At 43.0% G+C, this 72089-nt stretch overlaps 2 protein-coding genes across 2 annotated transcripts in view; both read right to left on the bottom strand.

The window, feature by feature from the left end:
* Positions 1-12952: 12952 nt before the first annotated feature.
* Positions 12953-43048, bottom strand: ptch2 (patched 2). Its single transcript, XM_050032568.1, has 23 exons — positions 42505-43048; positions 40683-40875; positions 31767-31956; positions 31601-31670; positions 31412-31503; positions 29000-29108; positions 28808-28894; positions 28559-28680; positions 27427-27574; positions 26263-26394; positions 26009-26164; positions 25802-25894; positions 25589-25714; positions 24337-24718; positions 23614-24138; positions 22895-23037; positions 22543-22723; positions 22170-22450; positions 20612-20749; positions 19421-19563; positions 15935-16340; positions 15272-15839; positions 12953-15152 (listed from the first exon to the last, which is right to left on the bottom strand). The coding sequence occupies exons 1-22, from the start codon at positions 42649-42651 to the stop codon at positions 15273-15275; spliced, it is 4431 nt and encodes a 1476-aa protein (XP_049888525.1). The 5' UTR covers positions 42652-43048; the 3' UTR covers positions 12953-15152; position 15272.
* A 14947-nt stretch (positions 43049-57995) lies between these two features.
* The window catches only part of eif2b3 (eukaryotic translation initiation factor 2B, subunit 3 gamma), a 50936-nt gene continuing 36842 nt past the window's right edge, over positions 57996-72089 (bottom strand). The window contains exons 9-12 of the mRNA XM_050033545.1: positions 71715-71777; positions 71400-71548; positions 64766-64869; positions 57996-58223 (exon numbers count right to left, since the gene is read on the bottom strand). Coding sequence (XP_049889502.1) covers positions 58171-58223; positions 64766-64869; positions 71400-71548; positions 71715-71777 — 369 coding nt within the window. The 3' untranslated portion in view covers positions 57996-58170. The remainder of the gene's footprint in view (positions 58224-64765; positions 64870-71399; positions 71549-71714; positions 71778-72089) is intronic.

Genomic DNA, 72089 nt, shown 5'->3' with positions numbered 1-72089 from the left:
ATAAATATACCATCTCGTGGTGCATTTCATGTTCTTATATTATAGACCATAAGCACTTTGGTGTAACTCTGCCCCCCTTTGGTCAGAGCATGCTGCAGATGTTGAAGGACTGAATGATTCAATAATGTGTGTGTCCAGTGTTGGAATTTCAGTCTTCATGTACAATACACAAATATGTATCTTTAAACATTTTCAAAACTTGCTTGAGCAACTTGTGCACCAGTAACAAGAACTTTTATGACCAATTACAAAATTGGGGACACCAATATTGACATTTAAAGTGATATAATCTGACGTGTTGAGTAACTAAATAGACATGTAGAACACTTTTAGGGCACATTCAGGACATTTAAAGACATTAAGGTCTTGTGGGCTACGGTATTGAATGCCATTAGTGTTTTTGCTTTACACCCACCGTCACACACACATGTTCAGTCACAGAGTGCAGCTCTTGGTTTCTCTGTTTCTCCATTTGGTCAGTAACTAGTCCACAGGGCCACTCTGTCACTCACAATTTCCCTGTTGGTCTTCATCAGTTTTCCATTTCATACCATATGAGCGCAGAGAAGCCTACTTAACGGCACAAAAAATAAGAAAGGAAAATAAAAGTTTTCAGCTTAAATCTTTCCATCGAAACTTTTGTGACAAAATAAAATGCATCTGAAACAGAGTTTTTATCCATGACTGTGAAATAAGCCCATAAACTCTATTCTTGAATTCAATCAGTTTCTTTATTTGAGCCATAAAGGTTGAGATAGTGCAGGCCTGCGTACGACCTCTTTAAGGGAACACCAATCGAAACCACAAACCATGAATGGCGCAGAAATGTGTCAGTGTGCTTTTGAAATTAATCCTTAAAACCCACCAGTGTTCCCTTTTTTTCTTTTTTACAGGACTCACCAAAGGAGTCACATGTTTGCTTGCATAGTGCGGGGTGCGACATGTGGAGCCCAAAGGTCTCAAACAAAAACTACACCTATACCCAGAGTTTTACAGCCTCCTCTGAAACCACAGCAATGGGATACACTGCAAAAAATAAGTCTTTTTTAATCTATTAATGGGTCCCAATGGCTTTATTTTCCTATATTATTAAGGATTTAGACTTCAGGGCCACCTCCCCAAAAAAGGTTGTGAACCACTGACTCATTTAGCTTGGATAAAATTTCCCTGCTTTGATGATTTGTAAAATAAAACCGTTTCAGCTGCATATTTTCTGCCCTGGCTCATGATAAGTAATGTGCTGTTTGTTAAGAAAAGCAGCAACAGCCTTTGGTTTCAGACAAATGGAAGATTAGTAGTTAGCATGACCAAGGAGGCTGAACTGACATAGAGAAGAAAAAGACTCAGAAAGTCAAACTTTATAAACAAAAATTACAGAAATAAAGAAACCACAGCACTGGCCACACTGCGAGCTCATAAATGTGGTAAAAAAAAAAATCACCACAGCAAACTTTGGTTTATCATCAAAGATGTCACCATCATTAAAAACAAAAGACTGGAAATGGTAATCTTGGACATTACCGCTTAAACCTCATGGTGACACAATCATTTTAGTGTGGTGTATCAATGCAGCCTACACTCATGATCATGGAGTCAACACTGGGGGGTCATTCTAGGTTTACACTTTTAAGAACATTTTAAAGTAATGACATAAAGCAATGGCTTCTGCTGGGGTACAGCAACACACACAGAACTGCAGTACACCATAATACTAGAACTGGAAGTAATATTAATTGCAATTTGTTAGGTTTTTTTTTATGATTATGATGCATAACGTGCACAGTTGCATACAACAACATATTGGGGGGGTATACAGTGATGTACTGTACATGGAGCGCTGCAGGGATGATGTTTATTTGTAGGCCAAAATGACAGTTAATATCGCCCTGGCTCCCTTGACAAAAGGCCAATGGTAGGATGTATGCTCTGTGGCAGACAAACATTTATGATACTTAGGCATACATGTTTTGCTCAGCAAGATAATCTCCACAAATAACAACCACTTTAATGATTTTTGAATCTGAAATGCAATCGCCAGAAGTGATAAGCTAACGTTAGCCTATAAACAAACTACACCACTGTTGCATGACTTCAGCGTTGCCACCACATCAAGGCTGTAAAGCCGTGTTTGGTGTGATGACATTCTGTAGTCTCATTTAGCCACTTGTTAGCCTTTTTTTAAGACACGTAAACACCTCAAAATTTACGAGTGGGATATTAAGTGACAGATTTTATGTCGTAGAACTGAACGTGAAAGTCTCTTAAGCTTGTGTTAGCCACAGACCTTATTTCAGGCATCTAACCAAAAACCCATTCAAAAAATCCATAGGCTTCGAGACGGGGAAACCGGAAATGCAAAAATGCTAACTCATTTCCGGGCTGTAGGACTTAGTCCTGCAGCTATTTGTATTGTTTCTTTATTCAGAGTTGAATACCTTATTGAATGACCTATCTTTCCTATATTATATCCAAATGCACAGTTCCTCCGAACATTAACCTGCCACCACCAAATACTAATTCTGTTTGTGGTCATTACTGAGTGCTTGACGTTCTTAAGTGGACTTAAGCTGGTTAACTAATGTGCTTAACCCTTGCAGTGCTCTAATAAGCTACCTACACTGTAGTGTTAGTTTTATTGTTGGTGCTCTGCAAATGTGTTAATGCCATTGTTTGCCTTTTCCATTGCAAAGACAATCATTCAGCAGACCCCGTGACAAACGCTATTGAAAAACCACGCGTATGCATGGTGTCAATTATAGTTTATCCTCTGGTTTGCCTAACTTGCTTTAGAGTAAGGCTCTGCCTTATTGCTCCCCAGCCTGCCCCAGTCCTCCTCCTCCTCCTCTCCTCTTCACCACATGAAATGGCTGTCTGTGCCAGCCTAGCGCTGAGCCTTCATTAGCTTTTACTACCCCACTTGGATGTGTTTAGCTTTGCTCTCTTTCTTTGCCTCTCTGTGTGTCTGACTGTGTGTGTGTGTGTCACCCTCTGTATGTGTCTGTGTCTGCATATGTTTAATTACCAACCCCCGCCCTCCCTTTGGAGTACCCCTCAATGCCATGCCACCATATCATTACACTGTGGCTACAATTTAAACTTCAGTCACACACACACACACACACACACACACACACACCAACATACCCTGGCTGGCCTGCAAATTGTAAAGAGGAGACAGTGGGGTACTGTAGAGAGCTGCTTTAGCTCCTTTATTCTCCCCTAAAATGGAGTTCTCAAATGGAAACACACAAAGAGAATGATGAGGAGAAAGAAGGAGAACATAAAAAACACAACAAAAAAAATGCAACGTCGCAAAGCACTACAGCACAACGCATCACGACTGATCCACAACTACGTCTGGTGTTCAAACTGTTATTGTTTGAACTAAACAAACCACTTATAAACACAAGGCCTCTGCCTTACGAGGCTCATATTTAGGCCCTTCTGTAAACAGCAAAGCACAGAATGAATCAATTAAAAGGGCATTACGCTGGTTCCTGTTTATTTAAAACATGTTTACACTATACGGGCCCTCCCGCCTGTCTGCATGATTGCCTGGAACTTCGTATTCCTCCTCCTCCTCCTGCCACCCCTCAATGGGCCCGGTCACGGCCAAGGTATATCAAACACACACACACACACACACACACACACACACACACACACACACACGCACACACACACGCACACACACACACACACACACACACACACAAACACACGAGGCATAGATTACAAACACATTTGTTATGTTGAGGAGCGTTTTCAATAAATATTGATCTCGCTCTTCCTCTGTTTCTGTGAAGGATGATTAGAAGAACTGAGGAGAAACAATCTGGTGCAGTGTGCAATCATAGCAGGAACACTTATAAATACAGGCAGCAGCGGAGAAACTCGATTCTCAAAGGACATTTCCATTTGAGAGAACAGGCACAGAATGGTGAAACAGTAAACCACTGCAAATATTTAGGGGAAATTTATATATACATAGCTAGGTTCATCTAAGATTTGACAGAATATTTTTTAGAACAGTACATTAAAAATGCTACAAGTAGCTTGATAACAGTAAGTTAAAGGTGCAATTGGGGTAATACCTGCCCACATGCACCAAAGAAATAGCGGGCAGCATTTTGGTGGTCGACTACTGGGTCCATACAGTCTAAATTTACCATCATCTGCTATAAAATAAAAACAGCTAACTGACAAACAACACCAAATAGACCTACAGATAATTTGACCAAACTGCTAAAACTCTAAGAGCCAATCAAAGTAATACTGATATTACCTTTTTGTGTAGCATCGACCTATTATTTACGTTATAGTTTACTTTTTTTTTTTTTAGGAAAACCATAGTAACAAGAAAACAGCCACAGGAGACTGTTAGCTTAGTTTAATGTAAAGACCAACAAATTCTACCTACCAGCACCTCTGATGCTCACTTTTCAGGTATTTTTAAGTTTTCTTTTTCACAACAAAGGACCATAAGTTGGAATCAAACCCACTGCTTGTTGTAACAAGGACACAGCAGCCATGGGTTTGACACGCCTGCTCAAACCCAAGCTAGTGGGAGCCCCACAACAGGAGGTATAAGAAACTAATTAGTGAGCTTTAAGGCCTTACACACTGTGACAAATAAACAACACGAAAATGCTAAATAGCAAAGCAGCTATGCTTATCTGCGACATTCGCAACACTTATTCAATAGAAGGTTTTGATCTGAATCAGTTCGGTAGCAGTGCAAATTTGTGACAACTACTGGGATCCTATTGACCCAAGAGAGCTTCCTGCAGTCTGTCTGAGGTAAGCTAAGCTTCTGTAAGCTATTTCATTGAGTTTCCGTTTAGCAAAATGCTCTGAGTGAATTTAGGTTCCCACTGGTAAACAGTTATGTACTGTAGCCTATATGTCTCGGGCTTTTATTGTGAAAGGTAGGAACAGAAGGATAGGATCTGGTATGTGATAAAGTTTGCAGACTTCGTTGGAACTATGGAGCATCCATGTTGTTGCTTTATAATCCTCGTAAGTTGAGGTGCAATTTGGTCGATTGATTTGCGGCGCAGAAGCTCCGAAAAAATCAACCCTGTTTTGAATTTTCTTTCGCTGCGTAATTTTCACATTTTACATGAAAGTACTCATGATAAAAACAGCTTGAAAAATATATTTATCAGAAAATTAATCGCACAAAAAGAAAAAATGCCCTCAGTGTGCAAAGGCCTTTAGAAATGCTGAAAGGCAGATTTTTTTTGTTCGAGGATCTTCTCATCAAACTCTAGTGTAAAAACTGACTACCTTAAAGCTCTAATTAAAAGCCTAGTCCAAATTAAACGTCAAGTCCCTGTTTCAACTGGACACCCGGTGTGGTTGCCAAGCAGTTTTAGAAGTTCTTGGATGTATAAAACCGGGTTGTTGGCTACCTCAAAATATGTGTCCATTCCTTGATTACCCTGTAAGTTATCCATATTCTCAGATCAAAAGAATCAGAATTGTTTTTCATTATAATTAATCCATGTTGTGAGTATTGTTTTAACAGGATAAAGTGGTGTTGTGTCGGTATGCTGTGTGCCGTAATCCACAAGTGCTGTAACTCTCTCTGATGTACTGTCTGTCGGAGGTAAATCAAATGAATGATTCATAATTGATATAGATTTGATTCTATTTCCTGATCTTTGATGAGCAACAGTTTTGTGTGAAAGGAATTAAAGGCCTGTCCCAAATATAGGCCTGTTGATTTCAGTGATTAAAGCAAGTGATTGCCTGGGTTATTAGATTATATTTTACAGTATCCACATTCCTTTAATCCTATGTCTCAGGCAACACTTGGGCTCAAAGTCAGTGGTGTACAATTAAAGCTAGTATGATGAAACATGTATTTTCCTACATATGTACGTGGCGTCTACCTTTAAAGAAATGTTTTATAAAAACATGTCTTGCTTTTTCTCATTTCACTTTGAGGTATTAAACTCATCCTCTTTTCAAAGGTAAGTTAGGAGGCAAAAATAATTTAAGTGCTAAGAAACCTGGAAATGGGGTCAGTTGATGGGTGTGAAAGTTAATTAAAATTCCAGTAATGGTTTGAGTTTCAAGCTGGGGACCGACTCCTGGATTACTGCAGCTTTAACTGTCAAAACTCAGTATCTCAGTTCATGAGTGCTGCTTCTTAAAAGAGCATTAATTTAACAAAAAAATACATATTTATCACTTTATGGAGTCTGCGAGAGAGTTATTCTATTGAAACAAAGCATTGCTGTGGATGTGGAGAGAAACAATCCCCATTCCCCGGATTTGTGTGGTATGTCACCCTGAAGTCTGCTTTCTCACTGGCTTTACAGCTAATTCCCCCATTCTTCTCTGCTGCGCTTAGTGCAAAAGTACAAACACATACACCACCCCCTGCTTCACACAGACACGCATGCCAGTGCATGTTTTTGCGCACACCCACACACACGCACACACACACACGCACACACACACACTTTTCTTTACTAATCAGCCCTATTGAATTCCAGCAACAATGGGCGCTCATCCTCAGGCCACCCAAGCAGTGCACACACACACACACACATGCATACACACCAACACCAGCATCACCAGATCACGAGTTCAGTCTTTTGTTCCTTCATTGTGTTTTCTTTTCCTCCATTGATCTCACCTTCACTCACAGGTCAGGAGTTGGCACTGGGAGATCGTGTTATCTGGACCATCAGCTGCTATCTGGGCCCACACACTGCACTCACACACAGAGAGGAGGGAGCGAGCTCCATAAGCCACAGTCACATCCACTGCTCTTGCATCACCATGTGGAGGCTCACATGTTGGAGATTTACAGTGAAGTTGTATGTTAACGCTCTCTGTGGTTCTATATTTTTTCCTCTTACTTGTAGCACTATCTATCGGTCTAGATTGTTTTGGTGTGAGTTGCTGAGTGATGGAGATATCTGCCCTAGAGATGTCTGCTTTCTCTTGAAAATAATGGCACTAAATGACACTCAGCTTGCGGTGCTCAAAGCGCCAAACAAATACAGTTGAAAAACTCAACAGCAATGTCTCTTCTCTCTTTTCATTTCTTCTGAAATCATCAACCAGTTAGCCAAGATAATCCACAGACATTGTTGTGAGCAGTTTCATGTTGGAACTATTTTCTTTCTACTGAACTTCACCCACTGACTGTATCACCATGAGGAAGGAAGTGAGCATCTACTCATGGATGACATCCTCAGCTGACCAAAAAGGACAGCAGAGGAGATACCCGCTCAAAATGCCACTTTAAGAAGGGTGCTCAAAGTGCAAAAAAAGTAATAATGATTAAAAAAAAGTGAATAAAAACTACAACACTTCACTATCATCAGTGCTGCTGAGTTGTCCTTAGCTAACCTGTAACATTTGCTAGCTCAGTGGTGCTAGGTGAGCTAGCAGTAGATGCACACTGCCTTTTCCGTGGTGATATGGTTGGCAGTTAGTTTAGTAGAGGAAAATAGTTCCTACATGAAACTGCTCACAACAAGGTCTGTGGATTATCTTGAGTAAGCAGGTCATGATTTCTGGAAAGAGACATGGCTGTTGCGTTTTCAAATGATAGTGTTTTGAGCACCACAAGCCAAGTGCCATCTAGTTCCATTATATTGGCAAAAAAGACAGACATTTCTATGGCCGATATCTCCAACACTCACTTTTGGGGTGAATTGTCCCTTTAAGAACCACACATCAAACTATATCACTTAATTATTTTCCTTGTCTGAAGGGTGGGAAGTGACATCAAGTTGTTTTTGTACTGCTCAGTAACAACAAGAAATTGTAATTCAGTAGATTTATACAATAATGGAATTATAACTGCTTCACACACACACACACACACACACACACACACACACACACACACACTAACTACATTCTCTGACTGACAGTAATTAAACAAGAAGCTCAATATTCTAACACACGATTTCATAAATTAGTGTCCCATTTCATGTATACAGCGATCTGTTTTTAATTTATTTTGTCAATCAAGTCCCTTTAAATAAAGGTCAGAGGTCAATCATTTAGAACAACACGCCTGGAGCTGGTAAGGATGATGTCAGTATTTTTGGTTAAAGTGTGGTCTCTCTGTACTCATTACACCCTCCTGTTCTCCCATAGCTAGGAAAATCCTGAATATCCTCTTCCCAACTCAAACAGGACAAAAAAAAAAGTTCAGATCGGCCCATAAAACTGTAAAATTATCCCTCTTTTCTTATCTGATATACCTCCCTGTGAGCTGTGTGTGTGTGCGTGTGTGTGTGTTTCGGGGAGTAAAATCTATTGAAACCAGCCTCTGTCATCACATTTGTTTCTGATTATTTTATTAATTTCTTTCTGGGACGTTTAGAGGATAATTAATGGGTGCTCTCCATTTTTTATGTCTTGCCTCAGTGTACTCTTAAATTAAAATGCTTTAATAATACAACCACATAAAACACAATATGTTTTATTCATTACAGAGATGTGGTACAGTGGCTTCGCTACACACACCGAAGTGAGGTTGCCTTCTCTGGGATGATCTCCCTGTGTTCTCCTGTTTCCTACATGCTCCTCAGCTAGTTTTCAAATACTACTTTGTTCATGGCTGTGAATATTATTCTGAACAGTTGTTTACTGTACCTGATTTCCACCAAATGCATGCTGGGATAGGCTCCAGCCCTGCTGTGACCCATAACTGGACAGCATGTTTTCATTTTCTTGTCACTGAGCTGTGACATTAAATACAACATGTGCTCCCAGGATGACATCACTTCGGGGGCAAATTTGTTCTCATTAACCTACAGCTTTAAAACTAAGTCAATCTGGTATTGTTTACAGCTCCAGGGCGTACGTGAGATTAAATACTAAATAAATGGAATTTAAGTTTAGCTTTTGTTGAACTATACAGGCAGGTATAAACACTGTGTTGTACTGTGAGCTTTCATGTGTGTGTGACTGTGTATGAGGTTTGGTTTAGAGGTGGACGTGCATGACAGTAACTTCAAAAGACCGAGGTATCAGATTCAGACATGGGCTGCTTTGCTTGGGCTGACAAACGAGGAGCTGTTGTGCGAGAAGCGAAGGAATTTACAGCATCTACCTTTCATCTACACAGGTGGGCCCCTGTGTGTGTGTGTGTGTGTGTGTGTGGGTGTGTGAGGAGACAGGGGGGTGTACGTGTGTGTATGTGTGTGAGTACGTACAGTAGTTTGTTTTGCGTTAAAGTTTTTAAGAATGTGTTTCATGTAAGCATAGCAGTGATATTTGTGCGAATGTGTGTCTGTGTGTGTGTGTGTGTGTGTGTGTGTGTGTGTGTGTGTCTGCATTCACAGTGGCGGAGATTTAGACAGACGAGTCACAACAATGATCCAGGAAGCCAGTGATCCCAGACAGTTTCCAGGTGGTTCAGCGCTCCAGTTCAGTGGTTCTCAGTGTTAATTCATTGTTCATGAAGTGGAGGCGTTTTAAACTCCGCAGTGAGAAAACACATATTGCGAGATATTTGCATCTATCAATGCAATAAGAAATCTTATCAAGTAGGGATATGACAGTGGAGTGTAAGGTAGGTAACACATTCTGTGGGATTATTTCTTTACCCAGGCCTGCTGGTGTTTCAGTGGGTGTCAGGTGACTGACGGGAAGCAGAGTGTTGCACAATATGGAAACTCATCCAAGGCGTAATGAAATAAAAATGAACCACAAACAAAAAACAGTTTAATTCTATCCTGCAATGACTTATCTATTTAATTATTAGCCCAGTTGCCAGAGAAAAATGTTTCTGCAAAACAATAAATACGTTACATTTTTTATACATTTTATACAAATCATATCAAAGTCTGTGGTGTGATGTAATACATAAGCTGACCCCTGCAAACCACTGTTTGAGACCAACAGACGACAAAACCGGTTGTGATTCCAGCTGATTTTTAGGCATGAAAAGTGGTTGTATTTTTACCATGACAACACTGCTTTTCCTGCTGGGATTGTGCCTCTAAAACTGGGTATTTTAAACTTTTCCTTACCATAACCAACTGGTTTTTGTGCTTAAACTTAAACACTCATTGACAACAGCATTGTTAAAATGTAAAGAGTTAACATATTTACCACATAATAACATGCAAATGGTTTTTGTAGAAACGTATGATGCTGTTACCTCTCTCAGTGACAGCTTACCGGCTCCGAACCGTAGTTAGGAACATGCTGGCTTATTAACATAAATGTAGCTTGGCTCGTTATTAGCTGGTAACTAGCTTCTAGCAGTCCGGACCACTCTGCAGAAGGATGGATAGTGAGGCGTACGGGAACTGTTCACCAACAATGGCTTTATATGCAGTCATCACCACAAAATAAGAAACATGACCTTCTCATGAGGTCAAACAGTAGCGCTGGGCTTATCTAGACTGCTGTGTGGGTCTTTACCACGACATCCCGAGAGATTTGCTTCCCTCCACATACACTGGTAAAACTAATAAAATCCATTTTTCATATTACACAGGAAAGGCCTCAAATGGCTTTTCAGAGTATTACAAAGTCCTGATTTTGTGTCATATGGTCTCCTGACTGCGCTTAATCTAAAACAGACAGAATAAAAGCCCCGCTAGGAGTCATCTGATGTTGCAGTTTTCATCACAATACACAAATGAGACAAACATGATAAATCTGGTATTCTTAGAGACAGTGATGGGGCTGCAGATATACATATAAAATGTATCCTGATAGTGGAGTGCAAGGTAATGCCATGAGGGTCATAAAAGTTAGGCAGCATAAATATATCCATGGTCATTTGCCTATTATGTTAGGCATCTAATGATTTCTTATATGTAAAGTTGGCATTTTATGCCTGAGGGTGGCGTATAGATGAAAGTTTGTGTCCAAAATGGAAAAGGTTAGTTCTCTGGTGACTATGAATATCAGCAGCAAAATTCTATAGAAATACAACCATTAGATTTGGAGGTAACTTCTAGTGGGTCGATGCGCTGACAAGAGAAAACATGTCGATAGTTGCACTCAACTAAAGGTCAAAGATGTTACCAAAATCTCTCATCTCATAATCCTATGGGGACCATGCAACACCACCATGTAAGTTGTCAAAGATATAACGCTTTGAAGGAAGAAATGCGGACAGATGCACTAACTGACATTGCCATCTTGGGTGGCTGCTTGCTGGCAGAAACAAGAATAACCTATGATCAAGCCTGATTATTTTCTTCGTTAATCCTTTATTCACAAGTGTGATTGTGAGCACATTAACACAGCCTTCTAACTGCTCAGATGGAAAAAGAGAATGCAAGTGAAGCAAGGATTTTGGATAACATGTGGATCACATGTTTACTGTAAGTTAAGGCAGACTTGCTGAAACAGCTTGCATGAGAGCTGAATGTCAGATGAAATTTGCTTGGATATCATTAGCATCTCATGAGTTCAGTTTCAATTACGGCTGATGCACAAAAAGTGAGCCAAGCATTGCACACCAAATTCATAAGGTAATAAGTTCCATATCCTAAAACTGTTTTGATGCATCAGGGTCACACAATCTGTGCTGATTTCAGTAACGCACTCGCCAGAGATTCAGTTGATTTTTGATCTGGGTCATCAGCCGTTCAAAGACACATTTTTTAAATGAAACTCATTCGCCATTGTTTGGTTAATTTATAACAGCGTAGCATTCATCATTGTAAACTGATATCTAATTTCTTATGATCCAATGTCCACGCAAGGATATACTTTTCAGTCTTTTGCTGGTGCAGTAATATCTTAATAATGACTAATGATTTATCCAGTGTAAATACTCTTGAATGTGAATCGTTGTGTTTATTCACAACTAACGAGGCTGAGAAATCTTAAAGGAGCTCCAGGCTACAGGATATTTAGAGTGTCTGCAGATGGCTCTTAAAATTGAGTTGGCTGAGGTGTTGGTTAGCAGCTAACAGCTAACAGCTAACAGCGTGAACAGTACTGACAGAGCTAACAGTGTTAACAGGATGGGGTGAGGTGAATCCTTGGATAGCGAACTATTACGAGTATGATTATCTAGAACTCGTTGCCTTTGTTGGTTGGATCAGTTAGGTTTAAGCAAGAGGGGTGAGATTTCTCAGAGTTAGGGTAAGAATGTCATGGTAAGCCAATTAGAGGCAGAGTAAGACAGGCCATTCCTTCACTATCCAAAATAAAAAGCCAATTGGTGAACCTTCGAAGGGTGGGTGCTTTGCATGTGCAATGACGCCTTTCCAGTACCAGTATGAATAATAACAATAGCATCAGCATCAACATAACCAGAGAAACTCTCTACAACTAAACTCCTGCGACAAGCAGCGTCTACTCTCCTCCTACCTGTTCGACACTTCCTACATGGCGCAAGAGGAGAGGAGGAAGAGCCGTGGTCTGCGATTACTCTGGGCAGCATGCTTGGAAATGAATTACAATATCATATATTTCTCCCTTTTCCCTGATGATCTGAAAAAGTGGCTTAATTTTTCACTAGTCGCTTATTAGAAATAAATTCACTGAGAGGGTCTGACAACTTGCCAAATCCAAGTTGGCACTGCTGCTGTCTACAGAGGTAGAGTGACTTCATTCACTATTTAGGACACTATATCTTTACATAGCAAAATGTTGTTGCTGCTAATTATTAATGCTCTGAATGTCATATAGAGCTCCTTGAGCATGCAGCTTAATAAGATTTAGGCCTAAAATAAATTCACCATGGATGCTGCCAGGTTTGAAATACCAGCATCCATCAGCCTTGTATTTGACACCTCAACAATGCACCTTGATAACAGAGTTGACCTCTTTAACCAGTATATTTAACCAGCAAACACTGTCAGTTTGCCCGTTTGCATTTGTGATAATAGTCATGACCCTTGAGTTCTTTGCAGGGTCACAGGTAAACACACACACACACACACACACACACACACACACACACACACACTTGAAGAAAGACTGGCACAGACCACAGAAACACTGTTTTCATTCAATTTATTTTGTTAGTTAAATTTCTATAGCAGGTGAGGGAACATAACGGTCACACAAGGGTTTTCTTGAGCATAGTTTTCAGAAGTCACAGTGTTTTAGACATGGACAAGCACATTTTTTAAAAAATGACAATGAAGAAGGAAGGGCCAAGAGGAAACTTAAAAACAAGGTGTAACAGTGACACAATCTCCTACACACCTTCTCCTTCATGGTCCTCCAACTGCCCCCTTTGCTCCACCAAAAAAAAAAAAAAGGCCTCTGCTCTAAAGTGTTGTCGACCCCTCCCTCCCACGCCACCCCCCCCATCCCAAAATGCAAACAAAACAAAAACAAACTCAGCAACAAATAGATATATTTATATATAATATATATTCACTCTTTAAAAATAGAACTTCAGTCTAGATACTAACATCTGTACAAACTACAAAAATAAAATTTTAATATAAATAATTTATATGGCATGACATTAACAATTTTTTTTTCTCGAAATAAACTACAAACCAATGCAGGAGCTCCCCCCCCCCCCCCCCCCCCTCCCTTTTAAACTCCTCGCCACTGTCTGACAACACCTGCTGGCTGTCTACGGTCCAATCGAACTGTAAATGGTGCTTTGCTCATTCCGCTTAATAATTCACAACTGCACAGTAGCTACTTAACTTTTCTTTCATATGTACAAAAGAAACCAAAGCTGCCACTTTAAAAAAAAAAAAAAAAAAAAGAAATTAAAAAATAGATCCGCAAGTTTTTTTTCCCTGCAATTTAACCTGGCAGTGATGAGACCAATACTGAACAACAACAACAATGAAAACGTTGTAAAGCAAATTACACAAACAACTAAGAATTAGAGATAACGTGGCAGATATGAGGTTTGTATTAGCAAGAAGAGTGAGAAATCAGAAAGTGAGTCAGAGCAGGTTGGAGCGCTATAAAGACTGAACCACATCATGTAATATTTGCACAGGGTCGCAACAACATGAACGTGTTACAACTGTAAAGCAGCCAGCAAAGAAAAAAGGAGAAAACAATAATAATAATAATAATAATAATAATAATAATAACATAAAAATCACTCCCTTTGCATTGGATTTTTATAATTCCCTTTCAAAATAATACAAGAAGGCGACCACTTGTCAAACACAAAGACAAATGTGAAGTCACCCCCTGTAGAGCTTACAAAAACTGCAGAGGAAAATCTTATCACAGCTCCTTCAAGTAGTTTAAAACTGCAGAGGACGTTGGGAAACCCAGACAAAGATTTAACATGATACATGAATTAAACGCAACCTGGCCAGCATGTCGGCTGACTGGTCACATTCAACAGTATTCAGATAGACGGACAGATGAAGGTGACAACTGACAAACATTCTGTGTCTGGACGAGACAAAACGTATTTACACCAAAGCGAGAACTTAATACTGAATACTGTGATAACAAAGAAAAGGGGACAAATTGAAGGCACGATGGTTTTCTACTGTTAAGAAAACAGTATCTGCTGTGTAATTCTCTGTTTCTTCTTTTTTTACAGTGCACACTGTGAACATCTATAATTAGACTACAACAGAGAGTGTGTCAGATGCAGAATATCTCACAGAGTAATACTGTGTAAAACTGACTTGAACCAGAGGGGAAGGAGGGGGTACTGCATTTTTTTTTAAGGCAAATCACTTAAAATTATTTTGAAGTGTAGCAGCAAAAAAAAAAAATAAAAAAAATACAAATAGATATAAAACACTGACCATGTATGTTCAATAGCCTAATATCTTAATAACATCTCACTTTTTGTGGACACTTTTTACATATAGCACATTTCTTATTCTATACACTGTGAGGGAAAAAAATCAACCGCCCCCAAGAAAAAAATAATCTTTTACATCTGAACTTTTACACAAGAGTATACCCAAGTTATACAGTACTCTTTTAAATAGCTTCCTTCTTTTTTAGTATTAAAATATATACTCATAGATTTATATAATTCTTAAAACATCATTTTGTTTTTTTTAATATGTCCTTGAAATAAATCCTCTCCTTTTTGCGTGAAGTCTATGTACAGTAGAGAGTTTTAAGACGTCAATTGACGCCATGTGAGGCGGCAAGGTGCTCCGGAGAAGCAGCCAGAGACTCGAAGAGAGAAGGCTGGGGGTGTGAGAGACTCTAGCAATCTTTGGCTGCCTGGATCCTCAACCCACCTACGGAAACACAGAAGGGAGAAAAAGGTTAGACATTGCTACACAGGCATTCAAAGGCTAGAAAGACTATAAATCTCATTAAAAAACGACATGTATTTCTTGACTGGTTGCTAACTCACCTTATGTTTTGCCGAGCTGATGCTCTGTCTGGCTCTGTGTTGCTGCCTCCAAGTCCTGGAGCTCTAGAGAGTCTCTCTTACATGAAGAAAAGTTTGTTTTGTCACCACAAGTCCTCTTAGCAGCTTCAAAACAGTCTGACTCGCTGTCCGTGTCAAAACCTTCGTGCATGTAGCCTTGGTATGCCGCCCCCGGCAAGGTCGGATGCACAGCCACCGTCACGGAGGCGGTGGCCGTCACCATGGTAACGGGCCCCGCCGCAGTGCCTTGTTGCATCGGCAGGGCGGAGTTGCTACTGCTATAGCTCGGGCCTTTAGTCCTGTTTGGCTGGGGCCCTCTGCCATTCTGCAGCCTGGGGCCGCTTTGACAAGTCCTCCCAGGGAAGTGAGGTTTGTCGCTGGGTAAGGGTTGCGCCTGCAGCCTCTGGAGGCCCGGCTGCTGCTCCCGCTTGTTTCCATCCCAACATGTAACCTGGGAGCCGAGAGATGAATGTGCATTGTGGGAAGGTTCATTTAACGGTTCTATCCTTCCACCGCCGCTTGTTGCGTTTTCTCTGAATGGCTTCACCACCTACAACAAAAAAAGTTTCATTGTTTACTTTCAGAAAAACACAAATTTGAGAAGAAGATGCAGGAAAGGTTTCTATATTATCTGTGTGGTCATACCGTTAGCTTGGGGAAGCTGGGGTTCTTGCTGGCTTCCAGCAGTATGTGAGATGTTGCAGGTGGAGCGCTGCTGTGCGATGCTATGTAGGCGCTCCGGTCACAGTACTTATAGTCCTCCTCCCCGATCCCTGATGTGGTGGTCATCTCAGAGTAATACTCAGAGTCCGATGACTCAGAAAACGCCTGTTGACGAGACGACCGTTGGTTGTGGTGGCCTGTGTAGTACCCATGGTGGGTCATCGGTGGGGGCAGTGGTGGCTCGGGGGAAGGCGTTGGCAAGCGGCTGGCATTGTCAACTGGGGTGACCTCAGCTGGTGGGCCCATCATGGACAGGAGGACTGGCAGGAGGACCAAGCCATTCAGCATCCCCAAGACAGTGAGGATGGCCAACACAGCAAAGAAATACCTGAAGGATGCAGAGAGGAGGTGAGTCAGTTTGAATACAAGAGGACAGTTAGTGCTTAAAAGAGACAATTAAAACTAGCTTGTGGCATGTTGTTATCTCTATTTTCCTGTCTGAAACAAGAAGAGCTTTCTTGTTAGCTGGTAGCAGCGGCTAACTGTTAACTCAGTTGGATTTTAGTTAAGGTCAGGCAACACCAAAGCACCTCTGTGTTTACACTGAACAGGTCTGCCTGACCCTTCTCTTCTGGCCTACTGCCTGCATCAGCTGGATCGCACACAAACACATACATGCAATGCAAATGGCATATGCATGTGCACACACTCACAGCCACAGAGCCACAATCATTTTAATCTTATTTTCTTTTGCATCTCAACTTTTTCAGGGATTTGGCTGAAGTTCAGATGGATTTAGAGCATCAGCCAAAATCATGATACTTTTACACAGAGCTGACAACATTTAGCATTTGACATGCATCTTAATTTCATGCAATTTTTTTCCCTTTAATGCGACAAACACACATGCGCACGCACAACTCCAAACACACACATAGTTGGCACATGAGGAAGGGAAGTAGCTGAGGGGAAGAAGTCAGGGAAAGCCCAGTGTTTGTGTATCAAAGGCAGGGAGGGCAAATCTGATTCCCCGCTCAGTCCAACTAAAACATGCTTTGATGCCTCCACTGCTGCTGCTACAAGACTTTCTCTCGCTCTGTTTTTCACTCACACTATGTGTGTGCATTTTGTGTGTGTGAGTGTGTGTGTGTGTGTGTGTGCGTGCATCTCAGTGGAGCTCTGAGGAGGCCAGGGGTGGAGGCAGGCCACAAGAAAGAGCTCCCCAAGAAAATTAGAGAGGACTCCACTTAAACACTAACAGAAAGCAGAAAGAGAGAGACAGTGAGATGCTAACCACCAGCCAGACTTAAAGAGGTAAAAGAAAGAGGGAGGAAAAAAATGATTGTTGGAATGAAGGGAACAAAAGCCAACAAGGACGGGGATAATAGCTGCTTGGTGTTCTGGAAGCGTGCTTTTTTCCTCTGAATGGACTACTCCAATTATTATTACTACTTCTTCACTTGACAAAGGTCACTCTTTAGGAAAAAGTTCATGGTTTGCATGTTGGGTGTTATTTCTCAGCCCTTATTTGCACCCACGTCAGCTCCAAAACTCTCTATGACATATTTTATTCTTTAACCTCTGTCCATATTTTCTTCCTTTATCAGAAGCATAACGCATGTCATCCTAACCACTTTTGACAAAACACTTCAGGGAGATCTTTTCAATTTCTTGCTGTCTGCTCAAACCATGACTGTCTTTCAACCACACGCAGATATTTAATCTGCGCGCTTTATTGAGTTAAATCACGTTCACATGCAGGCGCTGAAATCACGGAACGGTCGTTTTTGGGTTTTTTTACAACGCAGCACTGGCTTCCACTTTTCAGCTCGCTCGCTTATTTTGCTCCAAAACAACTTTTTTAATAGTGAAAAAAAACAACAACAACAAGAGAACAGTGAGACAGAAAGAAAGAGAGTGAGACGTTGGTGGGACCTCCAACAGTGTCTCACTGTTAGGAATTCTGTTGTTTATATAAACTGTAATCTTTTCCATTCGTTGTCAGGGCCTGGGGAGCCGTGTGTGTGTATGTGTGTGTAAGAGACAGCCTAAGTGTTTACATGCCTGTACATATGTGCATTTCTCCTCATGTGTGTGTGTGGGTGTCCGTGTGTGCACTCATATGTGCCCCGCATGTGTGTGCATGAGAGAGAGGACTCTGAGCAGAGCTGAATTAGGCTTGCTGTTTATTCAGTGCATTACAAGGCCAGGAGATGTTTACAGCGGTATATTTATGCTACTCCCCAGCTAGCCAGCTCTGGCTTGCCCCATTCACCCGACCACAGCTACAGCTACAGCTAAACAAGACCTCCAACAGAGACACTAGACCTTTCTTACTCCCTTCCTCGCCCCGTCCTCTGAAAATGATCTCTCGCAGAACAATGGGGGAAAAGAAGAAAAACAACACGCTGAAAATGCTCTCCTCTTCCAAACCCTACTTCCCATTTACTCTTAATTTCTCCCTATTTCCACATATTTACACCTCTTTATCTTTCCACTCCAACACTGCGGAGGATCTATTCATCCACCCACCCACCAGGACCTCATATCCTTGCGAGGAAGCCACCCTCAGAGTTCTTCTTTTCCTCTCTCTGCTTCTGTCTCTGTTTCTGCAGGAAAACTGTGCTTTTTATGTCATGGAGGCCTGCTGCAGTCTGTGAGCTCAAGGTTGTGGTTTCGGGTTTGGGCCTAGACCACATTCGGCTGAAAAACATCGAGCTATTCGCCTTTTTTCCACTCTGACCATGAAACAGTGGTAGAAAACACACGCTCGCACAAGTACACACAATTTACATGCACGCACACACACACACACACACAGTGGGGAGTGATGTCTGTTGGTGGGCTTCAGACCATCTGACTGGCTGACCAGTTCAAATTTAGCTCCACTTTTTATTACGGCACCCTTCATGGAGGGACAGAATGCCAAACGGATGATAGGAATTTTTACAGATTCCCTGTTGTGTGCGTGTGTGTATGTGTGCTTGAAAGAGAGAGAGAAAGAGAGAGAGAGGCATCACCCAGTGGGTAGCAGAACACTTCCATGTTTACGAGCAGCTGCTACACACCCTTGATGTTTTCCCCATTTGTTGTGCTCTGAGGTTGAGGAGACGGGTGTGTGTGTGCCCGGAGTGACAGAACCAGGTGCATATTTGTCACTGTGTGTGTGTGTGTGGGGGTGTGCATAAATAGGGGTATAACATTTCCACCTGCATGCACCCCTGACCCCCCACAGGGCTTCCTCCCGTCCCCAAGTGAGGCTAGACAACTGGCTCCACACATATACATGCACACACTAATGGCGTAAAACCAAAACACTGCTACTTCTGAAGGGAACAAATGGGCTGTGGAGGGTGCAGCACCATCACTTTGTGAGTGAGTACTGTCACTCTCTTACACATAAGCATGAAGTCAGCACATTCATCGCCACACACGCAAACAGATGCTGACACACACACATCATCTCACCTCATGATGAAGTCAAACTCTGACCCTGCCAGCATGAGAACGCCCAGCAGCGTTGAGATCGCTCCGTCGACCACCGGGGCAAACATGTGCTCCAGAGCCACTGCAGAGCGCTTGTTCCTGTTGCCAATCGCTGTCAGGAAGCCCTGTGGCGAAAGGGGGAGAAATGAGTTGGAAATCTTGCCGATCACACAGAACTTGTGCTTGCAGCCAGGCTTGGCATTCCTGCATTTGGGTTTTGTTGGGGATCACTACGCTGCACTACAAGACAGTACACCATGCGAGAGAGCTGCCAGCGTGAACCAGGAAGCCAAACGTTTCCTTGTAAACCTTTAATCACACTTACTTTACCTTTTTCACTTTCCATTTCAGGCATTAAGCCACAGGAGTCTGAGCTTTGCACTGACTTAAAAACAACTCAAATATGTGCAATGCAGCATATTGTTTTTATAAAACCTCTATTACAAATCCTTGCTGTGAGACATATACATTTAATCATATGCATAAATATTTAGAGCGTGCATTTGGTGCATAGAAATTCACCAGAATGCAGGAACTCAAGTGTTTGATGCTCAAACGTTTTAGGTGGAGGACTCTGAAACCCCCCAGCTGGCACCAGACATCAATATGACGTCACAAAGACAGTGGGCTCTTACGTCAGACAGTCAGCAAAGTATGGTTGGAATAAAAATTGGGACGACAATATCAGAATTTCATGTTGTGTGGACGTTGGGTTTTGCTCTTAATCCCTTACTACTCAACGTTGTTAAGTCATGATGATGTTGGCGTGACACGTGATACATGGCGTGATACGTCATCTGTATTCTACGTCAAATTGACGCTGGAATTAGGCCTTGTCCTGACACTGAATTTTGGTTACTTGGCATCACAACCTTAAGTCAACCAAATATCAACATCTAACGACATTGGCTGGGACATTTCATATGTGTCCCACTTAATGTTGAATTGTATTTAATCAATAACAAATAATAAAGAATAGTATTAGTAATAATATTAGTGGTTAAATGTAATTCTTGCCTGAGGTAGGCAAAGCATGTGGTCACGTCAGTCTGCCGTTGGTATTTAACATTTGGACCAAAGCATCAGGTTTCAAGTAAAGTAGGTGTTTAACTGTAGGAGCTCTAACACTTAATCCATGTGTGCGCTCTTGCTTTGTGCCGAGTCTTGACTCACCAGTGCGATGTGAACGGTGAACTCCACTCCGATGCCCACAGAGGCGATCAGAATGACTACAGGGATGGCGCTCAGCTTGATCCCAATCAGACCCATGATGCCAAACAACTCCACCGTCATCATGGCCAAGATAAACACCTGAAAGGAAGATGTGGAAAAATAGTGTTACAAACTGTTTTCAATTGCCAGCGTTAAAGAAACAGTGGGATGATGAGGAAACAAGGCAATAAAACAAAAATAAAAGCATGTGAGTGTTAAAGGTGAATATGCCTTTCTTTAGCGACTGAGTCGAGCCCTCATTCCTCTTCACCCCACACAGTCTTTGACCCTGTGCTCAGGGTCTCAACCACATGGCATCAAATTACCCACCCCGAGGCTAATACCATCCCCTCCTCCCTCCCTCCCTCCTTCTCTTTCTCTTCTTCCTTCTCAGAGGTGGTTGAAATGATTGACAGTGCCTGAGACAACAGAGTGTGGGCACTCTGCCGCTACTACACATCTGCCTGTGTTTGTGGAAAACAAATGATCCTGTTTTTCACTAGATACCAGCCTGTTTGCCGATTTTACTGTTTCCGATATTTTAATGCAACATCTTGCAGTGAGATGCGGTGTTGCGTTTTACTCGTGTCTTAACTAGTAAACGTTCGATGTTACTGTAAACCGCAATGCAAACAACAACAACAAGGCTTAGAAAACAGGGAGGAGAAAGCGGTTCCCGGCCAACTGGAGCTTTTGATCCCAGCGGGGGCTCTGAGCCGGGGCACGGTTAAATTGGAAATGATAAAAGCCGTTTTACTGCTCGACCACATACAGGCAGGGTGAAACCTTCACAGGCAGGCTGATGCTTGGAAACCGTACATGCATGTAGCTGTGCCTCTCCCTCTGTCTGAGGAAACTCTGTAATGTCGCTGTCTCAAGGGACTGCTACTTAAATTAAAACACATTCCAACTGAAACTGGCACTGTTGTTGTGCTACACTTCAGCCCCCCCAATGGTCGGCGATATGTGGATTTGTGTGAGTATGGGGGGCCCTTAAGGACCACCGGTCCCACCAGCTTGTGTGTGAAATGTTTTCCAACCGCTGAACACTCAGACTGTCTCTTTCTCTCTCTCTCACATACACACACACGCACATATCCCTGATGGATGGGTTGAGCAGGCCAAGGTCGCAACTGGGCAGATCTGTCCTGTCCCCAAGTCTCTCCCTCTCCCTCTGACAAAAGCAGTGAGGGAGTTGGAGGTAGAGGCTTCAGGAGGGCAAAGCCTTTCTTGCTCCTTTGCATTTCCTTTTCTAAGGCCGGCCCAGCCTACATTAGAATGACAAAGGTCCCGTGTGTGTGTGTGTCCATGTGTGTGTGTGCGTACTGGCCCTCCGCAGAAAAAAGGGGCCCCCTAGACAGCGTTATTGAGCTGTGCTGAGAAGGGTGAGAAGAAAGTGAGAGGAGGAAGGGACTAATGATGTTGTTGAGGTAGCATGAGGTGGAAAATGTAGGAATGTAAGAGCAATAGGAGGGACGAGGAAGAGGTGTGATGAAGGGTACACTGATTGCTTGCTTACAATTATGCCGGCAGTCCAGGGGTTGAGCAGGAGAATCGCACAGACCAGGAAGGTGCAGGCCAGCACCACGCTGATCGCCAGCAGGAACCAGTGTCTGAGGCCAATGTACTGCTCCCAAAACAGGAAGGGGTATCCGTTAGGGTAGTTCAACACGCCTTTGCGGATAAACTCGTCGCAGATGGCCCGCACACTCTCGATGGCCTCCACAAAGTCGCCTGCCTGGCGAAGGCCGTTCAGGTAGAAGGGGAACTGGGCAAACTCCAATGGCTCTGCAGCTGGGACTGTAAAGGAGGAAGAGAAGTTGCTGTTTATAATGCGAGATATTTTCAGGTGTGTCAGCGCTTAGCAAAATATTGCGATTAAGATAACTTACTGCGCAGATTCTCCCCTGTGGTGTCATACTTGTCATGAATCCACTCTCTAGGATGGGGGTAGAAGTTGGCCTGGGAGGCAGCATAGCCCAGAGGATCATTACTGACCCAGACTGTCAGGTAAATGTAAAACACCTCTGCTGGGATCAAACCCTCTGCATCCACCAGACGACGAGAAGTCAGCTAGAGAAAAGTGAATAAAAAGAAACTGATTGAATGGCAATGCACGTATTGAGTTGTTGTCTGAATAAATGGTAAGAAAGACAGCTGATAATGTAGTTGTCCACAGTCCCACACAGCGTGCTGTAGGAATGACATGTGGATTCTGTTTTGAAGTGCAGCTTATGGACATACCTGGCTGTAGTTAAAAGGCTCTTTCTTGGAGCCAGTCTGGATGAGGAGCTTGTACGCCAGCGCTCCGTCCTCTGTGCCGTTACGATAGCTGTCAGAGGTAATCCTGCCTGCCTGCCAGTCAGCATCAAAAGCAGCCTGAAGACCTGCGTGTGAGGTAAAACACACACACACACACACACACACACACACACACACAGAAAAAGAAAAGAAAAGATTATTGTGGTTGTCATTTCTAAATATTATGACTTTGATTATCATAAAATTATTGGAGCTTTCCTGTGTGTCTGTCTACAGCGATGCTGAAAATGTGAAATATCAAGTTTCCCTTTCCAACTCTTTTTTTTTTGTTCAGCTGGCTCTGATTGACCTGTTGGTTATCACTTCCTCCTGACTGGGCCTCTGACATGTTCTAGCCTGAGGACACACACACACACACACACACACACACACACACGCAAAGATAACCTATGACCCCAACCTGTCTGCTGCACCACCCCTGAGCCCAGGTGGATGGGGGTAAACAGCACGACTGAACTTTCATTCACCCTTCACACATTCTCACCTCCGCTCACATCCATTCACTCCAGTCCTTCGTAAAAAAAAAGCACACCTGAAAAAACCTGTTGCACCCTCTACTGGACTAAACTCCCAAGGGGACAGAGAGCAATTTATTACTTGGCTTACTCAAAATAAAAAAAAACCTGAGCCGAGATTCTTACCTCTGAGCCAGTCCTGGAAGTAGTGCAGCCACATGCGGGGCAGTTTGTTGTCGCTGTCTCTGACCACGTATTTCACAGAGTTGAAAGCGTTGTGCAGCTGGATCAGCAGCCTCTGTGACCGGGCGTAATCAAACCCATCCATGGTCACCAGGTACATGTTGTAGAAGGAGAAATACTTGAACTGGGCATCAATGAAATCGTACTCCTTGGTGTCACGTGGCACGATGTCGGTCAGGTAGAGGCCGTCGTGCACCATGGTGGTCCCGTAGAGGCTGAGGCCCAGGAGGCCCAGAAAGAGAACCACTACAATGGCTTTGCTTTTGGGCTTGAGGAGAAGAGGGGCGTATTTCTCTCTGGCGAAGCTGGACAGGTTCCAGTGCAGGAAAGGGAGCGGGACGCACTTCTTTCCAGATTTGGAATCCTCCACCTGGGCCAGGAGGTCCCGTGTGGAGCTGGAGGTAGGGGTGAAGAGCTGGGAGCCGTAGGGGTCCGGCACAGAGGTGGTGGTGGGGGAAGGTGTGATGGCTAGGGGAAGGAAATACAAGCAGAAAATGAATGTTTCGGTATCAGGATTTATTCATACTGACTTTAGAGAACACTTTGAACAAAATGCAAACGGCCCCATCTGGAGCCAGTGTTTGGTTTGTCCATTCTAGGCTACTGTAGAACAACATGGCAGACTCCATTGAAGAGCCACTGCTCTGTTAATATGACATCATTTACCTTGAGGCTGTGACGTGGGGCAGAGGATGATGGATGGTGGGCTGGTGGAGATCTGTGAGGTAGGTGGTAGGATTGTGACAATATGCTGGCCGGCCGCGTCACACTGCGTGAACGCCTGCACCGTGGTGGTGATTTGGGTGCTGGTGGTGATTGTCGATCCTGCCGTGTACTGGTGCGCCGTTGTCGTCGTAGGCGTGTGCGGCTGCTCTCCGGCGTCTGACAGCTCATGCGGAGAGAGGTGGATGACGCGGTCGGAGCAGGGGCTGTACAGGCAGCAGAGGACATCCAAACGCTTATCCTCGCGCCTGTGGAGGTCCAAACTGAGGATGGCAGGGAAGATGAGCAGCACCATGGCGAAGTTAAACACAACCACAATGGCCGCCTGGGGAGAGAGACACACAGGGAGACAAAATGAGAAAAACAAAGTGAGAAAAGACAGAGAACAGTATGTGAAATTACAGACACCCTAACCCAGCTGGGGAGAGTCAGGGCTCCTTCTTTTTTTTTATTTTTTAGTATCTCAGACCACAGCCCAGAGAGCAAAGAAAAGCCTTACTCTAAATCACCAGCCAGGAATACTAAGCGAGCCAGAAGGGGAGAGGAAGAGAGAGAAAAGAAAGAAAAGAGAGCCAGAGTGAAAGAACTACTAGAAACACAGAGAGAAAGAAGCAGGGAGGGAATATATATGTTGCGAGTCTGAGCAAAACCATCACCCTTCACCACCACCGCCGCCGCTGCCTCCCCACTCACTCCAGCCCCTGAAGCTGACATTCTAACTGGCTGTGGTTTCCAGTGTGTGTGTGCGTCTATGTGTGTGTATTTGTGTGTTTGCTTGTGTGTTTCAGACCACCCACAGTTAGTCACAGATCAGAGCAAACCGCCTTGACGGGCTAGTGATATACTGATCCACTCCTCCCTCCCTCTCCGTCTCTCTCTCTCTCTCTCTCTCTCTCTCTCTCTCTCTCTCTGTTCATCACTCTCTTTGCTGTGATTATTCCACATTACACACATGCACACACACACTTATGCACATATACACACATGCAGAGACACACACACAAAAAAAAATGTTGGCCCTGTAGGTGCAGCGGCAATAAAACTGGGAACAAAGGCTTTCCTTGCCCTGAATGAATGTCACCTCTCTTAAGTTATCTCTTTCATTTTCAAAGGAGCCTCCGGCCTCTCGGTGTGCGATTGTGCACATGTGTTTATGTCTGTGCGCATGCGTGTGAGGGTGCGTGCAAAAACATACCTGCAGAGAGAAAGCTCGCAGGGCAGGAATGGGTACGAGAGCGGCCATAAAGAACGCTATCATGTTGTTGATGGAAGTCAGAGCCACGCTGGTGCCGGTGCGACGCAAACAGTCTCCTGTCCGCTCCTTTAAAACAAAAACAGACAGAGTTTAGAGTAGGAGGAGAGGAGAGGAGAGAAGAGGAGAGGAAAGAGAGGAGTGTCTTAAAGGTACCTTAAAGGGGATGTTACTTCCAGCCTCTGTGAAGGAGTGAGCCAACAGAAACATGTCATCCACTCCAATCCCTAGGGCCAGGAAGGGAAGCACCTGGGATGAGAAAAGGTCAGAATGAACACTCCACAACACATCTCCTCTTAAACATACAGTAAGCCTTAAAGTAACGTTACACAGTACATGTATGCAGTTTCCTTTGTGTCCTACCTGTGTGGTGGCAGCATTGAAGGAGAGGCCAAGCAGGGAACAGAGACCCAGTCCTGCAGCCACTGACAGAGCCACTAACAGCACTCCGGCCAGCCCCACAGCCCCCTGGGACTTGGCGCAGTCCCACCTTAGCATGGTCACACAGGCGTAGGCCAACTAGAGAGGAGACGCCCGTGTTAAATATTGGTAATCTTACGGTTAAGTTAAACATTTTTCATTAACTTATTCGCCATAACCAATGGACATATGCTCACCATGAGCAGGTATCCTCCAGCCACCCTGATGACGCTGACATCAGAGAAGGATTTCATGATGTCGTTGAGGGTGGTGGTGGAGAAAGCGTGGATGGACTGGCTGGAGTTTGATGGGATACTCTGGTGGACCACCTGACGGAGAAACATTGATTAATTGTCAACACCAAATTATACATTCTTCAGCACATGACCTGTATATTGAACAATTAGACGACAAAAAGAAGATCCTGGAGGCTGAACTGCTGACTGAACTTATTTCACATGCAAACACACTTCCTCCTGACCAATGCTACCCCAAGCCTCCCCTATATCCCCATATTTCATGGTCCTCTAACAGCAAAGGCACCCTGTCCCTTTGAAATGTGCATGTGTGTGAAAGTCAGTGTGTTTTTACATGTGCTAGCATGTGTGTGAGTGCGTGCGTATGTATGACAACTGAGGAGTAATGAGCACAGATGCCAGAGGTTGTGAGGTCAAAGGTGAAAGGGATGGGATCACATGGCCTGGGAGGCTGCTCTCTCCGCTCTGTGCCACGAATGAACCGCAGCCCCCCTCAAAGCTGTTTACCTGTTCACATTTAGTCATCATTTGCAATCTTACATTGATCTGTTCTTGTTCTTTAATGTGTATCGGGAGGAGGTGTCACATCTTTGTCAGTTTACGTTTGAGTTTGTTACCCCTCCTCCCTCGCATGTGTCCCTCACTCTCCTCCCGCCCTCTCTCCTTACCCTCAGCATGGTGGGTGTCAGCTATCACAGCAACAGCTTGTTCCTATAACTAGGGCTCTGACAGAGAGAGATGGTTGGCCTACCACACACACACACACACATATATGCATACACACACACACCTAGTGCCCTGGTCTGCCCCGCGATTCGCTTTACAAGGGAGCTGAAGACTGATGGAATTCAGACACTGCAGAGTAAGTCCCACAGTGTGTGTATGTATGTGTGTATATACCAAAGCAAAACAAGACTGCACAGGGACAAGGAAATGCCTCCTCATTTTTCTCACCCTCCTCCTCCTCCTCCTCCTCCTCCTCCTACTACTTCTTCACGGTGGTTACGATAGAAATCTGAACTTCTGTCCAGCTTTATATGTGCATGCGTTTTATTCATATGTGAGTATTTAACTAAACGAGTCATGTGTGATTTAAGTTCGCACCTCCACAAACTTCCTCTGCCAGGACTCGAGGATGGCGGTGGCCTTTTCTTCATTCCAGTTTATGTCGTGGATCTCGTAGTCGTCTTTAAAGTGCTCGTACAGCTGCTTCGGACTCATCAACAGGAACATGGTTTGCAGAGCCTCCGCGCTGTGAAAACACACAGATGTAAACTTAGGACACCTCAGAAATGTCTGGCTCTGTCTGAGAACATGCTTTATAGTGTGTTGAGCTGAGTTGAAACCTCAACTGCATCATCCATCTCATGACTAGCACATTGAAAATCATCCAGTTAGACTGTTAAGATGTTCCTGGTACCTACACAGGAACATGCCTTTCTGTGAATGGGTAAAGGCAGGTGCCTTTTCTTCTAGGATTTGTCCGCCTGCCTGCCTGTCTGTCTGCCAATGTAAACAGCTAAAAGCAGGTGTTATCTAGTCTGCCTGTCTGCCGGCCTTTCGGCTGCAATCCCAGATGTCCTCAGGTTTTCTTGGCACAGACACAGCGAGCAGCGGTGCTGCTCAAAATGTGAAAGAAATGATCATAAATCACATCCAAGAGTAAGTGTGGCTCTTGCAGATGGGACTGGAATCCTCTTTCATTCAAGGCTCTGTTGGGCCTGTGTAGGTCGTGATCTGGGCTCTGACTCAATGCCGTCACTCCATTTGTATTGGCAACGCTTTTAAATCCAGTTGAAGTAAATTGGAACAAACAAAACTCCAGAGAGCTTCTATTTAAAAGACAGGTCAGCTTCAGGAAAATGTGATTTTGAGTGTTTTTCCCTTCTTCTATATCTTCCTCTTGTTTGATCCCTTACACAACAAATGTGTAACAAGGTGGGAGGCCCTTTATGTGGCCGTCAATCATCTTTAATTGGCCTATCCTGGACCAGGGTCAAACAGGAAACCGATCCCTCTTGGTACCAGGCATTCCAAGCATGTGTCTGTCGGGTTATTAGGGGTTACACAGATTCCACAGTCATGGCGGCTCACAAGCTCAGCCGGCAGCGATCACACAACCCCGCTTTATTATCACATCCTCCAATAAGATGAGAGCAAACTTATGACACACTCTGTAAAATCCCCTGAAACTGCAGTGTCTGGTCTTTCTGTACTTGTCTTAATAAACACACACCTCAGCAGAGTATCCTGGCTGCTCTTGACCCGCCCTCCCAGGATCAGCTCCTCCTGCCAGTGCATGAACTTCCGGCTGAAACCATGGCAACCACCCTGGAGACGCCCAGCAATGTCAGGGCTCTGAATAGACAAGCAGCAGAGGAAGAGATGGAAAACACAGAGAAACAGGTTAGGTGTTCGTTCTGAGGGTTTCTTTCAACTACAGCGTCTTGTTGTATGTAATGACTTGAGTTAGGTGTGAGTTTACCTCTCCTTGCTCCTTGTTGGGTGCACTGAGAGGACAGTCAGGGTCTGAGGGGTCTAGACATGGCCTGTTCATGTAGGCATGTCCCACCTGAGGAATCAAACAACGTAAGAAAAGCCTCAGTAAATGAAAAAATGTGCAACTAGATGAGTGTTTCATTCAATAAATCTGTCATTCTGTATTTGTGTGTCCTACCTGGGCTTTGTCCAACATCTCCTTAAATCCCTCCAGTGAAGTGAACTGACTCAGCTCCTCCATCAGCTTGACTGGATCTAGATTCATCCACTGGATATCAGGCATACCCCTGAAGCACAAACACACACACAGAAACGATGACCATCAACCCAAGAAGTAGCAACTGTATAATAACTTTTATCACTTTGTGCCTGCGAGGCAGCATGGCGTTGCATTCCTGCTAATCTTTGCTGTGAGCAGAAAAAAAAAACTATGATTCACTCAGTTCAGTTTAATTCTCTCTCTCTGGTTGTGCTGGGGCTACGCAGGAGGCTAGCTGCAGATACAGGATAAAATAGCGTTTATTATCCTGTTTCACGCTGCCACAATGCCCGGGGAAAAGGCACGGTGGCTGCCTGCTCACTTCCATTCCTCAATGTCCTGCACTGAGTCATAACGATTACCTCTGCCTCCCAAACATCTTGATAAGGAGGGAGGGAAGGGGAGAGGTTGGGGAAGGAAATAGGTGAGGGATGAGAGGAGAAGCAGAGGGGGGACTCTCACACTGTTTGTTATGTGAGGCTCATGGACAAATAACCTCATTCTGAAGCTCACCTGTACCGCCATCCTCACCACCCTTGAGATAAATGTATTATCTGCTCAATAAATCTACTCTAAACATGATTTTTGGTGTCATAGCCTACTTGCTAAAGGGACCAGTGTCTGGGTCAATAAGTTATTCAATAGCTTCCTGTAGTTTTCACTGTATTCATCTTAAAGAACATGGATTGATTGCTGCCTCTTCAAATTAGACATGCAAAAACAGGAAAAACATTCAACATTATTGGCAGGACTTTATGATTGAGAGCAAGAAAACACTTAAGATGGACATTTTCTGAGACAAAGAGACAGACGGAAAGAGATGGAAATTAAAGAATCCCAAACTCTGGGCTCAATCTCCCTCCAATGGCTCATGAAGAGAGCTCCTCTCCTATTCCCACATACCAGGGTCCCTTTTGCTGCTGCTCGCAAAGACACACTCCTTTATCAGCTAGTTTTTGCTTGAGTGAACCGGGCCTGGGCCCTTTTGTTTTTTCATAGATTGCTGCTCTTTGTTCTCCCAAGTTTTTTCTCTCTCTCCCTCTCACTCTTCCTCACTCTTTCTCCCAATCTGCCTTTCTCTCTCTTCCCCTTTCTCTCTTTCTATCTCACTCTTTTTTTTGGTAGTATTTAAAGCCAGAGCTGAAGTGAAGCAGAAGCTGAGGGCGAAACAGGCCTCAGTGACCACCACCAGTTCCCTTCAGCTCCACATGAAAAAAAAAAAAAAAACGAGTTAAAAAAAAAAAAGATTAATAAACAACAACAGATGCTGAACACTTTGTGTGATTTACAGGAACACTTGGAAGATGTGTGAATCATCAAAGACCCCCTTCTCCCTCTCTGTGGCTCTGCTTTCACACAAGCCAACTGGGAGATGCTGAGGATGGGAAACTTGTGTTTGTTTCTGTATGTGCTGGCTTGTCATGCAACATACTGCTGTCAGCTCCAGACAGAAATATAAACAAATAATTTGTTTGCAAAGAAACATCTGCTATGATCTAAACTATCTTTTATAAACTAAGGACTCAATTGAAATATCACTTCGGACAACAAAAAAAGAGCTCTCTTTCAGTGACTCAATTTCTCAAGAGAACTTCGTCCTGAAAAAAGGAGCAGAAAAAAAAAAAAAATCCGCAAATGCCCAAATACGCCCAGACTCCACTGTTAACCGTCTTGTAGCCTCTCTCTGTCTTTCTCGAGGGACTTGAGGCTTGAATACTGCCCATTTTATTTGTTGGACAACTTGGGAGCTGGGAGCCCGGGGCATTACCATGAGAATGCCGAGTGTTAGCCGCGAGCTGACAAAGCCGGCCCCCCTCCCTCCTCCGGGGCCCCTGCACTGATGGACACTCACTCGTAAACTGAAAGAATGCTTACCATTGTCTGACCCAAAGGGCTCCCCTGCCACCACCACCACCACCACCACCACCGCCGCCGCCTCCCCGCCCTCTGTTCTACCAACCCACCACCCAGTTGCTGCTGCAGCCATCTCCTCTCTCCCTCTCCATCCCTCCCTCGCTGCATCTCTCCCTCACTTTCTCTCTTTGAATTTCTCTGTCAGGACACCCCCCTCCAGTCCCTCTCTGGGCCCTAAAAGAACTCTATTACTGACCGCCGCTGTCAGTCACAGCACCCTCTGACAGAATACTGAAAGCCCAACTGTATGTCTCCATCGAGCATGTGTTAAAAGTTACGGACCCCTCCAAGAAGCTCCAGTCTGCAACGCAACTCAGATGGAAGCAATGACAGCAAAGGGAGAGCCAAGACTTTCTATGAAATGTTTTAATATGCAAAACAAAAAAAGTAAGTTGGGTCAAATATTCCAAGACTTACGGTAAATAGGCGGAGCCTCCCTGTAGTTTGGCCCCCTCCCAAAAACAGTCCAATGGGGTGATTATCATACAGGGGAATAGCTTGTCAATCATCTGGGATCAGGAAGTAGAAAAGAAGCACAATTAAACATCACAAATAGGGTAAAATATCCATATACAGAAATAAAAAATCAAAATGTTTTGAACTTACCCTTTCAATCATGACATTTTCTATAATGGGAACTCCTGATTTATAGCATATTTTATTAAGATCCCACGACCTACGAGACAGAAAACAAATCTTTAATTTACAACTCTTACTGTCGACACACAGGGAAACTTTTTCACATAATATGTCCACTTAAAGGTCCACTTACTTTCCAAACAGTGACACCTGGACCTTGCTGGCGGACAGGGCGGCTTCCATGTGAACCAGCAAAGCCTCCTGGGTAAGAATATTGGCACCCTCTTCTTTGGGGGTCTGGATGAGCATCTGTGAGGTAAATACTGACTCCTCTCCCTGCTTCTCCTTGGTGTAGCGGAGCTCCGTGCTCACCCGACTACCAGCTACAAAACAAAGAATAAAGGACAAATTAACACTGAATTCATGAGTTAGTTAGTTAGGTAGATAGATAGATAGATAGATAGATAGATAGATAGATAGATAGATAGATACTGTATATTATTCATACATGAGCACAGAATTTCTTTAACATTCATACACAGTGACACACACACACACACACACACATTTGGATCCTATAACAAAGTGTGTAGCGTGTGTATATATGCACACACACTTCCACAAGAACACACACATATATCGACCAACGCCCTTGGCCCTCGCCAGTGTTGGTTTTGAAGGCACTTCACACAAGCCAGCGTCTGGCCAAGAGAAATGAGTAATACAGCTTCTCATTGGCTCCTTCTGCGAAACAGATGTGCCCTGTTCGTTCAGAAAACCAACCCTCTGATGCCCCAAAACCCTCCGCCACTCCGCTCGGGGCAGCACATATCGATTTAGACGTTTTGAGCACATGAGAAAAGATTGAGATGGGAGGAGAAGGAGAAGGGGGAAACAGCGAGTGGCTGCAGTGGTGCCGATATGGCACACAGGAGTTGGGGATGTCATGGGGATACAAGGAGATAAAGTTAAATAGACTGAAAGAGAGAGATAGATGTCAGAGGTGGTGATGAAGAAAAAAGAGATAGAAAGAGGATGAAAAAACAGAAAGAGGGAGAAAGAGAGGGAAAGCAATGTTGTGCTGTGCGGTAGACTCCAGCCCCCTAATTACAGGAGGTTGCCCTGAAAAGAGTTTGCCAGCCGGGGGGATCTGTGCCTGTGCCAAGTGGACATGAAACATGCCGCGCTGGATCACAGAGGGCCCGTCTGCCCCTCTCGCTGTCCCACTACATGACAACCCCAGAGAGAGAGGGAGAGAGGGAGAGAGGGAGGGAAGTGGGGAGGTGGAGGAAGTTTGGAAACAAGGGCTACCTCCTTCTTAATTCTAACTCTCGTCACTCTTCTACTCACTTTCCCCACGCTGCACTCAATCCTGACCACCATCTACTCCTCTCATACCCTTAATGCTCCCTCTCTGCCTCTGTCTTTCTCTCCGTCTGTCTCCCTCTTTCTCTCTTCCCCTCACACTCTCTGCACCTCCCCCCAGCCTGGAGCAGGCTCCTATAATTGATGGGGAGAAAAGAAAAAACAAACTATTCAGCCTACGCCGCGAAAGTGTGAGATCAGGTTAGAACTCCGGGCCTTGGAGACGCAGTCCAATATTTCTAGGCTTCACTTTCAAGGCTTTAATTACCTACACAGGGGCTTCAGAATATAAGGTCATCTCGTTTATTTGCAGTCATGGGTGCTGGGTTTTTTTTAAGTGTCTGGCTCATTGCACCACATCTGGTCCCAAAAAAAAAAAAAATTAAAGTCTTTTTATAATGCTTGTTGATGCTGAATAATTTCCTCTTGTAGTTGAGAAACTAAGGATGTTTTTTTTATGAGTACATGTTCTTTGGGTTTATTTGACTTTAATTAAGCCATTTTCACACCTTCAAATAGATGTAAGAATCTGACTTGGTGTAAAAATGGTGCTAAGAGGTTCAGTTCTCCTCCACTCCACTCCTTGCCACACAGATTTCCAATCAAAAAAGGCTACTACAAAATGGAACCCTTTCCGTTCGCGGACCTCTTTGACATCTGTTAAACCTTTTTTGACATTTCGTATGTTAACCTCTGCAGCGTGGGGTTTTGATCCCAACAGGAACTGGGTGGCTCGGAGAGACTCTGGCTCTGTAATTACAGGCCTCCTGAAGTAAATTATAGCTATTTGTGTCTCGTTCCTCCCATCTGGACCACCCAGGCAGCCAGTCCTCTCTCTTCTCTCGCTCTCTTTCTCGCCTTCTCTCCTCAACCCCTGGTCCGGCCCCAACCACCCAACTCTGAGCTTCGTGACTACTCTGCTCAGTTCAGCTCTGCTCAGCTCAGCGCTCGCTCCAGAATGAACCTTTCTTTTCTTATCTGTCTTTCTTTCTATCTCCTGAGTTTCTCCTCTCCTTTTCCTCCGTCTTTCTCTTTCTCACTCTTTCTTTGAATCCCCCCCACCCTCTCCCTGCACTCAGCCTGTGCTCCACACAGCCTTAAAGAGACAGTTCCCGGAAATTTTCCCACCCTGGGAAGAAAGCGCCTTTGAGTGTGGAAACCCGGGGGTTTCAACACCCCAGTGGCTTGTAGTTTTACTACATGAGCAATTTTGTAACATGAAATATTAGTCCGTGTTTGGCAACACGATCAAAAAATAAAAGGAAGAAAAAAAAGGAATCACAAAATCATAATAACAACTCCGTCTAAATCACGTCCACAGTTCTTTCATTGGATGTTTTCGAGAAACTCGACCACCATCTGACAAATTTTAGCAAACAACTCCACTTTGCTGGGTGCAACATGTGAATTCATTTACTAGCTTCACCACTAAAAGCACTTTCACAACAATTACGACACTGGGAAAGTGAAAAGCAAATGAAAAATGTCACAACAAGCCCTGACATGGTTTCATGGCTGTGTGTGTACGGATTTAATGTTTGTATGAATGTGTGTGTATGCACTGGACCCCGTCTCCACCAACCTCAGTCATTTCCTCTCCACCTGACCCTTCCATCCCCAAAACCCGAACACCCAGAATTCCCTAACTCAGTGAAATATGTGTGGCTTCTCACATCTGGCATCTAGGATGGAGGCAAGGCCATCTTTTAAGTGCTGTGCTTCAAATTTATTCTACTCTATTCTACTCTATTCTATTCTGTCATAGTGGCTTACAGGCCTAGTCCCAGTTCCAGGCCATGATAGGTCAGACCAGGCCACCTTCAAAGTTCAGTGTGGTAGATTAGCTGGATTAGGGGGCCTCTGAAAGGCCCCACGCTGCTATGGAGGAAGACCCAAGACGAAGAGGGCTGAAAGTGACATGTATGCTTTTACCTGCTATGCATTGCATTTGAAGTTTCCTGATTTACACGGCATGGCAGCATGAGGAGTAATGAACGTCTACACAGAACCTCCCTTAATAAAAGATAGATTTAAGAGAAAGGAGGTCTGACCACCACAGAGTAGCAACAATATAAAAAAGACACAAAGCTATTCCTTGGCTGCCATCTTCTATCCATCATTTACGTTTTCTCCCAGACTTTTTTTTTTTTTTTTCAAAGTGTCTTCCAAAAGAGGTCTTTTATTTCTTTTGATTTTCAGCAAAGGAGCCAAATGAGAAATTCATTCTCTTGGCCTGGCACCACACACAAAAAAAACCTCTCTGTCCTTTTGTCACATGTGGACCCACCAGAATCAGGACTGTGCCCCACTTTGGGTCCTCAGCCCGGCCCTGCCCTATGGCATTCCCTAGCCAGGGCACCGCCTAAAGCGGGCTGCCCCCAGCAGATGGGCCGTTCCTCCATACAATCCTTCAGTGCAGCAGCTCCAGACTGAATGCAGACCCCTTTTGTCATTCAACCCTTCAATTTCTTTCAGATGTTTCCCAACAAACAGCGGAATAAAATAAAGAGGGAACGTTTTTTTCACAACAAAAGCAAATGGACCAAAACTTTCCCAGCCTGTAAAACAATGCCAGAGTTGGCTGTGGGAGGGTGAGGCTGGGGGCAAGAAAGAGAAGCTGGCACTTTGGTATCTTACCTATAGAAATACAGTGTGTGTGTGTGTGTGTGTTTTTGTCCTCACACGCACGTTGTATCTGTTCATTAATCGTCAAAGACAGTTGTGTTGTTTTAGGAGGAGAAAATCCTAATTAATGTGTGAACACGAAATTGATCAGTTTCAATGTGTTCTAGTCCTGCAGCTCCCACCATCATGACAAAAACAACCACCCTGAGATCACACCTTAAAAACAGTATAAAACAGCGAAAACAACATGAAAAATCAGTTTCACTTACATTCTATTCAGATGTGCCAGTGGTGTTAGCCACCACACATAAATTTCCACCAGGGTTGGCATTTAGGCACTTTCTATTTCCATATGTATAGGCTTGCCTCTGCTAATTATGCTAATCATGGGCAGAGTTGGCCACTGTGAAAAATAGTCACATTAGACACTCCACTGACCGCTAATACTGCTTAATGTGTGGTTGAAACATACATTCATCCCCGCCTGAAAGGCAAAATTTTTCCACGTTGCTGGTCTCATTCAGACGAGAAATGAATTTATTGAGCCCGAGAACCATTTCTTTTTTCCCTCCCAAGTACCAAGAAAATGTTCAGTCTCTCTCCATCTCCCTCTCCCTTTACTTTTTATACTTTCATGGTGTAAAGACAGAGGCAAATGGTGCAAACTCTAAGGTGACTGGTGCCGCTTTATTTCGTGCAGACCAAAGACAAAGGTTGCTCTTCAGCGAGGAAAGAAAGGGTGCCACACTATATTGATTGAGTTTTCATTATCCGGTTTTCAGTTGCATTGCAGTCTTTCTCGGTATGTTGCATTCAGTGTTGCAAAGACTGACAGTCCAGTGCCTTTTTTTTTTTTTTTTTTTTTTTTATAAAAGCCTTGGCACCAGAGTAACAAAGTTTTGTGTTATCACTGTAAATGTTGCCATGTGATGATACTTCTGTTTTAAAACTTTAAAAAGACAGGTAGGGAGCAGCCTGTGTGTTTCCTGTATCACAGAGGCCATGTGTCTGTCATATGCATGTATAGCTGCTCACTGTGTGTTTATTTGTTGGGGGGTGGTCTTGGTCTGACTGTTGAAGAGTGTGCGTGTTGGGGGGGATGCTGAAAAAGGGGATGGAATGAGGGAGACTTGGATTGAAGGATGGCGGGAAGGGGGGTGAAATAAACATTTAGAAGTGACCCAGGTTGACTCTGGTCTTGTTTGTTCTCTCTACCAGTGAGGTCCTGGGCCCTGAGCGCTGGGAGTTTATTTATCTAGCTGGGGCACCACCGCGCACTATTCACCTCCAATAATGCCTCATAGAGCTCCCTTTCTCTGTCTGAACTGGGGCGCTGTGTGCGCTCCGATGAATTATAGCATTTACCTGCTGTGCAGCTCTGAGGTTTGTTTAGAGAAACTGCTCCAAACACCGAAATGCCCACGTGTGCATTTGCTCGTTTGCGCAAACTCAAGATGTCTTTTCTCTCATCGAGGCCTTCTTTTAATCAGTCTGTTTCTTGGTCTGACTTCACTCCTAGCTGGCTAAGCTAGCACTCCAGTCTCTATGCATTCATGCTATGTGGACTGCGTATGGTCTTTACCTCCCCCTTTCCTATCCTCTTTCTACATGGCCTCTTTATGGGACATGTGGTGCGCCTGCTATCCGGATAGGCCCTGTCTCACTGCACTCATATTTGGACAGCTTGAGTCTGTGTACATGTCTGTCATGCCTCACCCAAACTCTGCCAAGAAGGATGAGTTTAGTTAATGTAAGAGTAAACACCACCACTTTTTACATGGAGGCCATTTCTTTCCTGTCTTTTCCCAAACAAGCTTTTCAAATGGGCCTTTGTAGAAGGTGAAGAATCTGAGCTGGAAAGTCTCAACAATTGATACAAGACTTAGAATCCAAACACAGTGCAAAAAGAAATCAGATTCTAGTTAAAATCTCATGCCTAAACAAGCAACTTCTCTCTCATACAAACACAGCCTCTCACAGTCCTTTATGGTGGAAGAAAGACGTGCACGAGACAGTCTCACACTTGATGTTTGTTCAAGTGGGACAGGCAAAAAACACGAGCAAAAAAAAGTGTCAGCTAGCTGTAAACCTGCCGCCCTGTTCCTGTCCCAACCCCCCAATGTCTGCTCTCATCCTTCTCTTCTTCCTGCACCTCTTCTTTTACGATCTCTCTCTTTGGACAACGTGTGGACAATACAGACTGGGTCACACGTTGCCCAGCTCACACCAACTTTCACACTCAAAGGTGAGCAAGCTGTAAAGTGCATAGGCTGGTGTATTGTATGTTTACAGTATGCAATGTGTCATTTGCAGTGAAGTTGCAGAAATTGGGGAATTATAGAAATGCAATGTAATTCCAGCACTTATAAATGACATGTTGTTAGCGTTCATCCATGTCATGTCAGTATGCTGCTCTGTGATACATTTAAAGCACAGCTTGCCAAACAAGACCTGTGTGAGTAACTGAAGGTATTTAATGGGTGATGTCTGTCTCAGATTCTCTGTGTGAATGAGCAGTAAGCCAGAAATCGTTCTTAATCCCCTTGTCAGACTAAACACCCTGATAGTGTGGCTTTTATTCTCACCTACACAGGTGTGAGGACTGCAGGCATGATTAACCCCTTTTACTCCTTTGTTGCACGTGTTCCTTACAAATGCACAGGAATCCTTAAGACAAACAGAACTGATGCAAATAAAGGCTGTATGCTTGGGAACGCAGGTACGCATGGCGCAGACAATAACTTTGCCGACCTATTCTGTCTACTCCCTCCAGACAGACTCCACTGCTGTGCTCTGCTTCACAGTGTTTTGGTCCTGTAGGAGGGGAGGAAGCAATTAAAAAAGCCCTGGTGGCCTGACTTCACAGAGCAGGCAGACAGACAGACAGGTAGAAATATAAACAGACATACACAAAGCACAGGCAGACAGACGGGCACGCAGTCAGGAAATTCAGGCGGGTAGACAGACGGCTAAAGCAGGCTGCACACACCGAAGGTGGCAAAGATGACAAGTGGATGTGTTTGTGTATGCGTAGGTAGTGTGGGGGCTGCATCTAGTATGAATAAATGATGGGAAGCATATGCCCCTAACACATTCACACACACACACACACACACACACACACATAGCTTACACCATGTTGGCAGCGTTCACACATACGGTGTCAATTCACAGCTAGTTTATTCTGAACAAATGAGGACGCGAGTGGGGAAGCTTTGTTTATGCTGCAATCTGGAAGATCTGTTTCATAAGATTATTACAGTGCTTTAGAAATTTCTTCCAGAAAAACACACAGAAACAGTCCAATAAAACTTAATGCAGAAAAATACTTTGAGTCCCTTAATATAAAATCAGCTGTCTTATCAGAAAGAATATTATTCCTTCCTCTTCTGGTGTATGTGCAATGGTGCATGTGTGTGTGTGTGAGAGAGAGAGCGAGAGAGAGAGAGAGAGAGAGAGAGAGAGAGGACTAACCTCTCCTTGTTACCGAACCACTTTACTCTCCATTGAGGCCCTAGCAGCTTTGTCAATGGGCTATTGGTGGAAACAAGGCAGGCAGAAACTTTAGAAACATGGCCACGGCCTCTTAAAGGCACAGCATTCCTTTTCAGCCCCCCCTGTTCAACTCTCTCAATCCCGCAGCAAAACAACTGGCACGCAAACATCTAAACATCTCCTTTAAGAGATGGATCTGCCAATTAGCTCAAGAGGTAATCCTGAAGCTTTACACTAACCAGAATGAAACCAAAGAAAAAGGAGACTGTGGAAATTCAAACTCTTGTTGCCTGCGTTTTTTTGTTTGTTGCAAAAAGCTTTTGCAACGCCGAGCTAATAATTACAATTTTTCTTTAATTGTGCCTGATACAGGAACTTATGTAAATTCCTGTGCAAGTGAAGCACACAGCCTCCAAACACTTCTCCTGACACCAGCAGCGTGTGATTTCTCCAACACCTCCACACACAGCTCCTGTGGGAGCCGCCTGTCCCCGTCCTCCGGTGACACGGTGGGCTTAAAAAACCCCATAGAGTCTGTTTATATTCACCAACTGCTGTAGCGCTTTTAGAGTGTGCAAAACAGGTGGGTAAACTTCAGCTGCATTCACTTATATTTTTTCTTCTTGTGAGGAGGAGGAGAGGAGGGAGGGGAGGGGGGGTTTAGGGAGGTGGTGCCTGCTTGCCTGCCTGCCTGCTTGCCTCTTGTTGAATGGAATCCAAGAATAGTTAGGGACCACACAGGGAGCCGAGGGGGGGAGGGGTCAGAGCCCTCAAAGATGGCTAACCATTCACACAGTCCATCTGCTGCGGGGATCAGCCCCGGCACTGAAAGCCTGGGGGTTTAAAAGGAATTTGGCCAGTGTGAAAAACCAAATAAAGCTGCTTCTACCGCTGAAAATGTACAGATAACCTCAATCTAAATTGCACAGAAGGAGCAGGAAAAGAGAGCTGTGTCAAACGTAAAAGTCTGTTAGTCAGCGTAGGATCACAAACACAGTCATGCCTATATAAGAAACAGATAGTGTCTGCATGGCAGAGGGAGAGATTGCAATGGAGTAATGTCAGTGTTTGGGTTTCTCAGGTAAACTGTGACATAGTAAGACATGAACAGACATGAACGAAAAACAGAGCTTGTGGAATACAGCGTAGAGCATTTACACATCAACAAAACAGGAAAAAGAGACTTGCGCAAAAGGAGGTTAATACTCTATCTGCAAGCTATTTTGGTATTCCTTCTGTGCAGTAATGACGGTGTTAATTTCATCCAGACAAAGATAAACACAGCTTTAAAACCAGTGTCCTAAAATCAAACTCTTGCTGCTTCTCTTCAGTCTGGATTTCAGCCAGTCAGTCTATCAGTCACTGAACACCTAGTGCCCTCCCATGGCACTGAGATGACACTAACTATCATGGCCTCAATGCATCTTCCCACCAGCCACTATTGTCATTCAAAAAACAAGTCATCGAGAACTATTTTCAGCTGACAGTTCCTCACAAAAAGTCCAGCCACGAAGCTAAAACCGAACTCACAGAGCGACACCACCTGAAGGATACGTGACATTGTGTTTGTGTGAGAAACACCATCACATCGCTTGAAAGGTCAACAGAAACATCTTGAACTCACCTTCCACCCATAGCTGTTCGATGTCCGTTTCGATGGCTGCGACTCGGAGTCCCACAGACAGAGCCCCGAACACTAAGAGTCCAATAAAGAGGACCTTCCCACAGTGCCTCTGGATGTGGCAGCCCAGAGAGAACAGGAGGGCCTGGAACCTCGCCCGGATCCAAAGAGGAGCTTTCTGACCTACCGCCTTCCCCTGGATTCAAAGCAGGAGGGGAGGGAGGGCGAGAAAAGGACAGTTTTATTATTGCTATGTTACCACACATAAATAATGCATCATTGCACAACTGTCCACAAAGGCAGGATTCACAGCTTGTGTCTCTATCTGCGTCTCAAGTGTGAAGAATTCTGAAGCACAGTGACAACACACATCTGTGCACAGAGAGAGGTGTATTTGTGTGGAATATAAGGTGAAGCTTTGCATGACAGGACGACAAGTCAAGGTGCTAACTAGCTAACCACAGATTAGATGGCAGTGCTGTCCTACACTGGGTGAGCGCTGTCAGATTCCTGCTGAAACCTCATGTCTATCGCCTGAACTCAGTCCAGACCCAGGACAGGATCTCCCATGACACCTCACATCTGAGATGATTTACTCTGCACAGTTGTGGCAACAATTTGTAGCCTACTAATGTTAAGCTTTCGGGGAAACTAGTTGTTTAAATGTACAGCGTCCAGAGAAACAGGAGCTTTAAAAACACCATTTTCATCCAATCAGAACAAACTCAGGACCTAATGGAAGCTAATAGTGAAAATTCAGATTCAAAGAGTTAGAAAAACACCACTGTCTCAAAAAGGTGTCACTGTGTTAGATGTCTTATATGAATCTGTTCTGTGGTGAGAATGCAGAGCAAAGTTATCAACATATGCGCACTGCTGTTTACCAGGATATTTAACTGTTGTTGCAACTATTTGGACAACAAGAAGCCTTGTTTAATCACTTGGTGCATGAAACTAACACTCACAAAATGAGCTGCTAACAAATAAAGTTTCAGCTGACATCCATCTCCCTCCTGCATTTCACAATTTTCCCTCTAATTTGTCAAATATCTGTTATAATCTCTACTTTGGGGCGAAACATTCAGTCCCTGTGCTACAAATGTCACTGCTGCAGAAGACATTGCTCTGGTGTTGTGGTTTCTCTCAGCAGTGCTGAAACACGTCCAAGCATCCGGGCGGTCCAAAGATGCTTTGTCAGATCAAACTCAATCAGTGAATTCCTTTACAGGACCCACCACATTTCCAAACAGACCCCGGGCCAGTGCGCTCTCCGCTGCCTGCACAAAGCCAAAAACACGCACAACACGGATATGGGAACAAGCCCTCACTCAGCTCCCCTCCCGGTGGCTTTAACAACAAAAATGAATGAGAGTCTGGGTCCATTCAGACAAACAGCAAAGTTAACATGCTGCCAAATATGAAACTCTTTAGTTGTTATCATTTTATTCATCCAGATGGGTTGCCAAAATGTCATGCGAGATCTGTCTTCTAACAAGTTTGGTCGCGGTTAACATAAAGTATTAAGTATTTGTTGCCTATTTCAATCTCTGATGACAATTTCTATATCTTTCTGGTTAAATGATAAACAGTTAAAGTAAACTACTCCTGATTTGGCTGCGCACTCCCTCGGGGAGTCCTGGTGGTCCCCGGACCCCAGTTTGGGAGCTGCTGCTTCAGCCCTACATTCCCACATGCGCCCTCAACTCTCGATTAGATAACGGCTAAATCAAAAAGCTGCCACTGAAGACTTTTAATTCACATCTGCGGACTGAATGAAAGCTTGCCCTCACAGTGAATCCACACTATACTGCGAGCATTGTATCACCTTTGAGATCTGTTTAAGTGCGAAAGCAGCGTGGCAGTAGCTGGGTCTCCGGAGCACGTCTGGGTTCGCAGGCGGCTGGGAGCGCGTATAACTCGGGGGTAAATCTCCATAGACGCCGGCCCCTGGGACCCCGCGATCCGAGGCCATAGTCCAAAGAGGGTGATCGGGGCGCAGAGCGAGGCGACAGAGAATCGGTGCGAGTTCAGTAAAAGCGACAATAATCCAACATAGAAGAGGAGCGCATCCAGCACCGCCGGCGACAAGTTAGAGGAACGTTTTCTAGTCTTCCCTGGAGCCAAACAAGTCTCGAAACTCCATCCCAACATTATGCGCCGAAATCCGTATAGATCCTTCAGTCTTCATTCGTCCCGATAGTCTGTGAAACGACGTCTCAGAGAGGAGTAGTAGTTGTAGTAGTAGTAGTAGTAGTAGTAGTAGCCTATGTCTGAGCCGTCCGTGTCAAGTCTAACTCCGATCCCGTAGCGGTAACATTTGGAGAAGTTCGCCTCTCGGCAAATCCTGAAAAGGGAGGTTTGATGGAAAAGTGCTCCGGCTCCCATTGGCCAAGGAAGAGGCAAATTACTTTGCAAACATCGCCTATTATTAGCTGCTAAGCAACAGCTCACCAAAGTGGAGAGAGAGGGGGACCACCCAGGCTGCTGCTGCCTGGGCTGTAGGGAGGGGAGGAGGGGAGGAGGAGGACGGGGGAGGAGGAGGAGGAGGGGGGAGGAGGAGGAGGGGGAGGGAGAGAGGAACTCTTTCAATAAACTCTGCACAGCCGCGCACGCACGCATGCACACACACGCACACGCGCGCGCACTCACGCACACAGCTTGCTTGCTGCCTGCCCGCCTCACTTGCTCTCTGAACATTATTCCCAGTGGCCGGGCCCTCCAGTTTGTAAGAAGCAATCGCACATGCCATCTATTGATATCACAGCCTCAGGCACGCACGCACACAATTTTTCCTGTTTCATCAGCAGGGGCCAATCAGAGAAAGAAAAAAGAATCAGCTTTTTAGACAAGAATATAAACATGTGATTCATTTCTTTTTGTGTGTGTGGGGGAATTACAGATCTTTCAACACTTCTCATATCACTTCAGGGCATCTTATTCTTGATGAGGTTTTGGAGCCTCACATTTGTTGCAGAACACCCCCCAAAATACTTTTTTTTACCCTCTCATGTATTTGCTGCCAGTGCAGTTTGTTATAGGCAGCTGTGAGAAGTGCATGTGTGTAGGTTTTTAGCACTAACAGCTGTAACCTCAACTCTTGTGGCCAAAAAGCTTCTAAAAGAAGGTTGATAGGCCTTCTTACACCCTAGAAAATATAACCCCTCATCCCTGTAAAGTTACCCCGAAAGGATCGCAGGACTTACTCCACATATGCACCTCTTTCATCAACACCTCAGAGCTGCCTGGTTCAGTGTGACACCCTTATCTCTGCGGAGACTTTTGGAACGTTTCCATGTCTTGCCATGCATGATTTCATGAGTTCAGAGAGCAGTTCACCTAAGAACAACATCTGAAAATGAAAGAAAAAGAAAGAATGAAAGGGGGGTTCTCAGACCAGATTGTTTCTAATCTCTGGAGAAAAAAAGAGACAGAGGTTAGGAGAGTCTTGGTGGTTTGCTAATGTAAGCCCCCATTGGCCCCACTCATGACAATATGGGGGTGAGGAACAAACACTTTACCAGATTACACAGCCATTCTCCGCCTAAACACCAACCTGTGCTGCTGTGCAGGACATTTGTCAGGTTGCTGGTGCTAACTTGAGGCCCTTTGGGCGACTGTAAAACAATTTGAAGCTGAAGTGAAGCAATTTGAATGTAGGTGTTGGTGCTGTAAGCTCATTCTGTTTATGACAGCTACAGTACGTGTACGTTCAATTGATGTGACAGCTTGCTGCTGAGCCGTTATATCCATCATCACTGTTTACATGAGGCAAAAGACACAAGAAACACACTGTGGATGTGCGGTAATGTCACTGTCATAGGGGCTGGGCATCAGCCTCATGGGGCAGCATCTATATGATGCTACAGGTAAAGGAAGTAGATAATGATTAAACACATATTTGTAAATACTGTTGTACTGTCTAAAATGAATTGAAATGATTGTGAGATCACATCTAGATCTGCAACTAATGATTATTTTCATTATCAAATAATCTGTCAATCATTTTTTCCAATTAATTTAATGTCAGAACAAAGTAGAAAATGTCCGTCACAAGCTAAATATGATATAAGACATTCAATTTCAAATGATAAAGCAAGAAAAAATGCATAAACTTAATAAACATATGTATTTTTGTCTCAGTTATGGCCACTGTCACAGATTTTATACAACGTTATGCTCATGTAAAATGTTTTTATGCTACTGCTGTTTAGTGCACTATATATGACATGTTTGTCTAGTATGCCCTGTTTTAATTATTACATATCAAACTAGTATGAAACACTGCGAAATATAGTGTGTGAAATTTGTATGAAAGTGGCTGTCAGGATAAAAAAAAGAAAAGAATATATGTTCATGAACAAAACATTCACATTCTACTTTGTTTTAAATGGCATCTATACAAAGTTAGACGGCAACATGATCTGTCTTAAATAAATAAAAAACAAATAATTATCAGTGATTTAGAGAAGTAGGTACATTTAGTCACGCCCTCTTTGCAGTATAATTTTGAGGTACTTGTATTTTACCCATGCTATTCTGCTTTATACTTCTACTCCACCTTACTACATCTATTTTACAGCTGTATACACGACGTTGTATGTTAACATTTTACACGATAAAGACATAATTTGCTTATATAATACGATGCATTGTTATAGATTATGCTGATTAATTTACCTGCAACATATAAAATAGTTAAAATCAGCTCTGCCTCAAACAGCTACCATAAAATGCTACTTATATACTGATGATGATAGATTATATCTGCAGTCAAGTACTTTTACTTTGACACTTTAAGAACATTTTGCTGATAATACTTCTGTATTTTTTACTTTAATAGGATTTTGAATGTGGGTTTTTTTCTTTTATTGTATACCTTTAAGTTCTTCTTTCATCTCTTATCACACTCTTTACAATATAAATGATGGCAAAGCCCATCTGGAAATTGTTCTGTAACCGTTTGCTTTAAAAGTATGATTTATCGCTGACATCAGGGTGAGGAATAGAGGCTACAAGTCATCAGCTGGGCTGCCGTGGGTGGCTAAATAATCAAAACTTTCACAGAAGTTGGGGTAATAAATAAATTTAAAGGCTCCCATAATGTCATATATCTACGTAATTCTTTTTATCATTACGATCTTCTTTGAACTCTTTATTTCAGATCATCTTCTTGAAGCTTTAAAGGTCTGAAAGAGATCAAAGACGCGTTTCTGCTGGTCTCCTCAGATCTCCTGTTATAACTTGATTAAACAGGATGTCTCACAATGAGTCGATCTATTGATTTGGAACGCAGGATCATAGATACTGTTGTTAGCTTCTCATTTACCACCACGCCACAGCTCTCTGCAGCAGTTAGACGATACACGTACATACATATATTCTTACTCATCCATCTGTCCAAATGGAGGCGACCATACATTCTTATAAGCTGCTCTGGTTTCTACGGTGGCACCGGCCGGCCTGTTCTTTCTGCTTTGCTGGGACTGGGTATAGTTTGCCTGGACTGGGTTGGGTCGGGTTGAGTGGTAGAGGGAAACAGGCAGCTGAAAATGGGAGCTAATGTGGAATGTGAGGAATTGGGTTGTGTAGTAGGGGGCCCCTTCAAGCCTAACAAACTCAGGGAGGTCCGAGGCCTGGTCTGGAGGCCTTGGATAAATAAACCATCTGAGATGACCATGCGCTGTGCAGATATCTGCCATCACACCGCCCCAGCCTCCAAACACAAACCGCCCAGGCCCTCTCTCCCTCCTTCTCTTCTCCGTGTCCTGTGTCCCACATGGTCCCTCTCCCTCCCACCAACCAACCCTCCCCCCTTCATTTTTTATCTCCTCTACTCTTCCTTTTATTTCTTCTTAACACCTTCATCTTTCCCCTTTTTCATCTGCTTCTCTACTCCTGCTCTTCCTTCTTTCTTCTTCCTTCTCCCTCCCCCCAATCTCCATTCCTCCATTTCATGTCTCCCCAGTGACTCCATCCATCCATCCGTTCATCCATGCATGCATGGCTGGCTGTCCGTCCGGGGTTCTGTATGTGCTATAGGCAGAGCTACGGAACCGCTCTGGCACTCAGCCGTCGCACAACAGCCGAGACGCCCAGGGTTCAGGCCCAGAGAGTGTTTATTTATTGAAGAGTGAGGCAGTGAGACTGCCCACGACTGCATTTCTCCTTTTTCTCTCATAAGGAGTAAGTAAAGATGGATGAGAGAGTAGAATAAAAGAGATGTAAAATAAACGTATGCACATATTTTTATTTCTTTTTAGAAGTAAAACAGTGGTAGTCTGAATCGTCTAGGACACACAGCAGAAGTTAAGTAACAACTATAAATTATGTTCTGGGATATCCATATAACACTGATTTGTATCTGGGGAACATTGAGGAGGTAACACAAGGAAGAGGCACATATTCCTAGGAATTAAAAAGTTTACAGAAAGAGGGAACAAGATGCCAAACGAGCTAGTTAAAGCTACAGCTGGTAACTTTTATGAGGATAACTTTGTGTCATATTTGCTGAAACTGTCACTGTGTTCTGAAATAAGTACATGAAAGAGATAGTATGTGGAAAAAATATGTTCCTGCTCCTCTTCCCACTGTCTTTAATGGCATTGGCTAGAATCAACCAGGACACACTGAAAACAACCAATCAGAGCTGAGGAGTCGCTAACACAGTTGTCGGTCATGTTTATCATCAAGACTCTGTTACTGCCTATATCTCACCTCAAATGTTTTCAGAAACATATTTTAGTGTACTGTCTAGCCTTAAAATAAGAACGTCTCTGATCCAGCCGCCATGTTGGAAATAGTCAACCAAAGTACCAAGCACCGCCCACCAGCTGGACCAACTCTCTTCTGACTGGCTGTTTTCGTTCACACGTGATAGGCCATTAGAAGTGTTACAAGGCAATAACATAGGTAAAGGAATATTATTTTTTTCACAGATTACCTGTGGGGGGAGAGGACTGTCTGGGCTTCTTTGCTGAGGCTGCTGCCCCCGCGACCCGGACCCGGATAAGCGGAGGACGACGAGACGAGACGAGACGAGACGGGAGACGAGACGAGATTACCTGTCTCATTTTATAATCCCTCCAGGATGTTGTGATGATGCAATCACCAAATATTAACGCAAATTCAGCCAATCCCCATCAATTCTGTGCGACCTTGCGATTATGTCCCATCACTACAACTTGATTCGCTAAGCCTCTCTCTTTCTTTCTTTGTTTATCATAAGTCATACAAACACAGTGACAGGGCTAACTGTTAGCATCACACGGCTAACGTTACCCAATTGTTATTAAAACGATTAATGACAGAGTCTAGCCGTTTCAGTGTCAGCGTGAGATTAACAGGTTGGTGTCGGATATTGACCGCTGCCGTGAGCGGCAAAATATGACCAGTAAGAAAGAGGTCATGCTGTGCTGTGTCAGGTCATTATAACCAGACAGAAGAGCAGCTCACGGATACGGTCCTTCAGCGCTGCGTCGAACTGCAGCAAGAGCACACAATATACCCACAATATGCTCCAAACCTGAGACAGCGTCACAACAATTTTTGCAATTTTCACCTACACCGGCAATATCATTACAAAAATGCCTGTAAACGTTGCAACAAGCGTCACATTTTTTAAGAAAAGCTGCCGTGAAATCAGGCATGTCAGGCAGCAACAAGCCAAAAAACAGCCCACAAATTTCTCGAGGGACTGTTCAGCGCTGTGTGGTGACAGTTTCAGCAAATATAAAAAAAGTTAGTTTAATTAAAGTAACTAACTGTAGCTTTAACTTGATTAAATATGGAGTAACTGGAAACAAGAATGTCTGTAATTCAGTATATGTTTGTGTAACCGTATGTTGACTATTTATGTTCCATGTACCAGAGGCGTAAGGAAGATACGACGGGCCCTAATGCACACCATCATGCATGTATTGTTTTGACATAAATAGAGACTTGACATTGGACAACATCAACATGCATATTACCCAGCAATCATCACTGCATATCTGACAAAAATATCAAAGAAAGTAAAAAATTTATAATTTAATCGAATAGTTTTTAGTGTATTTTTTTGTTTTATAGCTTGTACAGAAAAAGCATATGTAGTTTTTAGATAGCTACTGACTATTTAAAAAAATAAACATAAAACCATGATGCAGATGGGTTTGCCTTTTTTGACGACACTTAAAGCAAATGGCACCATTTTTAAATGAATAATAGTCTTTTTCTTATCACGTATCTTTGAAGACAGGCACACAGTATTTCCAAGGTGGCAATCTGAATCACTTGCAAGGGCCCGTGCTCTCTACGAGCCCCTCCACCCCAGGGGCCCCAGTGCAACTGCTTGCACTGTCCATATTTACGAAGAGAGGTGAACACCAAACTTTGACTTTAAAACTATATTACATTAGCAGAAGTGGTTGTCTTTTAAATCCTTCTACTGTCCCGTTTTAATGACAGTCCTTTATGTCTTATTGAACAGATATCAGTGTGTCTTCATATGTCCAGTTTCTTGATAGATATTACCCAAAAAAGCTATTGCACATAATAAAAGGAATATGTTGAGATTATATAGTCAAGATATATTATCCACACTTGCCTGTGATTGTCTAAATATATTGAGACTTAAAGCTTTGAAGCCTCACCAAGCAATGCAAAGCTTTTACTCCCTAAAATAAAGTGTGGTCTAGACTTTTATGTTGAAAACTAGTCTGGCCCCTAAAATCTAAAAAAAAGTGTAAATGAATGATTTTTGATGCAGGTCTAGAATAAAGATAAAGACCCTACACATTATACAATCTCTGAGCAATCTGAAGGCGATTGAGGTGGTGTGATGATAATAATTTTTCTACCCTCTCATTACACCCTGTGTATACTTATCTATGTGTGAGGGCAATTTACAGTAATTCCATTATGCAAACCACTTTAAAGCAACAAACTAAAGAGCATCACATCTAGCTCTTAAAAAAAAAAGACTGGGTTGTAACAAAAAATTCCCTGGAATAAAAAAAAAAAAAAAAAAGAGAGAGAGAGAACAAATCACAAACACATTTCAGGTCAAGTCTTATCCAAATGAACAAATCATTTTCACGATAACCAAACAGAATATTTGGCTACGTGCCGGCTGACTAGACAAATAAAGCTGTTTGAAAAAACACACAAAGAGCTGTGTGATTTCATGATGGGAAAAGATATCCACCATATTCTACGTGAACCGAAACCTTTGTACTTTTTCAGTCATGAAACATTTTCATTTTGGTGTGTTTGATTTAAAGAGTCATCTTACATATTGTTGGGAAAACCCTTAAGAGTTTTCTTTTTTTTTTTAACTTCACCAGTCTATAATTATGCTTCTCAGATATCAGCAAAAAAGGCAAAAAGTTGCCCGGTAGCGGAGAGACCTTCTCTGCACTGAGCACCTCTGTCAGTCTCAGAGCAGAGTCAGAGCTGCCACCCACAGTCTCACACAAGATTAATTATGATAATGCATTTCTTTACCCCTTTGTCATCGTAATGAATGGTTGCCTTTCTGGGGGAAAAACACACAAAACACAGAGAGAGACAGAGAAGCACACTTTTCTTTAAGTCTTTGTTTGTGCGGTTGTAACAGAGGTATTGTCAGACGCGGCTAGCAGGTGGTAATGCAAACTCAGACCTGTAGCTTTAAAAGAAAGCACAGAAACCCACGACTGTGTGTGTGCATATGTAAGTATATGTGACCAAACATAGGCTGAAACGGTATCGCTTTTCAAAAAGACATTCGCACAATTGTGAGCCTTTCAGTAAAGCTCCTCTTTGAGGCAACATACAGCTGCCGATATTTAGACACATTTTTGACAAAGCTGTAAAGGTGAAATAAACATTTCTATCATACAGGAACTTTTTTCAACCATTTTTATCTCTTTATAAAACAAAATCTGTCATGGTTTAAACATTTCCTGTATCTGTTAAGCTCAGTAGCTTTGGTGTTAAATTGAACTGATTAAAGTGATTTAAAGGGGGAGTGTTTGTTGTGAAATTAAAGCGCAAAAAAGGGAACATAATTGCAGATTTGAGACAGACAAAATGTTTATTTTAATGATTTGTAACAGCCGATCTGTTTGCAGTTTCAGCTGTAGCTGTTATAAACATTCCAACTAATAAGATTAGAGAGAAAAGGTCACCTGAGGGTGTAAAGGAGGTCGGTCTTTTTCGTCTTCCTGTGATTTTACTGCAAAGCAATTTAAGACGTGATCCCAATCAACCACCCAGTCAATGTTTAGTTAATTAGCTGGGGGCCTCCGCAGTGACAGACAGGGATATCTGGCTTAGTGTGTGTGTAAGGCATGTCACTGAGGTTGTTATCCCATACATGGGATCTGTGTCTCCACACACACTCTTTGTTGGCCAAGCAACATAAGCAACTGTTGTATCTCTAAAGCTTGTAAAAAGAGTGTTTGTGTGTGCATGTGTTCAGATGTTTAAGTTAGAGATGGGGTGGTGTGTGTGAGTGTGTGTGTGTGTGTGTGTTTGGGGGTGTAGCATCTTGAAAGGTAGTGTGTGGAGAAAAAAAGGGAGGGAGGAAATTCATTTGTGGCCGGAGAACACAGAAGACAAATTGAGGAAGTGTTGTGCTAATGTGTAGGGGTCAGCAGCAAACACACACAGGTTTCTGACTGACTGCCACTTGGGTGGCCCACTCGCTCGCTCCCTTCTCTCTGTCTCTCTGTTGCTCACCCACGATCAGCCCTCAAGCCATGAAGCCACCCAGCTACTCAACCGACCCCCCAACCCAGAGCTCAGACTCCACCCCACCTCTCTGTGCATCTGGGGATGTCTATGTATCGCACATTTGTCTCCACCATCCATCCAACACATCTATCTAAGGCTTTGGGTCTTTATTTTCTATTTCACCCCTCAGGGTTCAGCAGAAGCAAAGCAGAGACCAGCATGTGTGAAGTCACTCAACACGTACACGTCTTAGCCCTTAAAACACATTTTTCCCCATTTGTTTCCCCTTATTCAGCTTTGAACATTGTTAAAACCATCTAATTCCACACAGATTGAGAGTCTCATGTCAGTCCTCCAAATTCCAACATGAGACATTTGGTGTCTTTTGGGATCTCTGTTAAAATAGTAAATGGACAGTTCACCCCCAATTAAAAAAAAAACATATTTTTTCCTCTTACCTGTAGTGCCATTTATCAAAATTGTTTTGGTGTGAGTTGCAGAGTGTTGGAGATATCAGCCGTAGAGATGTCTGCCTTCTTTCGAATATAATGAAACTAGATGGCACTCGGCTTGTGGTGCTTAAAGCGCCAAAAAAACACATTTGAAAAACTCAACAGCAATGTCTCTTTTCAGATATCATCACCCGGTCACTTAAGATAATCCAAGGACCTTGCTACCAAACTGCACCCACCAACCATGTCACTGCACAGATGGAAGTGTGCATCTACAACCTGGTCTCATGACGAAGTCGTCGAAATCAGGTGCTAAGGCAGTGACTTGCAGCATCAGACACTGAGGAAAGAAAGCCATCCTTTAACGTCGGCGTGATACGCGGCCGGTTGCCATCATAGTTTAATGGTGCTTGATGGTGTCAGGTGGAAAAACAGTGGGACAAGAATGAAAGTTAAGGCGGCAAAAGTCCGAGTAGGGTGGGTGGGATTGGTGGTGGATGGGTCCAACAAACACTGACTTTCACCCGGGAGAGACAAACCCTGTTCTTTTTCCTAAACCTAACCATATGCATTAGTTGTTGGAGTACTGACGTAGCGCATTGATTTTGAAAGAGACTGTTTGTTAACGGTAAATGTCCTGTGAAAACGGAAGTGTATTTTGTAAGAAGACAAAGCACGAAACAGGCATAACTTGACACGGCATCTCAGAACATCAACAACCAAGGCACCCAGGGTACCTTTCCGGTTGTATCTGGACGTGGAAGGTCCATGACCAAATTTCAATATGTGATGAGGTCAGATCGAGAATGTGTTGGCATCTACTGCTAGCTCACCTAGCACCACTGAGCTAGCTAACATTACAGCTCAGTCGAGGAGGACACCATTAATGTTGGGGACTGCCCATTGTTCTGATGGCCCGAAATTCCAAAGCCCTGTTAGTCTGAAAAATGTCCCACTGGATCAAACGCCCATTTCTCCAACAGCCCATTATCCCCAAAACTAACGCCCATTGCTTCAAAGTTCTGTTTCTCCGAAAACATTGCACCCCGCAGTGAGGCAACCTGATCTCCAGAAAGGGTTGGTTTAGGCATAAAATTACTTGGTTATGGATAGGAAAAGATCATGTTTTGGTGTAAAACACCACATTTGGTGGCACAAAAGTTGCTGGAAAGAAAGGGATGAGTAGGTAGAAACACCTACAATCAGTGGCTCAAACGCTGCTGGTGAAGTGAAACTAACTGCATGGAATGTGAACATTCAAAGAAATGGGATTTTTACACACAAACTAACTAACTAACACCAAAACAATCTAGATTAATAAAAAAATAGCGCTACAGTTAAGAGGAAAAGTATGTATTTTTGACTGTCCCTTTAATTAACTCAATGTTGGGCTGCAAAGGTTGAGTCTGTAATGACTGACCCACCATAGAGATGTAGCTGTAAGGAGATAATCTTGCTTGTTTTATCCAACTGGAAAAAGCGAAAGAAACACAGGCCAAACTATTTGGTTGCACATTTTCTGATCCTAAACGGCGTTATGCTGTTGTTGCTTAGCTGACATCTCACATTATAAATCAAAGTTGAGGAAGTCCAAACATTTCCTCCCCAACTTTATCAAACTCTTTCTAGATAATCCACAGACTTTATTTTGGACAGTTTTCATCACAGCTTCTTCCTCAGTAGAAAGTAGTTCCAATAAAAACTAATGCCAGACATTTGGATCTTTGGAATATCCCGAGTAACTGGAAAATTGTTTATTGAAAAACACATGGTCGCTAAATTTTGTAATTTTTAAGTACTTTGTGCAGCACAGACAAAATTCCATTCACTTTCATTGTATTCTAGTGGAGGCCGAGGCCAATAGCTCAGAACAGTGGCCCATAAAACCAAATTCTTCATGGTCAGACACCACTTCTTATAAGTGGGAAAATATGCTTATTGTGTTTTGGGGAACCCGACCCTTTCGACTACTAACCAACCAGCTGTATTAGATTAAGAAAACTGTTCTGGAGGTATACATGTGAGACATGAGACAGTGTCAAGATATCACGTCCACAAGTGTCATACAACGCATTTATCTTGAAAAGCACCAAAGTTGACACCCATTGGAATTTTCCCCAACCCACTTTGGGTTTCTTCCCAGACTTGGAAAAAACTCGGATGTGAACAAGCCTTTCAATCTCCAGACTTCTGTCAACTTCTATGACATTAATGTCCTAAAAAAGTGATGTCTTAATGATTCCCTCTGCGCACACACACAAGAAACTACACATTGTGCAAAGACATTGCAACAGACACAGAGCTTAGAGCTCATAATTTGCCACAAAATAAAAGACGCCAGTTTTTTATATGTCACTGCAGATGTGTGAGAGCATCTTCATTTCTTAACATGCTAGATTTCATCCTTGTTAAAACAAATTTTGTGGGCGAATGTGCCGCCAGCAAAACGGGTAACTGATGATAATCTGTGCATAAAAATGTTTTATTTTACAGATCACTTCTCTTCTCTAAGGGATTTGTTTGGGATGCATAATCAGATGAAAATCTTTTGTAGAGATGTCAGAAAATTCCACAAGACTACGAAACCAAAGAGCGACAGACAGCCTGATATATGATCTGCGGCCTGACATCTGATCTCCAGATCTGCAAAGCAAACATGCGCATTTGTGTACGCATGTGTGCACACACACGCATGCATGCATTCACTCAAAGGGGTGTGAGACAGCATTGATTAGTTTGTGTGACAGAGGATTAACAATAGTCACACACAGGTAAGCCTGCACACATGTGTGCACACATACACCGGCAAACACATGTATGAGCTGGAAGGCGGGCTCAGCCATGGTGGCGTTGTATTGAGGGGACTCTGGGGTCTTTGAGTAAATATACAAACCTCTACCCAAACACACCCGGCTGCCAGATCTCATCATGTGGTTGAAGAGAGAGGTCAGAGTGTGAGACCGCTAAAAAGGTTAACACAGCCAAGACAAAGAGCACGGACAAAGTGAGCCTTAACTGTGGTTTTTACCATTTTTTCCTCATAACTGAGGTGACAAATGTCGTCTTTCACTTTATCGCCTCGACTCTCTTGTTGTCTGAAGAAAATTATGACATATAGATTGATAGAAGTGACTAAGTGATAATGCAAAGAAAAAATACAGACGTATATAATGTGAACGAAATGGGAGGAATGCAACAGATAAGCAAACACAGGTAAAACAAGGGTCATGGAAAAGTACTGCAGAGAGAAGTATTTCAATCCGTCAGCTGAAGCCACATCTAGAGTAAACACTGTGAGAAGACAATTCAGTGGTGGGGCCACATAAAGAATACGTTGTTTATTTAGCAGTCAACTTTTCAGCCTGGGACCCACATTTATGGAATGTATTCTTGTCAGGAAACCAGTCAAATTAAAGTGTGACTTCTTGGTTTGCACTCCATTGTGCAGACAGACTACTAGCTATTATCCAGATTTATCCTATGTATTCACTGTCACTGTTCAAGCCGTAAGTATACAAAACTTTCACATTTCTTAGGAGATGATAACAAGCGCACATCTCTGCCAATTAAAGAAAATGAAATATCTCTCAAAACATTTTTTGTTTTGCTTTCCAAGATTTTTGGATTCGGTCCCACCACCACACACAATCTAAATGTTGTAAGGTCCCCAGGAACAGTGTCGGGGCTTTGAAGCCAATTTGACACATAGATTTGACATAATGGCCAAACTGTGGAATTACAACTCCTGGGTCTATCATGCAGGGGCGTAGCACCAAAGTCTGGGCCCTATGCATGAGCAGTCTCTGTGGGCTGACCCGCAAATCCAACTGCAGGGGCGGACAAAATCGTTTTGAACCTCTAAGGGGTGGGGGCCTCAGACAGCTTCCACTTCTCCTCCTTTTTTTAAGCCAATTTTAATTTAGTTATTGCACCAATTGGGGCCCTAGGTAACCAGTCTGACTTTTACCCCCACGATGATGCCCCTCCTGTCACGAGATGCCATTAGGTCCAAAAAGACTTTTCTCATAGACTCTCATTTTGAAAAAGGTGTTTGTAAATCAGTGGATAAATTGTTGTTGAGAATCACAACCTCAGAGAAATGATTCGCTTCACTATTGGGATTTGATCTGAGCTGCACGATTAAATATTTTATCCCCCATTCAAGTTAGTGGAAGGCTAAAGAGGAAGTTAGCTACTCGACTCGTGAAAGTCTTGTTTGCTCTATGGGCCTGATGATGCGGAAGATTCGGATAATTTCATACCCGGGAAGTTGAACTTATTTGGCTTCATGCATGCTGTGGGGAAATAGTGTACATCAACAACACACTCATACACTGATAAACGTACTTTGTAGGAAAGTGGGTTGAAAAAGGTTGAATACTACATTTCCAATAAGGCAACTTTAACTCAGGATTTCTGTTAAAATATTTCAGTTTGGGATCCCATCTCAAAATAACCCTTTAGACATCATCAAGGTTATATTCTCTGACTCCAGGAAGTCCCTCCAGAGCAACAGAAGACATTATACAGCTGTTTCACAGATATGGGTAAACTAATCTTGATGTGTAAAATCAATAAGAGTGTGTCTGCTCTATACACAAACAGTAAAAGTGTTTTTCTAAATAATAAATTGCCCCTTTAATGGTCTGTATATGATTTTCAGAGCATAAACACTGCAGCAAAACACTGTTTGCTGTGTAAAGATATAGCGGAGTAACCGGCATCTTGAGACAATGAAGTCATGCTGCCTGTGTGTGTGTTGTAATCCAAACTGGCTGGCTGATTGCACAGGCTTTGCAGTGTGCTCATAGCGCAGTCAACCCTAATGTCAAGATGCTGTTTTTGTGTAAATGCAACGCCCAACCTGTGGTTCCCCCCTGGTAAAGGCCGTTACCTCTGTCAGCATTGTTGCTGTTGTGTAGTGCTGTTTGTGGAGTTAGCACAGTTACCTGCCAGCTGCTGGCTCAGGCACCTCCATGTTGAGCACCATGTGAAGACAGCTCATACGTTGTGGATTTCCCATAGAGACCTTTTAAACAGGGTGAAATGTGTCAGATTTCTGCTTCAACAATCTCTTACATTGAGCAAAATCCAGCATACTTAAAGAATTATCAACAAAGTCATACTTTCAACTGTGCTGCAGACTGCGGATGAAACATTTATGAGTTTGTGACTATTATTTATTCTATATCCAGCACTATTACGGTTTTAGTGCAGCATACTGAACATTAATATAAACAATATATGGTATAAATGAACCATACCAAGCCACATCAGTGATATTCATTTTTTACGCAATAATCATAAAAACATGTCCGTCTAACCGACAGGCTAACAAGCACATCTAATGGACAGTAGAGATGGAAGACGAGACATCATAATCTCTCCATCTCTCTCACACACACAGCTACATCACATAATCAGGCCACAAGAGACAGTCTAAATGACTCCTGCAAGGCCGCAGACACAATAGGAAACAGAGGACAGCAAATGACTGACACACACACACACACACACACACACAGACATCCCTGTCCTCATCTTCTTCTTTCGTGACTCAGGAACTTCAAACCTGTAATTTAAGAAATGCTCTGCCGAAGGAATGCAATAAATCCTGTGACAGCAAAGGGAGCACAGAGGGAAAGAAGAGGAGAAAAAAGAGCGAAAAGTGTCAGGCGCGAGTCAGCTTCCTCCTCTGCTGTGTTTGTGTGGGTGTGTGTGAGGGTGGGGTGTCGGTGTTAACTGATACAGGATCAAGCTGGGTGGTCCGGGGCCTACACATACACCATTTTTGTGTACAAATAAACTTAACCCCCACGCCATTGTGGTCACCCCTCCCACTGCTCTTTCCTCCATCTCTGGTCTCTACAGCTGCACAGTGTGCATGTGAACACCCATGCACATTCAAACGTGTAAGGGTCCCCTCCCTCTCTAACAGGCTGAATTGAGTAATTGCCTGCCATTACAGGAGATAAGTAACAGTCTGATAACGACTAGTGTGGCAAAACAACTACTAAGATCTACCTGAAACTGACAGTCAAACTGTTCCCGCTGAACAGGACACCTCCATTTTTTCCAGTGTGCAACTTCACATATTTTCTCAAAGCTCTAAGACACTAAAGTTTATTTAAGATTAAAAAATAAATAAAAAGACCAACATGCTGAGTCATGGATTTCAGCACTTGTCTTTATTTGGACACAATGTACAAAAAAGCCTGTGAGAGGAGAGTGTTGAACCGTCAGGCAGCATCCAGGCTTCTCGTTGGTCAGTCAGCCGATGAATAAGCCGTTGTCTGTGTTGTGATGCTCTCTGATTGGTTAATGAGGGGATGCCACTCTATCCCTTAGATCTCCATCAGCTGGTCCGTTCCAACGATGACCTCGTTGGTCCTCTCAGCTGAGGAAGAGAGAGAAACTTATATATATACTTATTATATAAATATACACAGAAAAGAAAATATTACTTTAAAGTGGGGACATCACAAGAACCGATACTTCTTTAACAATGCGGTGCCAAAATTCTGATGGCACTCGTTTTTTTCCAGCATCTTGGGTCCCAGGGATGCAACACTTCCAGATCAGGGCAGCATATACGCTTATGAGTGTACTTGTTTGCCTTTAAATGATAAAGGAAGAAGAGGAATTCCTACTAGCACAGAAGAACATGTGGAGGATAGCAACAAGTGCAGCTGCAGTCACACTCATTGAAAAGTGTTTTTTCCTGAGGCTACCATCTTTTTCTTTCAATTCTTTGCCATGGGAACACCGTGTATTTACCTGGTGTTTTTTCTGGTCACCAAGAATTGAAAAATGTTTAACACTGGGTAAAATGCCGCGTTTCTCACTGTCACTTTTTACCAAGCCGTCCAATCACAGTGGAAGAAGGGCAGGACAAACAGCCTACGACAAAGACCAACTGTCACATCTTACATGTACTAGTGCTGAACAAAAACAACAATGGAGGAGAAATATGTTAATATACTGTAAAACCAGTGGTTCCCAACTGGTAGGTCGTGGTCTGAAAGTGGGTTGCAGGTCCGTTCTGATTGGAGTTTGTAAAAAAACACACTTTATTTTGAAGTACAGTGAATTTCCGGCACAAACTTTAACTTTGAAGTGCTGTTTCCTGCTGTAGAGTGAGTGAATAATGGACAGCTACTTGACAGAGACAGCAAACTAGCTCGACGACATGGCCAAATGTAAGTATGATGCTGAATATATTAATCTGCGTGGACCTTGAACTAATGATTGAGGAGAAATCTGGACCCCGTGGCTGAATCATTTGGGAACCACTGCTATAGGCTATTCTGATGTGTTTTCTCACCCACAAAATCACATGATCCCACTCAGACCAGTACTTTGCGTTTGAGGTGGGCCATCAGGGATTGATAATTAAATTTAAATGTGATTTAATTCAAGTGTTTTTATTAAAGGAATGTATGTTTAAGTACATGGGATTTATTGGGTATCAAGAATGGTGGAGTTTCACTGGAACTGATATCACTACTAAACTTCTGGTACTGTGACACGCCTACATCAATGGCAGATAATGTTCTGCTGATTCTTATGCTTATACTGAAATCCACAGTTTCTAGTTGCCAGTTTCTCTGGCAGTTAAGAAATCTGTAAGACCCTTCAGCTTTATAAATTGCTGCAAAAACTCATCAAATATCAAGTGACAGCTCATACAGTGGACAAACATGTTGTGGAGAAGATTATCCTATTGCTACCTTAGCCAACAGGAGATTTAATCAGGTCCTACTACTAATAAACACAAGTCCATTTTAGCCATTAGTAGATACTAAAACAGGGCAAAGTTTAAATACAGTGTTTCTTAGAATATAAATATGGTCATAAACACAATAAATAAATATAATTTTTCACTATGTCCATCTTGACGACATGCCACCGATTACCGGATACGGCCTTGCACTTGTATCTTGAAAAACTTGGCACTTTCAGGCATTAAAAAATGTTACTTGGCAGGTGACTGTCAACTCTTGTCTGAGTTTCCTCAAGTTTTTTTTATTAGTCCTTTGTTCGCAACTTTATTACAGGACTCAGATAACCTGACTTTTTATTCGCAGGTTCGGTGTGTAGGGTCGACAAACTGAAACTACTCCCGTGTGCTAAGCATGCAGGAGAACAACAGTGGCCAAGGCGAAAACACGAATGGCCCTATCTAGAGATCGTGTTTAATTTGTACGTTCTTGGCTACTGTAGAAACAACATGGCAGACACTGTGGGAAGAAGAGCCGCTCCAAATGTAGATATAAACGACTCATTCTAAGGTAATGAAAACATGGGTCTTAGTTTCAGGTGATTAGAAACTAATGAAAACATAGTTGTGAATATTATATGAAATTTCTGCCGATAGATGCCCCTAAATCCTGCACACTCTGATGAGATACCCATTAAGTACTTTCTACATATTCATTTTGATGCCATACTGAAATGACTGGACAACAATGGCTGCCAGGCAGTTATGCAATTTATAGTTAATGGCTTATAACACGCAAACCCAGTGTATGGTGCTATAATATATTTGAAATCAGTCCCAGAACCTTCAGTGTGGTAAGACTGAGGTCACCCTGACCGCTACCTGAACCTCACAGAAAGAAATAGATGATGCTTGAAAGTGAGTCAGCCAGCCTTTTCTCGCTATCACTCTCAACCCAGAGCTAGTTCAGCATGAGGAGAGCTGCCGCTGCTCCTCCCTCCATCCCTCCATCTCCGAGCATCGGTACTGATCCAAAGCAAACGGTGGCAGAGAGTAATGTTCCATCCACACAGACAGGTTTTAGTGTGAAGGAATCTGCTGCTCAGAACGAGTTTATCCTCTGCCGTGTGGAGGGGGAGGACAAATGGAGCATAGGACGGTAAGGAGAGGGAAGGAGAGGGAAAGAAACTCAACTCGGGCCTGTTGATTCATCGGTAACTTATATAATGTTTAAATGTATTAAGATTATATATTTACATATTCCTCCTGCTGAGCCAATGATAATACACAGCTCTAACTCTGACCTGAATCAACAAATAAAGGAGAGAAATGAGTCGTATGCTGTAGGCACATATTCTAACCAAATATAGTTGAATAGTTTAATGTAATCACAATGCACCATTAGATAAGAACAGTGTAATCTTCAAGACACAGCAAGAAGAAAAGGAGAGACGGTGTGTGTGTATCTACAATGTATGCATGTTTTAATGCATGTATGTGTGTGTATTTATTGAAGCAGCCAAAGGAGAGGTATGTATCTTTTAAATATCAACACCTGACAGACCTGTATCTGTAATTGTGTGTGTGTGTGTGTGTGTGTGTGTGTGTGTGTGTGTGTGTGTGTGTGTGTGTGTGTGTGTGTGTGTGTGGCTAACTAGCAGGGTGGTCCATGGCTGCAACAGCTTTAACAGTGGACTGGGTGTGTAATGTCTTTCGCAGCCTATGGTCAGACAGCTAGATTAGTGGCGAGAGACAATCCTGTGCTTTCTTACAATCCAACATAAAGTGAACAGGAGAGCAGGTACATCATTACAGCAATGTATTATGTAGACAAATCTAATCTGACCCAACCTCGGTTACCTAAGTGATAAACTGGCAGAATGTTGATTCTACTAAAAACTGTTGAGGCAAGTTTTGAAGAGGATTACAGGCAAAAAACAGCAATGGAAACTCTTGTCCAGTGTTGGTGTACTGTACAGACACATGACACTGGCCATACCGACGTGATCTCATCCCTACTCGTCTCATATTGGTGAAGATTCTCAGTCATGCAGGTCATGGTAATCTTAAGTGCTATATCGTAGGCAACTGGACTTGCAAATGGTTTCTTCTTCTTCAAAACTGAAGAAGCCTCTTGGATGAGAGGCGAAACGTCTTCAAGAAACTCAAGCAAGTCCAGTTGCCTACGATATAGCACTTAAGAATCCCTACTTGTCATATTTTGTGGTTTGGGCAGAAGATACGTGTTACTAAAATGTTTTTAGGGGCAGCAATTTTGTGTTGTATCTCGGTGCAGAGGGGGGCGGCGGTAAGAGGACATTCGTGGTTAAGTTTAGGCAACGAAACTACTTGGTCATGGTTAGAAAAAGATTGCGGATATCGCTACAAAACACTCAGCTTGAGTGGCACAAAAGCTGCAACCAATATTGATGTTTGTTGGTTTCGAACACTGGTCTCCTGGAACAAAGTCCGATGTTTGTTGGACTCATACACCTCCTCTCCCAACCTGAGCGGACTTTCACGGTCTTTCAGCTTCGTCCGTTGTTTTGAGCGTCTGAAGCCGCTTTCCCACAGCACAAAGAACCACAACACCCGCTAACATCCGGCTTATTTATTGAATGGGAGAGGTTACAGTCGACATTCACTCCCGGTTCAAATGACTCTGCAGTAGAGCTTAGATTGTCTGCCCGAGCCCAAACTCGACCCGGGTCAGGCTGTAATTTCCAGCCACTATCCTCGGACTGTGGCGGAAAATTATCCTTGGAACCAACTAATTATCAGACCTGGGGGGGCTTGACGGTGCCATTGGCCGCACACGTGAGTTGTCGACGGTGACAACATGTGTGTCGGCTTTGTCCAGTGTACCAAGTGCAGCACGATGGTGGTGTATGACAGCAAAAAGACGGGGACCTCGACACTTAAGAGGCACATGACGAAGGCTTGCCATGGAAAGAAAGACGAGAGTCAACCTTCAATGTCCACGTTCGTCTCCTTAAAAAAAATGTCGGGTTTAAATCGGGCTTGGGCTCGTAATTACAGTTAAAGGGACGGGCTCGGGTGGGGTCAGGCTGGATTTTTTTGGGCCCGATTAAAGCTCTACTCTGCAGCAGTCACAAGTATTTATCTGCTTAAGCTCCGACTGACAGTGATATAAATATGACACCCAGGTGGATGCGATCATTTCAGCCCCTTAGCTGGTGAGATGCAATGACAGGTGTCACAAAATAACCTCTGTTTCCTTCTAAGCAGCGCTCGAACATCATTCCATATGAGTCTGCACCGAGTTTGAGAGGCTTAAATAAGAGATAAAAAAGAAGTAACCAACGTAACGTTTTCAGTGGGCACCAGGCTGCTTTCTACTGTTTACTAGCCTGTTTTCTGGCCTATTGTTGATGTCGAACGTGAGATAAAAAAACCCACACATGCACAGAAAGGCATACTCGTCTGCTGCAGAGCCATGTTCACGGCTTTGGTCTACCAGCAATGGGAAAGCTCTCCATCTCCTATTTTTAGCTTTAGTTATCCCATGTTAACCCGCATACATGCACTCATTTTGTTAGAAAAAGGGTATAATAATGGCAAAGATGGGTTTACATTGAAGTTGGTGGAAAGCCCGGTGTGTCCTACACAGATGCCAACAGTGCCTACGGCGTCACCATAATGACTACAGGGGCCACGCCCAAGCAGTGTATTTTAGCCCAGGGGAGTAAAACCAGGCTGGCCATACAGGCTCGCCTGTGATCCAAGATTATAAAAAAAAGAGGAAAAAATCTTTTAGGTTTGTTTTTACTTCCCTCTTACTCTGTTCAGGATGAAATGGAGTTTGATATCCACCACATGTGTCCGCATGTGCCAAAAAGTTAATGCGCCAAATTTCTATAATTATGAACAACATGGCGATTCAGGAACCTGCGTGGTTATATCTACTCTTCAGGGCCTGGAAGAGGGGTCGTTCTTCTGTTGCTCTTTCTGGGGTTTCTTCCCCGTTTTGTTTCCTGAATCCACATTGAGAATAAGAGACTGCTGTATGTTGTACATACTGTGAAGCCCTCTGAGGAAACACTTGCGGTTTGGGGTTATTTGAATAATACATTTCACTTGACTATATACAGTAGATCCTTTTTAAAATGTCTATTAAAATGGCATTCAATGAAACAATAATCAAAGAAAAAATCTACAATGAAAACAACAGTGTGTGAGAGCGACATCTCCATGTGACACCAACAGTAATAGAGATATTCTGTCCATCACAGACACAGTTTGGAACTTTGCAATTGTGCGACTGAACTTTGGCTATACAGTGTATGCAAAACAACTATGCAACCAGGAGTCCAAGTTTCCAGTGTTCAATAACATAATGTTAGCAGCTCATTGCTGGCCAGTGGGAAAAGATTTGCCAATAAAAAAAAAAAAAAAAGAAAAAAAAAAAAGCTAAAGCGGAGATCGGTTTTGATGCAGCGATCGTTCAGTGGATGCTCCAAAAGTCTCAAACATTTTTTAAAGCGAGTTTAGCTCAACTTCACACTGTTGTTACTTAGAGCACCCTGTTGTTCACTCAATTAGGCTGCTCAGTCTGGAAGCCGAGCGCGTTCTCTCTTTCTCTATATGTGCGTGTGTGTGTGTGTGAGTGTTGGATGTGGCTGGAGGCTGCTGCTGTTGAATTCCGGGTGGTCCTGTTCTGGCCCTGCTCTCTAACCTCTCCATCAATGTGACACACACACACACATGCGCGCGCGCGCACACACACAGACACACAAACAGCTAGCTTCGGGGACAAGAGGATTAAGGAAATAAAAAAAAAAATCTCTGACAAATCTCTCTATCACACAGACTTCAGAATTAAGAAACTTTCCTAGTTGGCTTCAACACTTGGCACTTACACACAGATACCACACACATACATTAACACCTTAACTGAGTCAGCCAAGGAGAAGTGCCAGGGGCTTTAACAGATAGCGTTCATTTGTTACGTTTTTGTCCTGAATGGTGTGATAATGGAAGGTGTTACTTTGTTTATTCTGTACTTTCCTTCAGTATCCAGTGGATTTTATTTGTGTTGCCACATTCAAATGCCTAAAATGTACTTTAAGCTTCCCTGGGTAATGAAACGAGAGAGGTTGTTGAGCAAGGCATCATGTGCTGGCAATTACTATGAGGAGAAATTAGCTGAATTAAATATCTTGGGGCCGTTATTTTGTGCGTGTATTTATGCTCCTCACCCTCTGGTTCGATCCGTTGTCCGTTCCCCACCAGGCAGTACTTGAGGTCTGCTCCTCGGCTGATGACAGCGTTGCTGCAGATCACGCTGCCCTGGATATTACACCTGGAAATGGCACACACAAATTACATTAATCATATTCCTCCAATAGTTTTGACAGCAATGACACCCAACATAAGTGGAAAGAAGTCATTGTTTTTGCCAGTCACTAATCTTTGCACACAAGTCGCAAGTCCAAAGTCCTTAACTTTGATTTTTGAGTTCCAATCAAGTCAAAATGTGCTCATCCCCAAATACAATGCCATTTAAACACCAGTGTAAAAATATATTAACTTCACAAAAATCACCAATGCTTTTTAAAATGATTATGTTTGTTCAAACAAGTTTGTCAAAATAAGTGTGACTGCAACTAGTCATAAAAAAGTATACCGACATTGCAGTTTTATAGCATATAGCCCTATCAATGTGTGAATGATGTGTGTATTTTACTGCATTGTATTTCATGATGTAAAGTGTCTGAGTACTATGAAAAGCGATCTATAAATAAAATGTATTATCATTATTATCATTAATAACCACAACAGGACTAAGTTTCTTTCTGTCCTGTTTTGCTGCATATAACTCATCTTATATTGTAAAAAACATCAATAACTTTCTCTACCCAAGTTTCCAAGACACTTTCTGTAAACCTTTTCTCCCTTTAAAATGATATTGTATGTTGTTGCATGTTTTGTGTCTTAATGAAATAAAAAGATTCATGTCAAGCTTTTTAAATAAAGTTGTTCTTTTGCCCTGGGGGAAGGTATTGAGTATTTTCAGGTGAAAAGGCTTGAGATCTAGTCACGAGTTCAGGTCGAGTTCCAAGTCTTTTTTTGATTTTGTCAAGTATTTATTAAAGTGTGAACCAAGTGAAACTCAAGTCAGGACTAGCCATGGGGTCCCAACATAAACCTGAGGGGTCACAAGATAATAAAAGGGAATAGAAAGAAAAAAGAATCCATCACATGCTTATAAAGTTTATTTTTTGCAACTTTTTCCTCCTTGTGGAATCGTTAATACCTCTTTAGGACTTCAAATGAAACACTCTGAGAGGGGAAAATCACTTACTGGTGGAGATGCTCATAACTCACTTCCACATTAAGGCCATAAGCAGTGATGTGAGGTCACAAGAAGATATTGCTTATTTTAAGGCATCAGAAGTCAAAAAGATTGGGAACTGCTGTTCTAAAGGCTATATTACATACTGTATACACTTACATGCACGGCTGCCAAAGGTATCGATACCTTGATGCTTTTACGATACGTTTAAAACCATTCGACCGCTGTTAATTACACATTCAAAAATACTGAAAGTAGTTAAAAAAAACAAAAAAACAATTTAGAGTCTGATTTTCAACCCAAGTCTGCACAGATGAAACAATGGGGAAGACAATCAACTGGTTCTTAACCTGTGGCTTTTACAGCTTTCTCTCTGACTAGAGGCAGAGCCACAAGCAAAAGAAAAAATGATCCTATTTTGTGTGCTTAGGACTTTCTTTCTTTTTGTCATGGCATTAAAAGAGGTATTGAGAACTACATTTTATAAAAGTATAATATCGAACGGTGTTGTCATGATACTGTCATTTCCATAGGGAGAACTAACATTAACAGCATAACATTTTCAATTTTTATTAAAAGATAAATGTAACAAGGCTAAAACATATCAGTGAGACGTTTTCTGTTCATGTTTAGTAGCAGAGAACAGCAGAATAATTGTAGTAAATGATAACAATACAAAAGAGCAAGAAAGCGCAGCTTTGTGTCACTGTGGATCAATACTGCGGAAAATGAGAACTGAAACCATTTCAAATATTCAGAATTGATATATCAGTATCGAAATTTAAAACTCTAGATTGTGATAATATTACTCACATGCCAGTTTATTAGGTACACCTAGCTAAAACAATAATACAGTCTAGAGGCACAGTCAAACATGAGTGGCCGTTGCCTGCCGAGGCGATATTCGTGCTGAATGTGGATAGTGCCTGATGTGATGGAAATGGAAAGCTAGCTTAGTAGCTAATGTTTGTTAGCTTGCTAATAAAGCAAAGTATGATGTAATTGGTACAGATTCCATTTTCATATGTTCCATGCTTGTCTCCCAGCTGACTGCCAGTCAGGGAGCATCTCTCATGTGGGGCAATTTGTATTTTCCATGGCCAGTATCATACAATATCAGCTGGTTAGACATGACAGCAATCAATGTCTTCTCCACACATACTCCTGTGCTACTGGTTGAGGTTGCAACTAAAAGTTCATCAAAGTTCACTTCACACAACGCAAAGATGCAAATTTGCTTTGCCCCCCGAAGCCAAAGTTTTATTCATCCCTTTGCTTGCACTGAATGGCAGGTGATAGGAGTAGAATATTTGCCTTTGTTAATTTCGCTCATGTGTGACTGTACCCTCACACAACAGATTTGTAATAACCCAATCCTTGATTAAGGTTTAACGTTCAGTGTTTGTTTAAACTTTATGGTACAAGTTAAAAAAAATTAACAGATTAATCAATAATGAAACCTTCACAGCCGCTCAACAATATCTGTGAACCTTGACTTACTTCATACGGGCCTGAAAGTGGTGAACCAGTGACTCATTTCTGGTACCAACTGATAGTTTGTAAACTCTCGAGTAATTAAAGATTAATATTTTGCTGGGATAAGTTTGGTGGTGTTAAAACAGAATTTTCCGACTCTGCTATTTGCTCTTTGGGCCTGCTGGAGATTCAAACATGTTTATGGTTCAACTTCTGTTTTCTCCCTCGTACCTTATGTACACACGCACACACGGGCACGCAAACACAGTTAGGAATATTCATACTGGGAGCTGCCCAGTACAGCTACACCCTTCCCTTGTTGGCTGTCAAGCGTCTCCACTCGCACAGCTGAGGAGCGAGTGCCATACTGGAGGTCAAAGTGACAGTAGGAACATTCAGGAATCCTCCCACCTGCTCCGAAGACTCAAACACATCCAATCAACTGAACTTAATGACGTGAAATTAGCATTTATATTAAAGAAGAACAGCCGCCAGCGCTGTGTGCACATGTGTGTGTGTGTTCAGACATTGTTGGCCTCACGCTACAGTCCCACCTGAGCTGGCAGTGCCAACCCACCGTGCATGCTCACATTCAGCCAAACCATCACCATAAAATTCTTGGAGGGGAGACACAGACAGTCTTGTGTGTCCTGTGTCGGCTAACCGTAGAGGGCGTGTATGTGTGAGTGTGTGGGTTAGAGAATGTGTGCTTCAGTAGCTTGGGGAGCCCGGTGGAGAACACATGTTGGTCTTGCCCAGTCAGTGACGCACACACACTTGGCCCTCCGCACCTCACACACAGACAGGTTTGTATTGGCCCATTCTATTCAGGTGGTTAGGCCTGGAGGGAGAGGGAAAAAGGAGTGTGTGGATGTGTGTGTGAGTGACTACCTAGGAGGTGGTGGTGGTGGTAGTTGGTGATGGGAGATTACAAGATTCAGAGTTTTGTAACATTAGAGAGAGAGGGAGAGAGAGACCACCAAAGAAGCTTCGGAGCTGAAACACCACTAATTACTAACACCAGGGCTCCTCCTTGCCATGACCCCCCCCCCCCATCCTCCCTCTCACACACACACATACACACACACACCAACCCCCACCTCCTGTGCCAACCCCCCTGTAAAGTTGACCCTTACTATCCCCCTTCCCAAACACGCAGCGCTTTGTCAACAAGTTCTGGTCAGCTCCAAACAAAGAAACCAGAAATGCGAGGGGTTTCTGCGACATGGCCGGGGTCTGCTAATCCCCTCACACTGGCTCTTTCTTTCCTTCTTTCTCCTTCCTTCTTATGTCCTCAAAAAAAAAGAAGAAAAAGAAAAGAAAAGAAAGAATTGCAATTTCTTTCTTGCGGGGCTGGCTTGCTTTCCCCTCGCTTCTTTCTTCTCTTCTCCCGTCTCTCTCGTTCTTTCATGCCTTTGTGCGTGCACCTACATGGGCATGATGAGGGTCCCCATGCTGGCTGGCTGGGGTCCCTGAAAGGCTTAAGAAGAGGTGGAAAGAGACAGAAAGAGCGAGAGAGAGGAGAGAGATGGCGTTGAGGCCTTGATGGAGAGAAAAGAGAGGGAGGAGTAAGAAATTGAGATAAAAGAAAAGGAGCCAGTGAATGAGTGCATTAAAATCCAGACTTGAGGCCAAGATGAGTCTCTTTCCACCGGGGTTCCTGGCTAAGAGACTGAGCAGATCAATCTACATGCTAATTCTACAGTGGCTGCTGGTGCTCTCTGTATGAGTCTTCTTTTGTTGCAACAAAGCCGTCAATTTTGACCACTTTACTTGCTGCATTTGACAATCATAATGTGCAATAAGATAAGATAGGACTTCATTTAGACTGAGGGAAATAATGTGGCGGATCATGATGCATCAATATAAAGAATGGGGCTTTTTGCCCCCAAGCAAAATCATGATGTTGCAAATCTGCTACATCCTGCACGGTCTTCAAAAGTTTCCTCATCAAATTTGGAATTGAAAATCCCTCCTGGTTCACTTGAGGTGATATTTCAGTTGAAGAGAAGTTGCACTGACGTAAATAGCTTGTTTTACACTGCTGATTCCAACGAGGAAAAGCAGCACATTTGTTCAATTTTTAGCACATTCTTTGGTTGTTTGGTAATTTCTGTTTTCTGTTGGATATTATGTCTAACAACCATCTTAATTAGCCAATAAATAAATAACTTATTCAAATTATAACAATATAACTTGGAAAAGGAAAACAAATCTTTAGATTTATGAAGATGAAATCAACAAATGCTGAGTATTCCCTGAAACCTCCCTAACCCTGCTGGTGAGTCAGGCTTTGTAAACTCACGCTGTGCAGCCAAACTTTCTTCAAAGCCTTTCTTCAGAATATTATTTCCAATGTCGAGGACACAATGTTTTGCAGGATATCGAATATGTTGGGTTGAATTTTGGGAAATGATGTAGAGGAAACCTACAACATTTCCAGTTGATGGAATTTTGCAGCCATAAAATGAATATTGAATACTGCATATTTAGCTGTAAATATCATCCAACCTAAAAGGGATGGTCACCCCAAAAACAAAAGCAGAAATGTTTCCTCTCACCTGTCGTGCTATTTATCAATCTAGATTGTTGGAGATGCCAAAAAAATACATTTGAAAAACTCAACAGCAATGTCTCTTTCCAGAAATCGTGACCCGCTTACTCAAGATAATCCACAGGCCTTGTTGTGAGCAGTTTCAGGTAGGAACTATTTTCTTTCTATTAAACTACACCTAATAACTGTATCACTGCACAGAAGGAAGCGTGCACCTACTGCTAGCTCACCTGGCACCACTGAGCTAACTAATGTTCAAGCTCAGCCAAGGAAGACCGCAATAATGTTTGCATTTTGCGCTGTCACAAGCATGAGCCTTATATCCATGAGTAGATACACACCTCTACGCGGTGATACAGCTGGTGGTAGAAGAAGTAGCAGTTTGGTAGAAAGAAAATAGTTCCTGTGGATTATTTTGAGTAACTGGGTCATGATTTCTGGAGAGAAACATTGCTGTTGAGTTTTACAAATGTTATATTTTTGGCGCTTTGAGCACCACAAGCCGAGTGCCATATAGTTTTATTATATTTGAGAGAAGGCAGACATCTTTACGGCCGATATCGCCAACACTCGGCAACTCACATCAAAACAATCTACTGATAAACAGCACTTCAGGTAAGAGGAAAGATATGTATTTTTGGGGGGTGAACTGTCCCTTTAAAGCTAATAAAAATGACTAAATAGATTATCAAACTGGATATCGATACATGATCTGGCATTTGATCAGCTGTTATTGATGAAACTGATCAGTTAATCATGTCAGTGCTGCTTACTTCCTAAGAGAAATTACCAATAAGCTCAGACGTTTGCCGTCTGCAAAACACCTTTCAAGCCCCCCCAGTGTTCCACAAATTCCATAACCAGTGGGAATCTCGGTGTAGGCGAGTAAATTAGCGGCTAAATAAAATATATGAATGTTGTGTGTTTCAGTTCAGTAGCTTTGTGTTTGTTTGGAACTGGTCTCTGGCTGGTTGCACACCAATAGATGCATTGTTAACTCAGCGCTCCCTGTTTGACCCCATAGAGCTCAGAAAACAAAACCTGTTACACCTCCCATCAACGGACACACACATCCACAAGCATCTGCCTCACACACACACACACACACACACACACACATAGGAGTACCTAGAAAATTCAGTGGAAAGACACCCAGTGAATGAAGGCACACCGCTGCTTTCACATGTGAAACCCACACAGTGTTAACAGATGAAGGGAAAGACGTTTAGTGGTTTTGGGGATGATGCAAGGACAAGTTTTTCCTGGCAACAAAAGACGGCTCATCTTATTTTGAAATCTTTGTTTACTAAATTCCACGGCTTTGTCACACACAGTGTGCATGTACCGACTGAGCTCCTAACAAAAGCCGACAAGAGGATTAGAACTTTAATTCATAAACATGCCTCGAAGGTTTTAGACAAAATTTAATTGTACGCCAAAGCACTTCAAAGTCCATGTTATCAACAAGTGTGTGCATGTGTGTGTGTACAGATGTGTGTGTTCTCACCCCTCCTCGATGGTAACCCCGTGCATTATGATAGAGTTGGTGACTTTGACCTTCTCTTTTACAGTGGTGGAGTTTCCGATGGTGGACCTCTTTATGGAAGTCTTATCTGCTACCTGGCACAGTGCTCCAATGATACTGTCTGATCCCATCTAATGGGGAGAGCAAACACACACACACACACACACACACACACAAACGGTAATATTACTCAGACAGAAATACATCCAAAGGCCTCTCCAATTAAGATCAAGCTCATATTAGACTACGAGAGAGATAAAAGAGACTATAGTAGTAGTTCTGCTATATTATGTTTACCTGACATCTCTCAGAAATGACAGCAGACGAGTGGACTGCTGGCTCCTCAACCAGCTTTGGGGCCTAATAGAGAGAACTCAGTTAGACATGAAATTAAAATATTAGAAAGATTATCTGATAAGTTTGATGATTCCTGTAGAGGAACTGAGTCACTGGGCGAAGTATGTAACATTCAAATAAGAATGAAATTCTGCTTTTAAAATGGCAAAACACACGAATGAGAGGGTTCAAAAGATGCGGAAGAGACAATACTATTACCAGTTATTTTCTCCATGAATCAATTAGTCCATAAATTTTAAAGGCTGAGAAAAAATGACATTCAAAACAGAGCTTTGATTCATTGTAAGAACCTGATTTGACCCGACCCACCACGTT

Source organism: Epinephelus moara, chromosome 21, assembly GCF_006386435.1.
Source record: "Epinephelus moara isolate mb chromosome 21, YSFRI_EMoa_1.0, whole genome shotgun sequence".
In the NCBI taxonomy this organism is placed as follows: domain Eukaryota; kingdom Metazoa; phylum Chordata; class Actinopteri; order Perciformes; family Serranidae; genus Epinephelus; species Epinephelus moara.
Note: the sequence above shows the minus strand (reverse complement) of the source record. Positions and strands in the feature narration are given on the sequence as shown.

What these genes read in the sequence shown, in the direction of transcription:
- ptch2 (XM_050032568.1), bottom strand. Translation starts at nt 42,651, where the DNA reads ATGGCCTCGGATCGCGGGGTCCCAGGGGCCGGCGTCTATGGAGATTTA. An exon ending in CCAACAAGGAGCAAGGAGAG is followed by an intron (nt 28,681 to 28,807) that starts GTAAACTCACAC and finishes TTGTCTATTCAG; the next exon opens with AGCCCTGACATTGCTGGGCG. An exon ending in AGCCTTTTAACTACAGCCAG is followed by an intron (nt 22,724 to 22,894) that starts GTATGTCCATAA and finishes ACTTTTCTCTAG; the next exon opens with CTGACTTCTCGTCGTCTGGT.